The sequence below is a fragment of the Dryobates pubescens genome, chromosome 10, assembly GCF_014839835.1.
Source record: "Dryobates pubescens isolate bDryPub1 chromosome 10, bDryPub1.pri, whole genome shotgun sequence".
Classification (NCBI taxonomy): Eukaryota; Metazoa; Chordata; class Aves; order Piciformes; family Picidae; genus Dryobates; species Dryobates pubescens.
In genome coordinates this window covers 15,138,831-15,199,778 of record NC_071621.1, presented here as the reverse complement: position 1 = coordinate 15,199,778, position 60,948 = coordinate 15,138,831, and the positions used below count along the sequence as shown (strand labels likewise).

Below are 60,948 nucleotides of genomic sequence, written 5' to 3'. Positions count from 1 at the left end.
TGCCTAGGGCAAACCCTCACTTTCTAACCACAAAGTGAGTCATGTTGGCACAAAGCTGGTCACACCTCCTGGCAGTGCCCTTCTCCTCCCTGTACAGGAAGGTGGCCATGGGGCAGCCACCAGCACCCCTGTACTTTGCACAACCTCTGTGCTGCACGACTGGGTAAATACTGACAGGTGACTTTGCACTTTGCATTTGCCACCTGCAGAGCTTCCTTCTCCTTTGGAGACCTGCACACCAAGCCCAAGATGAAGATTGAGTTTGCTCCCCGCTCTTTGCCACTCCAGAGAAGGCTTCAGACAGCATCAGTGGCTCAATGGGTCTTCAGCTTTGTGTGTCTAGGTAAGAGACAACTCCTTTTCTTTCTTTGAGAATCACAGAATGGTTTGGGTTGGAAGGGACCTTTGCTCATCTAGTCCAACACCCCTGCAGCGAGCAGGGACATCTTCAGCCAGATCAGGTTGGTCAGAGCCCTGTCCAACCTGAGCTGGAATGGTTCCAGGGATGGGCCATCTCCCACCTCTCTGGGCAACCTGGACCAGAGTGTCACCACTCTCAGTGTAAAACACTTCCTCCTTCTATCTCTGATTCTCTTCCTTCTGAATCTCCTTCTTTTAGTTTAAAACCATCACCCTTTGTCCTGTCACAATAAGCACTCTTAAAAAGACTGTCCCCAGCTTAGGCTCTCCTTTAGGGTCCTCCTTTTTTTCCACTGGTGCCTCCAAATCCTTCTCTGCAGGGCTTCTCTCCATCCCTTTGTTCTCCAGCCTGTGTTAATGGTGGGGATCTCCCTGCTCCAGATGCAGGACCTTGCATTTGGCTTTGCTGCACCTCATGAGGTTCACACAGAACCACTTCTCAAACTTATCCAGGTCCCTGCAGCTTTTTGTCCCAACCTCTTCTCTCCTCAAGCCTAAGGAAGATCTGGTATCAGTGGTCTAGGATCAAAGGAAAGCAGCATTAAAAGGCAGCCTCTGGGCACCTGCAGTGAATCCCAGGCCATGTTAGGACAAGTGATTGGCAGCAGATGTTGCCCTCACACCTCTCTGTCTCACTGTATGAAGGGCAGTGTGGGAGGCTCTGTCTCACCAAGGTTGATCTTTTGTCCCTTTTTTCCCCCCTTTTTATTTCTTCTCACCACTCACTGTGAGCACAATGACACCCTGGGAGCAGACACTTGACTTTATACAGATCACAGAATGGTAGGGGTTGGAAGGGCCCGCTGGAGATCATTGAGGCCAACCCCCCCAACAAGGTCACCCACAGCAGGTTGCCCAGGATTCATAGAATGGTTTGAGTTGGAAGGGACCTTAAAGATCATCCACTTCAACCCCCCCTGCCATGGCCAGGGACACCTTCCACTAACCCACATTGCTCAAGGCCTCATCCAACCTGGCCTTGAGCACCTCCAGGGAAGGGGCATCCACAGCCTCCCTGGGCAACCTGTTTCAGTGTCTCCCCCACCCTCACTGTCAAGAATTTCTTCCTAATCTCCACTCTCAATCTCCCCTCTTCCAGCTTCAATCCACCACCCCTGATCCTGTCACTACAAGCCCTTGACAAAAGTCCCTTCCTGCCTTTCTTGTAGCCCCCTTCAGGTACTGGAAGTCTGCTCTAAGGTCTCCTTGGAACTTTCTTTGCTTGAGGCTGAAAAGCCCCAGAGTCCTGGTAGGTCTGGAATCTCTCCATAGAAGGAGACTCCACAACCTCTCAGGGCAAACTCTTCAAGAACTCCAGCCTCCTCATAGCAAAGAAGTTTCTCCTCACATTCAGGTGGAACCTCCTGGGTTCCAGTTTGTATCCCTTGCCCTGATCTCTTACATGCTTCCAAAAGGCATTTTCCCAGAAAAACCCAAGCAAATTGGGGAAGGGGCACAGCAAACTGAAACCCTGACCAGCTCACTGCTGTGTGAAGGGCACCAGGTGGTGGTGGCAATGAGGGTCATGGACTTCTGGATAGGATGCCCCAGGAAATACATAGAATAAACCAGGTTGGAAGAGACCTTCAAGATCACCGCGTCCAACCCATCAACCAATCCAACACCACCCAAACAACTAACCCACGGCACCAAGCACCCCATCAAGTCTCCTCCTGAAAACCTCCAGTGATGGCGACTCCACCACCTCCCCAGGCAGCCCATTCCAAAGGGCAATCACTCTTTCTGTATAGAACTTTTCCCTAACATCTAGCCTGAACCTCCCCTGGCGCAGCCTGAGACTGTGTCCTCTTGTCCTGGTACTGGCTGCCTGGGAGAAGAGACCAACATCCATCTGTCTACAACCTCCCTTCAGGTAGTTGTAGAGAGTAATAAGGTCACCCCTGAGTCTCCTCTTCTCCAGGCTAAGCAACCCCAGCTCCCTCAGCCTTGCCTCATAGGGCTGTGTTCCAAACCCCTCACCAACTTTGTTGCCCTTCTCTGGACTCGTTCCAGCAAGTCAACCTCCTTCCTAAACTGAGGGGCCCAGAACTGGACACAGCACTCAAGGTGTGGCCTAACCAGTGCAGTGTACAGGGGCAGAATGACCTCCCTGCTCCTGCTGGCCACACTGTTCCTGATGCAGGCCAGGATGCCATTGGCCCTCTTAGCTGCCTGGGCACACTGCAGGCTCATGTTCAGTCTACCGTCGACCAGCACCCCTAGGTCCCTCTCAGCCTGACTGCTCTCCAGCCACTCTGACCCCAGCCTGTAGCTCTGCATGGGGTTGCTGTGGCCAATGTGCAGAACCCGGCACTTGGATGTGTTCAATCTCATGCCCTTGGACTCTGCCCATCTGCCCAGCCTGTCGAGGTCCCTCTGCAGAGCCTCTCTACCCTCCAGTAGATCAACTCCTGCCCCCATAAATAAAACAGGGAGGCTGGAAACCCAGAGGGAGGTTATCAGGGAATGCAAACTATGTGAGGTGAGCTACAGCCCAGCAGGAGACAAGCTGGAAGGTGACATCCCTTGGCATCCCGGCCTGCATCAGGAACAGTGTGGCCAGCAGGAGCAGGGAGGTCATCCTGCCCTGTACTCAACACTGGTTAGGCCACACCTTGAGTCCTGTGTGCAGTTCTGGGCCCCTCAGTTTAAGAAGGATGTTAAGATACTGGAAGGTGTCCAGGGAAGGGCAACAAAGCTGGGGAGGGGTTTGGAGCACAGCCCTGGGAGGAAAGGCTGAGGGAGCTGGGGTTGCTTAGCCTGGAGAAGAGGAAGCTCAGGGGAGACCTTATGGCTCTCTACAGCTACCTGAAGGGAGATTGTAGCCAGGTGGGGACTGGTCTCTTTTCCTAGGCAACCAGCACCAGAACAAGAAGACACAGACTCAAGCTGCACCAGGGGAGGTTTAGGCTGGATGTTAGGAAGAAGTTCTTCTCAGAAAGAGAGATTGGCCATGGGAACGTGCTGCCCGGGGAGGTGGTAGGGTCGATGTCCCTGGAGGTGTTTAAGAAAAGCCTGGATGAGGCACTTAGTGCCATGGTTTAGTTGATGAGATGGTGTTGGGTGATAGGTTGGATAGCCCACACTTTGCCAAACCACATGTTGGCATGGTCTGGACAATGGTAGAGGCCAGGGACCATTTCTTGTAGCCAGGATGGATGAGGCTGCCCTTCACTTGAAGAGAAGAGAATTAGCATCATGGACATGAGTGGGCAGTGCTGTTCACACACTGGGGCAGCAAGCAGGCTTTGAGGAATTGCATTGGAGAGGTGTCATCTTAGGTTGCTCTGGGACAAGCTGGAGCTCATGTTGGAGGATGATAAGAGGGCTGGGGCTCCTCTCCTATGAAGACAGACTGAGATAGTTGGGGTTGTTCAGTCCGGAGAAGAGAAGGCTCTGAGGAGGTGGTGGAGTTACCATCACTGGAAATGTTTAAGAAGAGACTGGATGGGGCATTTAGTGCCATGGTTTAGTTGATTAGATGGTGTTGGGTGATAGGCTGGACTCTATGATCTTGAAGGTCTTTTCCAAGCTGGTTAATTATATTCTATTTTTTTGGATGCTGAGCTCCACATACTGCTGGGTTTTGCCTTATGGCTTGAGTGGGCAAATCCTTATGATGAAAAAAGGGTCTTTTAGAGGGGGTAGCCTATGAGTGTACAGAATTGTACCTGGATGAGTGTCACTCCCAAATCAGCTAACCACCCCAGCTTTTCCCATCAGAGAGAGGCTCTCACTCCCTGTGCCTTTAGGAGCTGGCTTCATGAACTAAAATAATCTTAGGATCTTAACCTGCAGATTCCAAAACAGTACCATTCATGATTCCCTCCTTCAAGCACCCATCCTAAAACCACCATCATGCCAAGGCCAGTAGGACAGCAGAGCTCCCAAGGGAGCAGTGGTGGTGGGGAAATCCTGGATGTCAAGAGATGACCTGCTGCAGAGAAGGGTTTGAATACCAGACTTCCCATGAGAACCAGGGAGTGTAGAGAAACCATACCCCACTTAGTAGTCTAGGGACTAGATGACTTCTTTCAAGTCCCTTTGACATTCAAGTGAATGTTGCCCAAGGACCGCTTTGAATTGGCTCTTTCAAGACAGTCTCATGATGTTCTCCAAGTACCTCTGCTCAAGAGAGACATATTGTTTGGCATTAACAAGATAAATAAGTTTACCTCCTAGGCCTTCAACCCTCTCGGTCCTGACTGGTCAATTCCTCCTTGAGATGTTACAGAGTAAAGCAGGAACCCGCTTTCTTCCTTCTATGAATGGAATGGCCTCTGAAGGTCATCTAGTTTAGCCCCACCTCCCCCATCTTCCCAAAGCAGCTCCTGCTCCCCCACCATCCTCCCCATCCCCAAAGCAGCTCCTGCTCCCTCTAACACCATCCTCCACCCTGCCTAAACAGCTCCTGCTCCACCACCACCATTTTTGCACCCATCACAGAAACAGGGGTGAGACCGTCAACTAGCCAAGTTACCACACAGAGGAGCTCAGCCCCAGTAAGGAGGCCCAGCCAGCACCCACGGATGATACTGGAGTAGTCATCAATCATTGTCCTACCTAACCAGGGGGCCACCAGGCCCCCCGGCCTTTGTTGTCACCACCACCATCACCCAGTGTGCACCATAAGGACTCACCAGTGATGAGAGGAGGATCCTCCAGCCCAGATGGGCTCAGCTTGGGGTTTCTGCTTCTCCTGGGGAGGGATTAAATAGGGGAGTGGGTGGGGAGGGCAAAGTGGCCACACCTGGGGTGGAAGGAGACTCCAATAGAGCCCAGGTGCTCTGGGATTTGGGGAGAAAATGGGGTGGAAAAGGGGCAGACTCTGAAACCAGTGCTGTTGAGAAAGAAAGGGTATTAAACTGATATTCAAATAGGAATTATTGACTTTTAGTGATTGCTAGATGCTTAATCTGGCTACTTTCAGGATGTTCCATTCTTCTTGGATATTAGATAATTTAATGATAAACCCAGACATGATTTTGATAGGCCAGCATTAAGTTCAATTAAAAAAACCCCACACACCTTCTGCTAAGGTAATTGTATAGCATTACCATCTCAGCAAACTCTCTTTCTCTCAGCCCAGAGGAGTTTTTTTGGGGTTGTTTTCCCACCCATCTGTGTGTGTGGGAGGGGGCTTGCTTCTGGGAGCAGGCTGTGTGAAGCCAGGACACTGCTGGGCTGAAGAGAAGCCAGTGAGTTTAGCTGGCAGAGTTGAAGTCTCCTACAGCTAAACAGGAACAGTCCATGCCACCATGAACCCTGTGGTCTCTCCTGTGTGAGTATGGAGACAATGAGTATGAGAAGGAAACCCTTTGTTCTACAGGCACATGTGCATGAGTTACAAAGAACAGTAAAGAGAAGAGAGAGTTCTTCCAGAAGGAGACCTAACTGTGGCCTTCCAGTATCTGAAGGGGGCTACAGGAAAGCTGGGGAGGGACTTTTTAGGGTGTCAGGGAGGGATAGGACTGGGGGGAATGGAACAAAAATTGAAATGGGTAGATTGAGATTGGATGCCAGGAAGAAGTTCTTGCCCATGAGGGTAGTGAGACACTGGCACAGGTTGCCCAGGGAGGTGGTGGAAGTCTCCTGGAGGTTTTGAAGGCCAGGATGGATGTGGCTGTGAGCAACCTGCTCCAGTGTGAGGTGTCCTTGCCCATGGCAGGGTGGTTGGAACTGGATGATCCTTGAAGGCCCTTCCAACTCTAACAATTCTATGACTCTATGATTCTACTCCAGCTGGAGGGGAAATCCTGGAATGGCAGTGGTGGCACAGAGAGCTGAGCTAGCACAAAGCACACTGATGGCAGGGCAGAGTGCAGGGCACTTGGTGTCATCCTATCCTTGTGTTATTATCCTTGAGTTCTTCTAGTGCAGAGGAGATCCCTGCTGTGATCAACCTTCTTATGTACACTGGACACCAGCTTGCTGGAGGAGACATGGGTGTTGTTCACAGGGGAGGGAAGATCTGGCAAAAGCCAGGCAGCCCTGGATCCTATCAGCCAGACTGGGACATTCTGAGGTGCTCTGTATCTCCCTCCTTGCTCTTGTGCATGGTTTTCCTCCCCTGGTTCCTGGATGGTATGACATGTGGTGGAGATGTGGCTGTGGTGTTAACCAGGGATAGACCCATCATGGAATTATAGAGTCATAGAATGCTTTGGGTTGGAAGGGACCTCCAACAGTCATCCAGTCCAACCCCCTCTGCAAGTCAGCAGGGACATCCTCAGCTAGAGCAGGTTGCCCAGAGCCCTTTTGAGCCTCACCTTGAATAGCTCCAGGGATGGGGCCTCAACTATCTCCCTGGACAACCTTTCTCATTCCCAGCAAGGACGCAGCCAGGGCTTATAGAGCTTTAACGGTGTTTTCCAGCAAAACAACTTGCCCTGTCGTTTTGTCCCTTCTTGGCATCAGGTTTGAGCTGGGCCTTGACTATGCAGTGGTGGAAGTGGCTGCTGGAGCCAGCAGAAAGCCAGAAAATGGTCAGGAGGGAGGAATAACATCATAGCATTGTTAGGGTTGGAAGTGACCTCAAGGAGGGTAGCAGGGAGCTGCTTGAAAGGCAAGGCTCTGCCTCCTGCAGGGAAATGTGACTTGGCCCAAATAAGGATGAATCCAAGGCCACACCTGCTCCATGGCTGCTCTTCCAGAGATTGTTTGCTTTCCCTAGAATACTTTGATTTGGGGGTGGTACTGTGGGATGTGCTGTGAAACAAAACCCAGTTAAGAAACGGTAGAAGAAAGGCACTGGGAAGCTGCTAACCAAACTTCCTGGAGCGCTTCCAGCAGTTGATGTCATTCATTTGATGAAGTTTTGGGGGTGTTTTAAGCCTGGAGCTTTCCATCCAGAAGCTTTCCACCACTTTGACCCCTGTGAAAGCTGAGTGCTAAAGGACGTGCTGAATTTCAGCCAAACACCTTGTGCCGTGCTCGCTTCGAACCCTCAGGCACCGGGATCAGCCCTTCCACGGGCAGGATTTGGCCACCAGCTGCTCCATTCTCTCTGAGGCAGGGCTGCCCTGCTGCTGCCAGAAAAGGGCTGCTGAAAACACAGCCTCAAGCTGCTGCCAGAGCCCCCAGCAGCTGCTGCCTGCAGGCAGCTGTTGCCATGGTTGTGCAAACGTATCCTGTGTGAAGCCAGGCTTGGGGTGAGGGATTCATTCACTCACCACGGGGGGGCTGGATGAGGGCAGCCCCTCCACCCTGGTGCTTTCCCAACAGAGCAGCGTTGTCAGTGCTGCTGGTTTCCCTGAGGATGCTCCCAGCAAGGGCACTGAGAATAAAAAAGGTGGCATTTTGCCCCTGGTTAGGGCTGGGCTGGCCATTAGACAAGTGACAGAGGATCTTTGGTAACCCTTCTCCCTTCCCAGAGGGAGGGGAAAGTGAATTAGGGGTTGGAAAAGAAAGCTGAAGCGGCTTTCATGAGAAGAAGAACAATAAATATAGAGAATAAGTTAAATGATCATTAAGTAGCATTAATAATGGTAATTATTAATGATAATAAATGGTAATTTAAAATATGTTTTTATATCTATACAAACTATAGATACAAACAGATGCAAACCCAACCCCTGAAGGCAATTACCTCATCATCACTGATGCTGTGGTAGGCACTGGGGAAGTCCCAGCCTGGGCTCAGCAGCAAATGGGAGCCAGATTCAGGAGCTGGATCCAAGAACTGGATTCACAGAATCAGAGAATTGTCAGGGTTGGAAGGGACATCAAGGATCATCCAGTTCCAACCCCCCTGCCATGGGCAGGGACACCTCACACCAGAGCAGGTTGCTCACAGCCACATCCAGCCTGGCTGCAAAAGCCTCCAGGCATGAGGCTTCCACCACCTCCCTGGGCAACCTGTGCCAATCTCTCACCACCCTCATGGGGAAGAACTTCTTCCTAACAGCCAATCTGAATCTACCCATTTCTAGTTTTGTTCCATCCCCCCCAGTCCTATCACTCCCTGACACCCTAAAAAGTCCCTCCCCAGCTTTCCTGTAGCCCCCTGCAGATCCTGGAAGGCCACAAGAAGGTCTCCTCAGAGCCTTCTCTTCTCCAGACTGCACAACCCCAGCTCCCTCAGTCTGTCTCCATAGCAGAGCAGCTCCAGCCCTCTGCTCATCCTCCTGGCCCTGCTCTGGACACCTTCCAGCACCTCCAGATCCTTCCTGGAACAGAGGCTCCAGAACTGGACACAGTGCTCCAGGTGTGGTCTCAGCAGAGTGGAGCAGAGGGGCAGAATCCCCTCCCTGGCCCTGCTGGCCACACTTCTCTTGCTGCAGCCCAGGCTGTGCTTGGCTCTCTGGGCTGCAAGTGCTCCCTGCTGGCTTCTGTTGAGCTTCTCCTCCCCCAGCACCCCCAAGGCCTTTTCTTCAGGGCTGATTCAAGAACAAAAGGATCAGGATCAAAGGCAAAACAGAGAGAGTCCTCCTTAGTCACCAATCAGTGAAGAAGAGGCTTTACCCTGGTGATCCCTCAGCTGTATTCAGGAGCTTATGGACTGGGATTGAAGGCAGAAGGGACAGAGCCTCCTCAGACACACAAGAAGAAGCTTGACCCAGGTGATCTGTCAGTTTGATCCTGAAGATGACATCCATGGGATGGAATCCCTTGTTGGTCAGTTTAGGGCCACCTGTCCACTTTGCTCATCCCCACAGGTGCCACCTCTGACTTACTGCACCCCAGCTTGGCACACAATGTTCAGCAGCACCCTTGGGTCTGCACAGGAGCAAGTCTCAGCCAGAGCCTTTCTGCAGCCCAACCCTTGGCAGTAACTTTCCCCACCAGCTTCTCACTGGGGCTAGAGAGCCCCTGGCTGTGCAAACCTGTCCTGAACTTCAGAATCTGTCCTCACTGAGCAGAGCCTGGAAGCCAAATCCCTGAGCAGAATCAGTGCTGTTATAGCTCATTACCAGGAAATATTTGCTTCAGATGTTGACAGCTGCTGGAAGGAGAGTGCATGGTGCAAGAATGGGATGCAGGTCATGGAGTGGGGACCCCATCACACTTCCCTTTGCAGGAACCCCGTGCTGCCCAGTGCCCCCCTTTAATACAGCAGAGCCTGGCTTCTGCAGGGCACCAAAACCAGTGCCCAAACCTACTGCATTGCTTCCTACTGCCTCTCATTTTCACTGTCTCTATGGACTCAAGCTTGGGCTCCAGGCACACTATGCAGAAATATCACTGTAGGGCTGAACCCATGCAAGCAAACTTCCCCTTCTACTCTGCTCAGCCTCCTCTACTGGACCCTGCTGTGCCCTGCTCAGACCCCACCTGCAGTGCTGGGGCAGCTCTGGAGTCCTCAGCACAGACAGGGACCTGTTAGAGCAGGGCTGTAGGAGGCCACAGCCATGCTGGGAGGGCTGGAAGCCCTCTGCTGTGAGGCCAGGCTGGGAGAGCTGGGGTTGTGCAGTCTGGAGAAGAGAAGGCTCCAGGGAGACCTTCTGGTGGCCTTGCAGGACTTGAAAGATGCTGATAAGAGATGGGGACAGACTTTTTACTGGGGTCTGTTGTGACAGAACAAGGGATGGCAGCTTACAACTGAAAAAGAAGGATTCAGACTAGATACAAGGAAGACATTTTTACAATGATGGAGGTGAGACCCTGGTCCAGGCTGCCCAGAGAGGTGGTAGATGTCCTATGCCTGAAATCATTCCAGGTCAATTTGGATGGGCAGCCTGATGTATCTGAAGATGGTCTGTGCTGACTGTAGGGGATTGGACTGGATGACCTTTAAAGGTCCCTTCCAATCCAATCCTCTGCTGTGAGGCCAGGCTGAGAGAGTTGGGATTGTTCTTGTGGTCTTCCAGGACTCAAAAAGGCCAAGAAAAAGATGAGGACCAATTCTTGAGAAGGGTCTGTTGTGACAGGACAAGGGGTGATGGTTTGAAACTAAAAGAGGGACATTTAAACTGGATAGAAAGAAAACATTCTGGGTGAGACCCTGGCCCAGGTTGCCCAGAAGGCTGGTAGATGTTCCATCCCTGAGAACAGGTCATGTTGGATGGGCTGTAGATATCCCATCCCTGAGAACAAGTCAGGTTGGATGGGCTGTAGATGTCCCATCCCTGAGAATAGGTCAAGTTGGATGGGCTGTAGATATCCCATCCCTGAGAACAGGTCAGGTTGGATGGGCTGTAGATGTCCCATCCCTGAGAACAAGTCAGGTTGGATGGGCTGTAGATGTCCCATCCCTGGGAACAGGTCAGGTTGGATGGGCTGTAGATGTCCCATCCCTGAGAACAGGTCAGGTTGGATGGGCTGTAGATGTCCCATCCCTGGGAACAGGTCAGGTTGGATGGGGCTGGTAGGTGTCCCATCCCTGAGAACAGGTCAGGTTGGATGGGGCTGGTAGATGTCCCATCCCTGAGAACAGGTCAGGTTGGATGGGGCTGGTAGATGTCCCATCCCTGAGAACAGGTCAGGTTGGATGGGCTGTAGATGTCCCATCCCTGAGAACAGGTCAGGTTGGATGGGGCTGGTAGATGTCCCATCCCTGAGAACAAGTCAGGTTGGATGGGCTGTAGATGTCCCATCCCTGAGAACAAGTCAGGTTGGATGGGGCTGGTAGATGTCCCATCCCTGAGAACAGGTCAGGTTGGATGGGCTGTAGATGTCCCATCCCTGGGAACAGGTCAGGTTGGATGGGGCTGGTAGGTGTCCCATCCCTGAGAACAGGTCAGGTTGGATGGGCTGTAGATGTCCCATCCCTGGGAACAGGTCAGGTTGGATGGGGCTGGTAGATGTCCCATCCCTGAGAACAGGTCAGGTTGGATGGGCTGTAGATGTCCCATCCCTGGGAACAGGTCAGGTTGGATGGGGCTGGTAGATGTCCCATCCCTGGGAACAGGTCAGGTTGGATGGGGCTGGTAGATGTCCCATCCCTGAGAACAGGTCAGGTTGGATGGGGCTGGTAGATGTCCCATCCCTGAGAACAGGTCAGGTTGGATGGGCTGTAGATGTCCCATCCCTGGGAACAGGTCAGGTTGGATGGGGCTGGTAGGTGTCCCATCCCTGAGAACAGGTCAGGTTGGATGGGCTGTAGATGTCCCATCCCTGGGAACAGGTCAGGTTGGATGGGCTGTAGATGTCCCATCCCTGAGAACAGGTCAGGTTGGATGGGCTGTAGATGTCCCATCCCTGAGAACAGGTCAGGTTGGATGGGGCTCTGTGCAGCCTGCTCCAGTTGAAGCTGTCCCTGCAGACTGCAGGGAGGTTATGCTGGATGACCTCTAAAGGTGCCTTCCAACCCAAAGCATTTCATGATTCTGTGAAACCCAGGGTAGGGGCAGGAGGTCTGTGCACACCTTCTGTGTAGATCCAGCACCCAGCACCCAGCCTTTGAACCCTTTCAATCAGTGGAGCTGGCTCAAAGGCCACACAGTGCCAACCTGAGACAAACCACCTGGAAAACAGAGCATAGTCCAGAATCATGGAATCAGAGAATGGTCTGGCTTGGAAGGGACCTCCAAAAGTCATCCAGTCCAACCCCCTCTGCACTCACCAGGCATATCCTCAACTAGATCAGGTTGCCCAGAGCCCTGTCTAGCTTCACCTTGAATATCTCCAGGGATGGGGCCCCCAACTCCTCCCTGGGCAACCTGTTACAGTGTTGTAACTACAGGGCCTTGTTATAACCACATCCCACCACCATTTGTGTGCTCATTGAGCCTACATCCTCCATCCTCACCACAGATCTTACATGCAGGGCTTGACCAAGCTGGGGATTGAAACTAGGTGGTCCCTTCCAACCCAACTCACTCTACAATTCTAAGCTGGAGAGCTTGTCTGGCTCTGCAGAGCCCTGACAGATGATGGGGCTCAAAGATGGGTTTGTAGCAAGCCAAGGACTTGCAGGATTGCCCCCATCCCTATCCTGACACGTTGTCATCTCTTCCAGCAGCACTTCCAAAATCTGACAGCCCTCTGCAAGCTGCCTTGTGGGCACTGTGGGTTGTACCTAGACTGAAGTTTGGCCCCAGGATGGAGATATCTGCTGAGGTTCCCTGGCCCAGAGCCTAATGCTGTGTTTACAATGCCCTTTAAAGTTTGTCTGGCAGGTAGCCATGCAAATGACAGCTGTTTGCAGGAGAGCAGATCCTGAGGGTAGTATGGCTCTCTTCTGAGCAGCTCTGAAGTAGCTCCCAGCTCAGAAAATGTCATTGCTTCTGATTTCTTCAAGGGAAGGAAGCAATGACCATAGGGAACAGCCTCCCAACAAGCAAATATTAGTGTTTGCCACATATCCCTCCAGCCCTGTCCTGCAGAAAAGAAGCAGAAGAAGCAAGGAGGTGGTAGATGTCCCAGGCTGGATGTGGCTCTGAGCAACCTGATGTAGTGTGAGGTGTCCCTGCCCATGGCAGGGGGTTTGGAACTGGCTGATCCTTGAGGTCCCTTCCAACCCTGACAATTCTGAGTCTATCCCTGAGAACAGGTCAGGTTGGACGGGGCTCTGTGCAGCCTGATCTAGTTAAAGATGTCTCTGCAGACTGCAGGGGGGTTAGACTGGATGACCCTCCAACCTCCAGCCCTGTCCTGCAGAAGCAGAAGCAGCAAGGAGGTGGCTTTAGGCTGTCCTTGCTGCTCTACCTCTAGGAGATGATCCATAAAGGAAGGAGAATGTGTGGATTCAGGAATGCCCTCTGCTGTGGATTTAGGAAAGACTTGGGATTTGCAGGAATAGAAATCAAACCCTGAGTTTGCTCCTGGTGCACAGGTCCCTCCTTCCAGCGCTTACCTCAAATGGATACAGAATTTGGCCCTGTTTTAGGTGAGATGGGGTTTTTTTTTCAGCAGCTTGGAGAACAAGAACACTCTGTGATGTGAAGAGTCACCTGTGTAACCTAAACCAGGCTGGGTCAGTGCCAGTTAAGGGAGCCTGGAGTCAGTTTGAAGAGCATAAAGTCCTGGGCAATGGGGTTGGTGATGGTTCCAGCCAGAAGACCTGAAAATCATGAAGTCCTGCACATCAGGGCTGGTGATGGACCCAGCCAAAGGATCTGACATGGCTGTCAGGAAGCAGTGATACAGCTTTGTGCCAAATATCTTGCCAATAGTGGTCCAGATAAGATAAGTTAGACCAGATAAGGTCTAACTGATGAGATCCCACTGCCTCTGCCGTGCTTTCATTGGAGAGTTAGAGGACAACACAAACAGATGTCTGCAATTAGGTTGGACAGGGGAACAGCAACCTCCCTTGATCCAAGCAGCTATGGTGATTCCCCCTCACACATCAGGCAGTGGTGCAGAGGGTCCCCTTTTTGACAAGAGGGGGCTGAAGTTCTTTGCTTCCCTGCTGGAACTCACACTTCAAGCCTCACTATTTGATGCTGTTGCCTCTTCCAAGGAGGGTAGCTGAGACTAGTGTAGGTGGTGGAGTCACCATCCCTGGAGGTGTTGAAGAGGGGATTGGACGTGGCACTTGGTGCCATGGTTTAGTCATGGGGTCTGTGGTGAGAGGTTGGACTTGATGACCTTTGAGGTCTCTTCCAACCTTGGTGATTCTGTGATTCTGTAAAAATACAGCCCCAAAAGTAATCATAAATAGTAGTCAGTGTGGAATCAGAAAGGGGAAATGATGCCTGACCAATCTGACAGCCTCCTGCAATGCTGTGAGTGGCTGGGCAGGTGAGGGGAGGGCAGTGGATGTTGTCTACCTTGGCTTCAGCAAGGCTTTGGGCACTCTCTCCCATAACATCCTCATGAGGAAGCTTAGGAAGTGTGAGTTAGAGGAGTGGATGGAGAAGTGGCTGAAGGACAGAGCTCTGAGGGCTGTGATCAGTGGTGCAGAGTCTACTTAGAATCATAGAATCATAGAATCAATAAGGTTGGAAAAGACCTCAAAGATCATTGAGTCCAACCTGTCACCCAACACCTCATGACTACTAGACCACAGTACCAAGTGCCACATTCAATCCCCCCTTGAACACCTCCAGGGACGGTGACTCCACCACCTCCCTGGGCAGCACATCCCAATGGCTAACAACTCTCTCTGGGAAGAACTTCCTCCTCACTTCCAGCCTAAACTTCCCCCTGCATAGCTTGAGACTGTGTCCTCTTGTTCTGGTGCTGATTACTTGAGAGAAGAGACCAGCTTCCTCCTGGCTACAAACACCCTTCAGGTAGTTGTAGAGGGCGATGAGGTCTCCCCTGAGCCTCCTCTTCTCCAGGCTAAGCAAACCCAGCTCCCTCAGCCTCTCCTCACAGGGCTGTGCTCAAGGCCTCTCCGCAGCCTCACTGCCCTTCTCTGGACACCTTCAAGTGACTCAATGTCCTTCTTAAAATGAGGAGCCCAGAACTGGACACAGTACTTGGAGGTCTGTAGTGTCCCCCAGAGGTCAGGACTCAGCATGGTCATGTTCAGTATCTTCATCAACAACCTGGGTGAAGGGACAGAGTGGAGTCTCAGCCAGTTTGCTGATGATACCAAACTGGGAGGGGTGGCTGACACCCTGTCAGGCTGTGAGACCTGGCCAGGCTGGAGAGCTGGATGGAGAGGAAGCTCATGACATTCAACAAAGCCAAGTGTAAGATCCTGCACCTGGGGAAAAAGAACTCCCTGCAGCAGGACAGGTAAGGGGAGACCTGCTGGAAAGCAGCTCTGCAGAGAAGGACCTGAGAGTCCTGGTAGGTAGCAAGTTCAGCATGAACTAGCAATGTGCCCCTGTGGCCCAAAGGCCATTGGTGTCCCAGGGTGCACTAAGAAGAGTGTGGCCAGTAGGTCAAGGGAAGTTCTCCTCCCCCTCTACTCTGCCCTAAGGAGGTCAAGCTTGGAGTCCTGTGTCCAACTCTGGGCTGCCCAGTTCAAGAGAGGCAGCGAACTGCTGGAGAGTGTGCAGTGGAGTCTCGGAAGATGCTGAGGGACCTGGAGCAGCTCTGCTAGGAGCAAAGGCTGAGAGACCTGAGGGGACTGGACTAGATGATTTCCAGAATTCCCTTCCAACCCCCAGCATTCTGTGATTCTGTGAAGGTTGGGATAGGTTTGGATACAGCCAGCAGGATTTAGCTGTACCTCGACTGGAACTTTCTTGTTTCCTTGGTCCCATTCACAGCAACTTTGAGACTGAAGGTCCAGCCTGGGAATGGAATGGTCCATTGAAGGTCTCTTCCAACCTGGTTTATTCTATGTATTATTATGTATTGGGGGACAGGAAAGGGCTCCTTTCCCACAGCAACCAGGACACCAGGAGGTGTTCCAAGCACACACACAAAAGGATAATCTTAAGATTGAGCGAAGGTCACTGTGTGCAAATTCTGAATTGCAACAGAACGGAGGCAGAAATTCATCATGATGTGTAATGATTAATATAATAATTGCAATGGCAAGATAAAGCCTCCCTTGAATGATAGCTGCCTGAATTTGGACCAGAACAACTCCTTCATCTTGCAGAATGTACTTTGAGCTTTGCATGGGAAGATGAAAAGAGAATGAAGCCTTGCACTCTCTTGTGGCAATCACCTGGCTCCTGGGTGCAGCAAACTGGCAGTCTCCAACAGTGTTGATTTGTCATGTGGACCCTGGAGCTGCATTGCATAGATCCATAGAGTGGGTTGGGTTGGAAGAGACATTAAGGATCATCTGGTTCCAACCCCCATGCCACAAGCAGAGACACCTTCCACTAGCCCAGGTTGCTCAAGGCCTCATTCAGTTTGGGCTTGAACACCTCCAGGGTGATGGCAACCACGACCTCCCTGGGCAACCTGTTCCAGTGTCTCCCCACCCTCATGGTGAAGAATTTCTGCCTAAATCTCCCTTCTTCCAGCTTAAATCCATTCTTCTTGGCCTAAATTACCTTTCATGCTGTATTCTGTTCTCATCAAGAGTTATAGAGACCAGATAGGAGCAGTGGCTTGTTCTGACCTGAAGGATTCACACAGTATCACAGAACATTAGAGGCTGGAAGGGACCTCCAGAGTTCAGAGTCCAACCCCCCTGCCAGAGCAGCATCTCCCAGGGTAGTCTGCACAGGAAGGCATCCAGGGGGGTTTGGAAAGTCTCCTGAGAAGGACACTCCACAACCTCCCTGGGCAGACTGCTGCAGGGCTTCGGCACCCTCACTGTAAAGAACTTTCTCCTCATATTGAGTTGGAACCTCCTGTGTTCTAGCTTTATATCCATTACTCCTTGTCCTATTATTGGGTGTCACTGAAACGAGCCTGCCCCCCTCCTCCTGACACCCACCACTCAGATATTTATAGACATTGATCAGATCCACTCTCAGCCTTCTCTTCTCCAGACTAAACAGCCTCAGGGCTCTCAGTCTCTCTTCACAGCAAAGATGTTCAAGTCTCTTAATCATCCTCGAGGCTCTTTGTTGGACCCTCTCTAGCAGTTCCCTGTCCTTCTTGAATTAGGAAGCCCTAAACTGGACACAGGATTGCAGCTGTGGTCTCAGCAGGGCAGAGCAGAGGGGCAGAAGAACCTCCCTGGCCCTGCTGGCCACACTTCTCTTGCTGCAGCCCAGGATGCCATTGGCTCTCTTGGCCACAAGGGCACATTGCTGTCCCCTGCAGAACTTGCTGCCCACCAGCACTCCAAGGTCTTTCTCTGTGGAGCTGCTCTCCAGCAGGGCAGCCTCTAACCTGTCCTGGTGCCTGTTGTTGTTCCTCCCCAGATGCAGATTCATTGCAGGTTAGGCTTTTAGAGGGACAGATGAAAGGGACACAGCTCTTCCCAGGGACTTTTTAGGATGGCAGCTTGGTGGCCATCAACACTTCCCAGCCTCTGCAGGCAGACAGTGATGGGCTTGGGGGGGATTTGACGTACCAGGTGATGCTTCTTTGCACACAGAATTTTCTTGTCCTGTTCCTGTGCCAAAACACAAAGCACAGGAGGGAGGTGGGAGGTAGAGGGCAAAGCCAAGCACTAACTGGAAGTGGCTCAGAAAATTCTCTAATGTCTTGGGAAAGTCCCAAATCAGGGAATGGAGTTGAGCTTTCTTATAAAATTTGAGATGACATTGAGCTGAAAGAACTCAAAAAATCCTCTAGAGGCTGGGACTGGAGCTGAGAGTGGACCTAAGAAGTGGAGGAAAACGTCCAAAATCAATAAGGGGAAAAAAATCAATGAAGAATAAAACCTTCTAAATGGGAAGATAAGAAGTCAAAAATCAAGGCTACAACTGAAATGATAAATGGATACTCAGGACAAAGCTATTGAGGACTCTATAGGCAGAGGATGGTTCTCCACTTTGCTGCCATTTCAGGGAGGTGGTAGAGTCACCATCCCTGGAGGTGTTAGAATAGAATAGAATAGAATAGAATAGAATAGAATAGAATAGAATAGAATAGAATAGAATAGAATAGAATAGAATAGACCAGGGTGGAAGAGACCTTCAAGATCATTGTGTCCAACCTATCATCCAACACCACCTAATCAACTAACCCATGGCACCAAGCACCCCATCAAGTCTCCTGAACACCTCCAGTGATGGTGACTCCACCACCTCCCTGGGCAGCCCATTCCAATGGGCAATCACTCTCTCTGTGTAGAACTTCTTCCTAATCTCCAGCCTAAACCTCCCCTGGCACAGCCTTAGACTGTGTCCTCTTGTTCTGGTGCTGGTTGCCTGGGAGAAGAGACCAACCTCTGCCTGTCTGCAACCTCCCTTCAGGTAGTTGTAGAGAGCAATAAGGTCACCCCTGAGTCTCCTCTTCTCCAGGCTAAGCAACCCCAGCTCCCTCAGCCTTGCCTCATAGGGCTGTGTTCCAAACCCCTCACCAACTTTGTTGCCCTTCTCTGGACACTCTTCAGCAAGTCAACCTCCTTCCTAAACTGAGGGGCCCAGAACTGGACACAGGACTCAAGATGTGGCCTAACCAGTGCAGTGTACAGGGGCAGAATGACCTCCCTGCTCCTGATGGCCACACTCTTCCTGATGCAGGCCAGGATACCATTGGCCCTCTTGGCTGCCTGGGCACACTGCAGACTCATGTTCAACCTACCATCGACCAGCACCCCCAGGTCCCTCTCTGCCTGGCTGCTCTCCAGCCACTCTGACCCCAGCCTGTAGCTCTGCCTGGGGTTGCTGTGGCCAATGTGCAGAACCCGGCACTTGGATGTGTTCAATCTCATGCCCTTGGTCTCTGCCCATCTGTCCAGCCTGTTGAGGTCCCTCTGCAGAGCCTCTCTACCCTCCAGCAGATCAACTCCTGCCCCCAGCTTGGTGTCATCTGCAAATTTACTGATGATGGACTCAATGCCCTCATCCAGATCATCACTAAAGATGTTAAAGATCATGGGGCCCAGCACTGATCCTTGGGGCACACCACTAGTGCCTGGCTGCCAGCTGGATGTGGCACCATTCACCACCACTCTCTGGGCTCAGCCCTCCAGCCAGTTCCTAACCCAATGCAGTGTGCTCCCATCCAAGCCATGGGCTGACAGCTTGGCCAGGAGTTTGCTGTGGGGGACAGTGTTAAAGGTCTTGCTGAAGTCCTTGTAGACCACATCCACAGGCCTCCCCACATGCACCAGGAAGTCACCTGATCACAGAAGGAGATCGGGTTGGAGAGGCAGGACCTGCCCTTCCTAAACCCATGCTGGCTGGGCCTGAGCCCTTGATGTTTGAGATATGTCTGGATACAGAACTTCAGGACATGGTGTAGTGGTCTCAGGTTGACAACTGCACTCAATCTTAGAGGTCTCTTCCAACCAAAACAGTTCTGTGCTTCTGTGATTATTGTTGCAGAGATCAGCCTTACTCCAGAGAAGAGCCAGAGGGAAAAGAGATAAAGATCCATGAGGATGCTCTGAGAAGTCTGTCAGACTTGTGGGAAAAGGGGGACAGGGTGACCATTGGAGAAATAGGTGATTGCTGCAAGGAGGATGCTTAGTTCTTCTCCAGGTTCCTGGGGCAGACAGGAAAGAAACCATCCCTCTACCAATAATGCTTTCACACTGGAGAAATAATTCAGCAGCAAGCCCAGTGAAGGCCTGGGCTCCATCTCAGGTCCACATAGAATCATTTCAAGTGACTGGAAAGCTGCCTGGCAGAAAGGGACCTCGGGGTGCTAATGGACAAGCAGCTGAAGAGGAGCCAGCAGTGTGCCCAGGTGGCCAAGAAAGCCAAAGACCTCCTGGCTGGGATCAGCAATGCTGTGCCCAGCAGGAGCAGGGAGGGGATTGTCCCCTGGGACTCAGTTCTGGTCAGGCCACACCTCCAGTGCTGTGTCCAGCTTGGGGCACTTCAATACAAGAGAGATGTGGAGGTGCTGGAGCCAGGGCAGAGGAGGGCAAGGAAGCTGGGAAGGGCCTGGACAATAAATGTGATGGAGAGCAACTGAAGGAGCTGGGGATGGTTAGTTTGGAGAAGAGGAGGCTGAGGGGAGACCTCATTGCTGTCTACAGCTACCTGAAAGGACATTGTGGGGAGGCTGCTGCTGGTCTCTTCTCCCAGGTAATTAGTGACAGAACAAGAGGGAATGGCCTCCAGCTGTGCCTGGGTAGGTTTGGACTGGACAGTAGGAAACATTTCTTCATGGCAAGAGTGGTCAGGCACTGGAATGTGCTGGGCAGAGAGGTGGTTGAGTCCCCAGCCCTGGACATGTTTCAAGGTGGTTTGGATGTGGTGCTTGGGCTATGGTTTAAGAATGACCCTTGCAGAGTGGAGTTCTGGGTTGGACTTGGTGATCCTGAGGGTCTTTTGCAACCTGGATGTTTCTGTGGGTCTGTGAATCATTCATCTCCCAGAGTCCACCCAACCCAACTGCCAACTCACTGCTGGCTCTTCTCTCAGCACAGTGCTGCGTAGTTGCCTTCATCGGCCTCCTCTTCACTCGGTTTTGGCTGGTCACTGTCCTCTACTCTGTGTGGTGGCTGCTAGACAGGGAAAAGCCCAGGACTGGTGGGAGGAGGATCCACTTCTTGAGGAACTGCGTGGTCTGGAGGTACATGAAGGACTATTTCCCCCTCACGGTAAGTGCCACCAACCCCTCAAGCTCGGGGAGGGTTCAGGGACAAACTTTGCCTTGATATTTGGAAGCAATCTGGGACCAGCAGTTGTGGCAGGGTTGCTGGTAGGTCAGCACTGAAGGATTGTCTTTCCAGCTTTCTGCAAGACCTGAACAATAAGGGCAACAAAGAATATGAGAAGGGCCAACAAAGCTGGGGAGAGCACAGCCCTATGAGGAGAGGCTGAGGGAGCTGGGGTTGTTTAACCTGGAGAAGAGGAGGCTCAGAGGAGACCTTATTGCTGTCTACAGCTACCTGAAGGGAGGCTGGAGCCAGGTGGGGGTTGGTCTCTTCTCCCAGGCAACCAGCACCAGAACAAGAGGACACAGTCTCAAGCTGTGAAGGGGGAAGTTTAGACTTGGGGAGTTGGTGGGGTTGATGTCCCTGGAGGTGTTTAAGAAAAGCCTGGATGAGGCACTTGGTGCCATGGTCTGGTTGATTAGATAGGGTTGGGTGATTGGTTGGACTTGATGATCTTGAAGGTCTTTTCCAACCTGGTTGATTCTGTGATTGTGTAATAATGTAGACCATCATGTTCATAATCATACCCTCCCATCATCTGCCTTTTGCACCCCCAGTGAACCTTGCTGCATTCCAGCAGTTAGGGATCACAGAATGGTCTGGGTTGGAAGGGACCTCCAAAGGTCATTCAGTCCAAACCCCCTCTGCACTTGGCAGGGACATCCTCAGGTTGCCCTCACCTTGAATATCTCCAGGGATGAGGCCTCAACCACCTCCCTGGGCAACCTGTTCCAGTGTTCCACCACCCTCATGGTGCAGAACTTGTTCCTCACATCCAATCTAAATCTGCTTTCCTCTGGTTTGAAGCTATTGCCCCTTGTCCTGTCACTGCTGGTACTGGAAGGCTGCTATTAAGTCTCCCCAGTACCTGCCCTTCTCCAGGCTGAGCATCCCCAGCTCCCTCAGCCTGTCTTCATAGCAGAGCTGCTCCAACCCCCTGATAATTTTCCTGGCCCTCCCCTGGACCTGCCCCATCAGCTCCATACCCTTCCTCTATTGAGGGCTCCAGACCTGGATGCATTTCTCCATGTGAGGTCTCCCCAGAGCAAAGTGGCCGAATCAACTCCCTCATAGAATCCCACTGAGAGGAACTTTGGTGATGTCTCCTGATTTACTTTGGTACAGATGACTGGTCTTTGTGTCTCTACTCAGCACTGGTCAGGCCACTGGAATGTTATCTTCTCTTACAAAAAACAGATGAGGACAGGTGGGAGAAGGTCCAGAGAAGGGCCACCAAGGTGATTCAAGGACTGAGAAGCTGCCATGTGAGGAAAGGCTGAGAGAACTGGGTTTGTTCAGTCCCATTTGAAGGCCACAATTCAGGACAATATTGCCCCTAGTGCTGCAGGTAAAATGGGGGCTTTGCTAAGCCACACCATGGTTACATAGGCAGTGTGTCCCAGCAAAGGTTGCTCCTTTCCATCAGAGTGGAAACACTGCTCAATATCAGGGCAAACTACCTCACCCCAGAAGAGCAACATCATTGTGAGACCCCACCTTGAATACTGCATCCAGCTCTGGTGTCCTCAGCATAAGACAGGCACAGAGCTGTTGGAGTGAGTCCAGAGGAGGCTACAAAGATGATTCAAGAGCTGGAGCACCTCTGCTATGAGGCCAGGCTGAGGGAGCTGGGGGTGTTCTGCCTGGAGAAGAGATGGCTCCCAGGGGATCTTAGAGCTGCCTTGCAATAGCTGAAGGGATCCTGCAGGAAGGCTGCAGAGGGACTTTCCCTAAAGGTGTCTAGAGCCAGGCCAAGGGGGAATGGTTTGAAACAAAGGGAGAGCAGAGTTAGACTGGAGCTGAGGAAGAAGTTCTTCATCATGAGGTTGGTGAGACTCTGTAGTGAGAACCCACAGGGGGGTTGAGGATGCCTCCTCCCTGAGGGTGTTCAAGGCTTCAAAGCAAGGTCCCCAGAATGTGTATTATAAGCTGCTGGGGAGGACTGGGAACAAATTCCAGGAAGGCTTCTGGTGAGTTTTCTCACAATGGACAGGTAATATTTTATGATGTTTAATAGGAAACACTCAGTGGCTTCCTAATAAATTCTTCTCAAGGTTGCCTTGGAAAATGCTAGAGCTGCCACCAGCTATTTATGTGCCTGTAGTGATTCTATGCAATACCTCCCATAAATTAAGTTGTGGCCATAAACTGCTCCTTGGCCAATGTCAGACCAACCTCTCTGCTAAATCTTCGCTACCAGCTTGGCCCAGTGAGATCTCCACCCCTTTGTCAGGGCCTGGAAACCACCTCCTGAACCCCACACTGCCTGTTTGTCCTTCCCTACCTGGGTGGTACTGCCAGGCAGGGAGAATATGGAAGAATTATAGACTGGGTTGTGTTGGAAGGGACCTTAAAGATCATCCAGTTCCAACAACACCCCCATGGGCAGGGACACCTTCCACTAAGCCAGGTTGCTCAAGGCCTCATCCAACCTGGTTTTGGATGCCTCCAGCGAGAATCACAGAATATTAGGGGCTGGAAGGGACCTCAAAAGCTCATCCAGTCCAGCTCCCCTGCCAGAGCAGCACCTCCTAGAGCAGATCACACAGGAACACATCCAGGTGGGTTTTGAATATTTCCAGAGAGGGAGGCTCCACAACCCCCCTGGGCAGCCTGTTCCAGGGCTCTGTCACCCTCACAGGGAAAATATTTTGCCTCATGTTCACATGGAACTTCCTATGCCTCAGCTTCCACCAGTGCCTCTTGTGCTGGCATTGGGCATCACCCAGCAGAGCCTGGCTCCAGCCTCTTGGCACTCACCCTGCACATCTTTATCAACATCAATGAGGTCACCTCTCAGGCTCCTCCTCTCCAAGCTACAGAGCCCTCAGCTCCCTCAGGCTCTCCTCACAAGGAAGATGTTCCACTGCCTTCAGCATCTTTGTGGCTCTGTGCTGGACTCTTTCAAGCAGTGCCCTGAGATCCTTCTTGAGCTGAGGGGCCCAGAACTGGACACAATACTCCAGATGGAGCCTCAGCAGGGCAGAGTAGAGAGGGAGGAGAACCTCTCTACAATTCCTAACCACTCCCCATCTAATCCACCCCAGGATGGCATTGGCCTTCTTGGCCACAAGAGCCCATTGCTGGAGGGGACATCCACAACCACCCTGGACAACCCGTGGCAGGGCCTCATCATCCTCACTCTACAGACGGACCAGTAAGACCAGTAGAGGGAGCACGGCCACTGGGTTTAGCTGCAGCTCCCTGCGTGAAGGCAGACAGGGTTTGGTGCAGTGTTTCCCCAGGTGGATCTTGTAGAAGGGAGATTCAGCTCCACCAAGGGACAGCAGATACCAAAACAATGCTAAAATATTGTAACCAATCAGTCAATCAATCAATCAATCACATAATACTATTTTATGAGTCATAGTATCTCTCAGGTTGGAAGGAACTGATAAGGATCATTGAGTCCAGCTCCAAAACTTCTCTCTGAAACATTTTCTCAGCCTTCTGCCTTTTTTTTCCTGTGCTCAAAGGCTTTCTAAGAGAATACAGAATTTAGCAGCCCTTGCTAAGTGCATCTGTGACCATTGATCACACAAGAGCAGCCAGGCAGAAAGGGACATGGGGGTACTGGTTGACACTATGCTGAACAGGAGCTAGCAGTGTGCCTAGGTGGCCAAGAAGGCCAATGGCATCCTGGCCTGCATCAGGAGTAGTGTGGCCAGCAGGAGCAGGGGAGTCATCCTGCCCTGTACTCAGCACTGGTTAGGCCACACCTCGAGTACTGTGTCCAGTTCTGGGCCCCTCAGGTTAAGAAGGACATTGAGTCCAGAGAAGGGCAACAAGGCTGGGGAGAGGCCTTGAGCACAGCCCTGTGAGGAGAGGCTGAGGGAGCTGGGGTTGCTTAGCCTGGAGAAGAGGAGGCTCAGGGCAGACCTTCTTGCTCTCTACAGCTCCCTGAAGGGAGGTTGTAGCCAGGTGGGGGCTGGTCTCTTCTCCCAGGTGACCAGCAACAAAAGGAGAGGACATAGTCTCAAGCTGTGCCAAGGGAGATTTAGGCTGGATGCTAGGAAGAAATTCTTCTCAGAAAGAGAGATTGGCCATGGGAATGTGCTGCCCAGGGAGGTGGTAGAGTCACCATCCCTGAGAGTGTTTATAAAGAGCCTGGATGAGGCACTTGGTGCCATGGTTTAGTTGATGACATGGTGTTGGGTGATAGGTTGGTCTGGATAATCTCAGAGGTCTTTTCCAACCTGGTTGATTCTGTGATTCTGTGAACACTTGGCATCCCCAGCATCCTGAAGCAAGGAGCTCTACAGGTGAACTACAGACTCTGAAGACCTCTCTGCTATCGTGAAGAACAAAGCTGAGAATGTGCACAGCTAGAAGGTCCCATGGATGTGTCACTTAGAATCAAAGAATCATTTAATAGGTTGGGTTGGAAAAGACCTTAAAGATCATCTAGTTCCAACCACCCTGCCATGGATAGGGACAACTATTGGCCCAGAGGGCAAATCACATCCTGGGCTGCATCTGGCAGCAGAGCCAGAGAGATGATTCTGCCACTTTGCTCTGCTCTGGGGAGACCTCAGCTGGAGTGCTGTGTGCAGGTCTGGAGCCCTCAGCACAGCAAGGACCTGGAGCTGATGGAGCAGGTCCAGAGGAGGGCCAGGAAAATGCTCAGGGGATTGGAGCAGCTCTGCTCTGAAGACAAGCTGAGAGATCTGGGGGTGTTCAGCCTGGAGAAGAGAAGGCTCCAGGGAGACCTAATAGCAACCTGAAGGGGGCTACAAGAAGGACAGAGAGAGACTGTTTACAAAGGCCTGCAGGGACAGGATGAGAGGCAATGGCTTCAAACTAGAGAAGAACAGATTCAGATTGGAGGTTAGGAAGAACTTCTTTACTATGAGGGTGCTGGAACACTGGAATAGGTTGCCCAGGGAGGTAATTGAGGCCCCTTCTCTGAAGCTATTCAAGGTGAGGCTCAACAGGGCTCTGAGCAGCCTGAACAAGTTGATGTCCCAGCTGACTGCAGAGGGGGTTAGACTGGATGACCTTTGGAGCTCCCTTCCAACCCAGACCATTCTGTGTTTCTCTGAACTTCCACTAAGCCAGGTTTAGGCCCTGTCCAACCTAGTTCTGCATACTTCCAGGGAGGGGGCATCCACAACTTCTCTGGGTAACCTGTTGCAGTGTCTCACCACCCTCACATGAAATATCCAGTCTGGATCTCTTCTCTTTCAGTTTAAAGCCATCACCCCTTGACCTATCCCTACATGCCATAGTAAAAAGTCCCTCCTCATCTTTCCTGTAGGCTCCCCTTAAGTACTGAGGGACCACAGTGAAGTCTCTCTGAAGCCTTCTCCACACCCAACAAATCCCGAAAGAGAAAAGGTGCACAAAGAGGGTGGGATCTAGGGGGGGGGCATGGACAGGGTGAGCACCCAGCTCCCTGGGTTGTATTTGTGTGAAGATTTAGTTTGTTCAGCCCTGGAGAATTAGTCACCCTGGGCAGATTAAATGTGGCTCCTAATCCTCCCAGATCCCAGCAGCAAAATTAGCATGGCCAAGCACCGGGATTTGCAGGCAGGGTTTTATTTTAGGCAGTGGTTTTAAATGCTGCCTTTAAGGGATGCCTGAGCATATTTTTTCAACTGAGGAAGCAATGAGAGGTTGAGAGGAGCATCTGTTTTCTGGTGATCTGGGCAGGGTGAACTTGAGCTTTGCTGCAGCCAGTGTCTGGCAGCTGCAGGCTCGGAGCTGCATCTCCACAGCGTGTGCACGGAGCACCCTCTGCTGACACCATCCCTGCACAAGCATCACTTTGCTGCTGTGTTTGTTCCCCTTGAGGCTGGCTATATTCAGGCTCCTCACTACAAGAGGGATGTTGAAGTGCTGGAGTGTGTCCAGAGATGAGCAATGGAGATGGTGAAAGGCCTGGAGAGCAGGGCTGGTGAGGAGCAGCTGAAGGAACTGGGGTGGTTTAGTCTGGAGAAGAGGAGGCTGAGACTTCATTGCTCTCTACAGCTACCAGAACTGAGGTTGAAGTGAGGTGGGGGTTGCTCTCTTCTCCACAGAAGCAGGTGATAGGACCAGAGGAAATGGCCTCAGGTTGCACCAGGGGAAGGTTAGGTTGGATATGAGGCAAAATTTCTTTCCTGCAAGAGCGGTCAGGCATTGGAACAGGCTGCCCAGGGAGGTGGTGGAGTCACCATCCTTGGAGGTGTTGAAGAAACCTGTAGCCATAGAAGCTGGGGACAAGGTTTAGTGGTCATGGTGGTGTTAGGTCAATGGTTGGACTTGATTACCTTAGAGGTCTTTTCCAAGCAACACAGTTCTATCATTCTACAGTTGAATTAAGGGGTTAGAAGGTAGAGGGTTAGGTGGAATCTGAATGATATGGACCTGATGGCACAGGTGTAGAGGAGGGCTGTGAGAATGATCAGGAGCTTGGAGCAGCTCTACTATGAGGACAGGCTGAGGGAGCTGGGGGTGTTCAGCCTGGAGAAGAGAAGGCTCCAGGGAGACCTAATAGCAGCCTGCCAGTACCTGAAGGGGGCTACAAGAAGGCTGCAGAGAGACTGTTTGCAAAGGCCTGCAGGGACAGGATGAGAGGCAATGGCTTCAAACTAGAGCAGAGCAGATTTAGATTGGATGTGAGGAACAAATTATTTACTATGAGGGTGGTAGAACAGTGAAACAGATTGCCCAGGGTGGTAGTTGAGGCCCCATCCCTGGAGATACTTAAGGTGAGGCTGTACAGGGCTCTGGACAACCTGATCTAGTTGAGGATGTCCCTGCAGAGTGCAGAGGGGGTTGGACAGGATGACCTTTGGAGGTCCCTTCCAACCCAGACTATTCTATGATTTCTCACTAGCCTTGGGGTTATCTAAGTGCCAACTGCACCTCATTATCTACAGCAACTGGCAGAGTCCCAACCTCTGTCACTGTGCCTGGGGACCTGCTGGTGTTAATGGAACTAAAAGGATCTGTTGGAGGATGCTTTGACCCCTAGAAGCTGTGGTTTGAGAAGGCTCCACCCCATAGCTCATTCATTCTCACCATTGCATAAAGCAGGACAAGGTTTGTTTGAGTGTGCTGCAGTTGTGGGAGGTGCTGCAGAGAGGGAACAGCTCCAGTTCATGTGAACCAAGCCCTACCAGGAATGTTTTCTTCCTTCTCACAGAAGAGTGACCTCATTTGCAACTGGGGATTTGGTGTCGTGGTCCATGATGTCAAATAGCATTTCTGATTCCCAGCAGCCCTGGCTGCTCACTTTGCTTCCTTCTGTTGACTCTGGGGACCTCCCTGGGCAGCCTGTTCCAATGCCTGACCACTCTTGCTGGAAAGAAATTTTGCCTCATATCCAACCTAACCTGGTGCAACCTGAGGCCTTTTCCTCTGGTCCTATCACCTGATTCCGTGGAGAAGAGAGCAACCCCCACCTCACTTCAACCTCAGTTCTGGTAGCTGGTAGCAGAGCCTGTCCCCTCCCTCCTGACCCCCAGCCCACAGATATATATAAGCATTTATTAAATTCTCTCTCAGTCTTCTCCTCTCCAGACTAACCACCCCCAGGGCTCTCAGCCTCTCCTCACCAGGCAGTGCTCCAGGTCCCTTCAGCATCCTTGTAACACTCCCTTGGACTCTCTCCAGCAGATCCCTCTCCCTCCTCAACTGGGGAGCCCAGAACTGGATGCAATATTCCATGTGTGGTCTCAGCAGGGCAGAGTAGATGGGGAGGAGAACTTCCCTGGATCTGCTGGAGACACTCCTCTGAATGCAGCCCAGGATCCCATTGGCCTTTTTGGCCACCAGGGCACATTGCTGACCCATGCAGAACTTGTTGCCCAGAAGCACTCCCAGGTCCTTCTCCCCAGGGCTGCTCTCCAGCAGATCACCTCCCAGCCTGTCCTGCTGCAGTTTGTTCTCCCTTCCCATGTTCAGGATTTCTCCTTGCTGAACCTCATTAGTTTCCTCTTTGCCTTCTCTTTGTTCTATCTTCATAGATTATTAGATTCATAGCACCACAGAAAGTACTGTGTTGGAGGGGACCTCTCGAGGTTACCTAGCCCAACCTGCCCTGCAGTGAGCAGGGACATCCTTAACTAGCTCAGATTGCTCAGAGGCCCATCAAGCCTGACTCTGGATGTCATCACCAGGGATGGGGCCATCTGCACTGCCAAGCAGCATGCTAAGCCCCTGGATAAAGGAGGTCCTACAAGACCTCCCAAAAGCAGCATCACAAGAAGAAGTTCTTTACCATGAGGGTGGTGGAATACTGAAACAGGTTGTCCAGGGAGGTGGTTGAGGCCCCATCCCTGGAGATATTCAAGGTGAGAGCAACCTGATCTAGCTGAGGATGTCCCTGCTGACTGCAGAGGGGGTTGGACTGGATGATCTTTGGAGATCCCTTCCAATCCAGAGCATTCTATGATTCTATGAAAAGAGCAAGGGAGGACCTGGGTGGTTTAGAGCTGCCATCCTTAACCAGCTCTGGGAGTGAGAGTGAAGTCCCATCTAAATTCAATTTAAACCTACCTTGCTGGTCAGATGCCCCAATACCTGCTGCAAATACACACAGCTCTGACCTCCCATTGTGGCACCTGGAGAAAACTCCAGTGCCCAAAGTCCTCCAAATTCCACCTGTATTTTGTCATTGCTGGAACCTGAAGCCCATAGTTCTCAGCAGCTGCTGGCACTGCTCAGATGTTTGTCCTTATTTCAGTTTCCCATTATGACACCCTTGGGTGGGCTACCTGCTGCTCTTCACCTTACCACAACATCTCCTTTGCATTTGGCTGAGTTTCTGGGTTTGTCTGCCTGGGGTTTCACCCCACAGAGAAATTAGCAGCATGTTTTGTCCTGGAAGCCAGTGGACAGCAAGAGACCTGAGGATTTGCTTAGGACAAAGTTGAAAGGAGGTGTATCCTACTTAAGAGCAGATTAATGAACATGACATCCTTGGAAACAGAGTTTGCAGGCAGAGCAGGACAGAAATCCAACAGCAATTCAGTTTGGGAGACTGAATGAACAAGGCAGAAGCTTGCTGGTTGAAGTTTTCCTGACCACATCTTCCTCTGCCTGGGCACCTCTTTGAATCATAGAATCAACCAGGTTGGAAAAGACCTCAGAGATCATCAAGTCCAACCTGTTACCTAATACTTCCTGACAACTAAACCATGGCTCCAAGTATCACAGTATCACTAAGGTTGGAAGAGACCTCGAGGATCATCGAGTCCAACCTGTTTCCACAGACCTCATGACTAGACCATGGCACCAAGTGCCACCTCCAATCCCCTCTTGAACACCTCCAGGGATGGTGACTCCACCACCTCCCTGGGCAGCACATCCCAATGGTCAATTACTCTTTCTGGGAAGAACTTTCTCCTCACCTCAAGCCTCAACTTCCCCTGGCACAGCTTGAGACTGTGTCCTCTTGTTCTGTTGTTCTGTTCTGTTCTCCGACTGTGTTCTGGTGCTGGTTGCCTGGGAGAAGAGACCAGCCCCCACCTGGCTACAACTCTTTTCAGGAAGCTGTAGAGAGCAGTAAGGTCTCCCCTGAGAGCAATACTTCGTCTGAAGGGCATGCTGGAACACCTTGGCTCTCCAAACTTTAGTACTCAAGGAGAATATTGGTTTCCTCAATCATTAGTGCACAGAGAACTGCCAACTGTCCCTCTTCCCATAGTGTGGGACAAGACAGTCCAGACCATAAGGGACAATCTACAGGCAATGCTCCAAGCTTGGGGCAGAGTGGCTGGAAAGCTGTCAAGCGGAAAAGGGACTTGGAGTATTGGATGACAGCTGGATGAAGATGAACCAGCATGTGCATGGGTGGCCAAGAAAGCAAACAGCAACCTGGCTTGGATCAGCACTGGTGTGGCCAGCAGGACTGGGGAAGTGATGGTCCTGCTGGACTGGGCACTGGTGAGGCCTCACTTCAAATACAGGTTCAGTTTTGGATCTGTCATGAAGGCATCCACAAAACAAACACCAACAGCTACCCAGCAATGTGGATTTGTTGTAACCAAACTTACCCAACACCAAAAAGCTGAGGAAGGGTCTGGAGAACAGGTCTGGTGAGGAGAGGCTGAGGGAACTGGGGTTGCATAGCCTGGAGAAAAGGAGCATGAAGGGAGACCTTCTCACCTTCTGTCGCTGCCTGAAAGGAGGTTGGAGCCAGGTGGCATTGGTCTCCTCTCCCTGGTAACAAGTGACAGAATGAGAGGAAGAGGCCTCAGGTTGCCCCAGGGGAGGTTTAGGTTGGACATTAGAAGAAACCTCTTGCACTGAAAGGGTTCTCAAACAGGCTCCACAGGCAGGTGGTCGAATTCCCATCTCTGGAGGTTTTTTTAAGGTGCAGAGATGTGATGCTAAAGGACACAGCTTAGCACCAGGCTTGGTACTGATAGAGAATGGTTGGACCTGATGATCTAAAGATCCTTTCCAAACAAAACCATTCTATGATTCCAAGGATCCTTAGATGGCTTCACATTCTAAGGGGAGAGGATCCAACTGCCAGGCCTCTTGCTGCAAGGAGGCCAACTCAACATGGGTCTGTAGTGAGATTCCCTTTACAGCCCAAGTTGAAGGCACGTTGTGGTCAGTTCTAAGAAGCTGAAGGGCCAAACCCACAGAACCACACAAAAGCAGGGTGAGAGCCTGGGCCCAGAGGTGCTGCTTAATGTCTGAGTGGTGCCCAGCTGGTCTTCAGCAGGCTCTAGCAGGCCCCAGCCCTTAGCTTTGTGCTTCGTTCAGCACAGTAGCACAGTATCACAGTATCACAGTATCACCAAGGTTGGAAGAGACCCCAAGGATCATCAAGTCCAACCTGTCCTAACAGACCTCACGACTAGACCATGGCACCAAGTGCCACCTCCAATCTCCCCTTGAACACCTCCAGGGACGGTGACTCCACCACCTCCCTGGGCAGCACATTCCAATGACGAATGACTCGCTCAGTGAAGAACTTTTTCCTCACCTCGAGTCTAAACCTCCCCTGGCACAGCTTGAGACTGTGTCCTCTTGTTCTGGTGCTGGTTGCCTGGGAGAAGAGACCAACCCCTTCCTGTCTACAACCACCTTTCAGGTAGTTGTAGAGGGCAATGAGGTCACCTCTGATCCTTCTCTTCTCCAGGCTAAACAACCCCAGCTCCCTCAGCCTCTCCTCACAGGGCTGTGCTCAAGGCCTCTCCCCAGCCTCGTTGCCCTTCTCTGGACACATTCCAGCAACTCAACATCTTTCCTACACTGAGGGGCCCAGAACTGGACACAGGACTCAAGGTGTGGCCTAACCAATGCAGAGTCCAGGGGCACAATGACCTCCCTGCTCCTGCTGGCCACACTATTCCTAATACAGGCCAGGATGCCATTGGCCTTCTTGGCCACCTGGGCACACTGCTGGCTCATGTTTAGGCGGGTGTCAATCAGCACCCCCAGGTCCCTCTCTGTTTGGCAGCTCTCCAGCCACTCTGACCCCAGCCTGTAGCTCTGCATGGGGTTGCTGTGGCCAAAGTGCAGCACCTGGCCCTTGGACTTGTTAAATGCCATTCCATTGGACTCTGCCCATCTGTCCAGTCGGTCGAGGTCCCTCTGCAGAGCCTTTCTACCTTCTAACTGACTAACATCCGTTCCCACCTGCCACAGGGGACCCTGACTCCAAGAAGGGCATTGAGGTGTTAGAGCATGTTCAAAGAAGGGCAATGAAGGTAGTGAAGGATCTAGAACACAAGTCTTGTGAGGAGCAGCTGAGAGACCTGTGGTTGTTCAGCCTGGAAAAAAAAGGAGGCTCACAGGAGACCTTCTGTCTCTCTACAACTCCCTGAAAGGAGGTTGTAGGGAGGTGAGTGTCAGTCTCTTCTCCCTAGCAGCAACAGTGCAGGACCTCAAGTTGTGAGATGGAAGTTTAGCCTGGACATGAGGAGCAATTTCTTCCTTGAAAGGATTGTCAAACTCTGGAACAGGCTGCCCAGGACTCTGGTGGAGTCACCATTCCAGGAGGGATTTAAAAGACACATAGATGTGGTGCTGAGGGACATGGCTCAGTGGTGGACATGGCTCAGTGGCAGTCTTGGCAGTGCTGACTTAAAGGTTGAACCTGATGATGTCAAAGGTTTCTTCCAGCCTAAACAATTTTATGATCTATTCTATGACTCTGCCTAGGAAACCTCAGCCACATCTTAAAGGCTGAACTAAAGGAGCTTTGTCAAAGCAGTGCTGGGCTGCTACAGTCACTCAGAAGCCCTAATTCCAATTAGCTTAATGCCACTCCAAAATTAATTCAAACAAACAAACACACAAACACACCAACCTTGAAACATGCTAAGAGTATCTTCTTGGGATGTTAATGTCATTTAATTAATCCAGTTTAAAATGAATTTGGATTAATTTGCTTGAGATCCTCACCAGTACATGGGTGCTGGGACACTGGCACAGGTTGCCCAGGGAGGTGGTGGAAGCCTCATGCCTGGAGGTTTCTAAGGCCAGGCTGGATGTGGCTGTGAGCAACCTGCTCTGGTGTGAGGTGTGCCTGCCCATGGCAGGGGGGTTGGAACTGGATGATCCTTGAGGTCCCTTCCAGCCATGACAGTTCTATGACTCTCCACAAAGGAGAAGAATAAAGCAGACCTCATTCTGTTAAACACATACTGAAGTCATTTTGCTGGGATCACTCCAGATCTGGGATCTGGAAAGCCAATGGTATCCTGTGGTGCATTAGTGTTCATCAGGTCTAGGGAGGTTCTCCTTGCCCTCTACTTTGTCCTGGTGAGATGATACCTGGAATACTGTGTCCAGTTTTGTGTTCCTCAGCTCAAGAGACAGGGATCTGCTGGAGAGAGTCCTAAAACAAGATATGAGGTTGATTAAAATACTTGAACATCTTTGCTATGAAGAAAGACTGAGAGCCCTGGGGTTGTTTAGTCTTGAAAAGAGAAGGCTGAGAGGGGAGCTGGGGTGCTTGGTGCCGTGGGTTAGTTGTTTGGGTGGTGTTGGATTGGTTGATGGGTTGGATGCGGTGATCTTGAAGGTCTCTTCCAACCTGGTTTATTCTATGTATTCTATGTATTCTATGTTATATCTGAGAGGTGGGTGTATAGAGAAATGGGCCAGACTCTTTTCAGCAGCACCCAGTACCAGGACAAGGAATAAGGAATATAAGTGAGAACACAAAAGGTTCCACCTCAACATGAGGAGAAACTTCTTTACTGTGAGGCTGCCAGAGCCTTGGAGCAGGCTGCCCAGAGTGGAGTCTCCTTCTCTGGAGACTTTCCAAACCCACCTGGATGCATTCCTGAGTGGCTTGCCCTAGGTGACCCTGCTTTGGCAGGGGGGTTGCACCCCATGATCTCTGGAAGTGCCTTCCAACCCCTAACATTCTATGATTACATCTCTGACAAGGGGTCATTGCTGATGTCAGCAGCTCAGGCACCAGCCAGCAGCCACAGCGTGTCAAAGGGGAAAGCTTAGGGAAAACAGCAAACCAGGGCTCAGTTTGGAGAGCACAGCCCTGAGCTGCTACCAGGTTCTTGCCTTTGGACCACAGGCCTTATGCATTAATTTGGTATCACTCAGGTGCCTTTGAGACAGTAAACCAGTCTTGTCTCAGCAACAAAACCCTGGGTCAAGCCCTTGTATCAGCTGCTTACACACAAACCAACTTGGCTGGACCCTGAAGTCCCTTGACAATTATTAAAGGTTCAGCTGACCCAGAAAGAGCAGAGCACCAAATGGGCTGCATTAAGAGGAGCATGGTCAGGATGTTCTCCTCCCCCTCTACTCTGCCCTGGGGAAGCCACACCTGGAATATTGCATCCAGTTCTGGGCTCCCCAGTTCAGGAGGGATCTGCTGGAGAGAGTCCAAGGGAGGGCTACAAGGATGCTGAAGGGACCTGGAGCACTGCCTGGTGAGGAGAGGCTGAGAGCCCTGGGACTGTTTATTCTGGAGAGAAGGCAGCCCCCTGGCCTTTGACACCATCACCTGGTGTGCACCACGGGGGCTCACCAGTGATGAGAGGAGGATCCCTCAGCCCAAATGGGCTCAGCTTGGGGCTTCTGCTTTTCCTGGGGGAGGGGATTAAAAAGGGGAATGGGTGGTGAGGGCCAAGTGGCCGCACCTGGGGTGGGAGGAGACTCCAACAGAGGCCAGGTGCTCTGGGATTTGAGGGGAAAAAGAGGCAAAATGGGGTGGGGGTGGTGGAAAGGGGCAGATCTGATGGAAAGAGGAGGTGCTGATGAAAGAAGGGGATTCTAACATAGCTTTATTTTCCATAACTCTTTCATAATGTACAAGTGCAGTTCAGGGTTTGCTCTGCCTCCATGCAAAAAGAACAAACCCATCAAGACTTCATGAAATAAAGCACAATGGTGGCTGTTACAATGAAATCTTTCCATCCTTATGATTTTGCTTGGTGGGAAAATCTGTGCTTTGCAGATCAAGATACCAAGTTTTAACAACAACAACAAAAAAAGGTCTGCAAGAGTGAAGTTTTTTCCCTGGATGCCAGCAGAAAACACCAGGATGATTGGGAGACTGGAGCTTGTGTCCTATGAGGAGAGGCTGAGAGCCCTGGGCCTTTTTAATCTGGAGAGGAGAAGACTGAGAGGGGATCTAATAAATGTTTATCAATATCTGAGGGCTAGGGGGTGAAGAGGGAGGGGACAGGCTCTGCTCAGCTGCACCCTGTGACAGGACAAGGGGCAATGGATAGAAACTACAGCACAGGAGGTTCCACCTCAACATGAGGAGAAACTTCTTCACTGGGAGGGTCACAGAGCCCTGGAGCAGGCTGCCCAGAGAGGCTGTGGAGTCTCCTTCTCTGGAGGCTTTCAAGCCCCATCTGGATGCATTCCTGTGTGACCTGCACTGGATTCTATGGTCCTGCTCTGGCAGAGGGATTGGATTCAATGATCTTTAAAGGTCCCTTGCAAACCTAACAACCTGTGATCCTATGATCCTAAGAAGTTCTTCAGTAGGAGGGTGGTGAGACTCTAAAATGGGTTGCCCAGGGAGGTTGAGGATCCCTCCTCCTTAGGGGTATTCAAGGCCAAGTTGGATGAGGCCTTGAGCACCTGAGTCCAGTTGAGAGGTGGAGTAGATGATCTCTGAGGTCCCTTCCAACCTAAGCCATTCTACGATTCTATGATTCCCTCATTTCAGTTCTTCATTAGCAAGGAGGGTAGGAGGGTGCTGTGACCTGGACCTCAGCAAGGCTTTTGACACCGTTCCCCACAGCAAACTCCTGGCCAAGCTGTCAGCCCATGGCTTGGATGGGAGCACACTGCGATGGGTTAGGAACTGGCTGGAGGGCCGAGCCCAGAGAGTGGTGGTGAATGGTGCCACATCCAGCTGGCAGCCAGTCACCAGTGGTGTGCCCCAGGGATCAGTGCTGGGCCCCATGCTCTTTAACATCTTTATTGATGATCTGGACGAGGACATTGAGTCCATCATCAGTAAATTTGTGGGTGACACCAAGCTGGGGGCAGAAGTTGATCTGCTGGAGGGTAGAGAGGCTCTGCAGAGGGACCTCGACAGGCTGGGCAGATGGGCAGAGTCCAAGGGCATGAGACTGAACACATCCAAGTGCCAGGTTCTGCACATTGGCCACAGCAACCCCATGCAGAGCTACAGGCTGGGGTCAGAGTGGCTGGAGAGCAGTCAGGCTGAGAGGGACCTGGGGGTGCTGGTTGATGGTAGGCTGAACATGAGCCTGCAGTGTGCCCAGGCAGCCAGGAGGGCCAATGGCATCCTGGCCTGCATCAGGAACAGTGTGGCCAGCAGGAGCAGGGAGGTCATTCTGCCCCTGTACACTGCACTGGTTAGGCTGCACCTTGAGTCCTGTGTCCAGTTCTGGGCCCCTCAGTTTAGGAAGGATGTTGACTTGCTGGAACGAGTCCAGAGAAGGGCAATGAAGTTGGTGAGGGGTTTGGAACACAGCCCTGTGAGGAGAGGCTGAGGGAGCTGGGGTTGCTTAGCCTGGAGAAGAGGAGACTCAGGGGTGACCTTATTGCTCTCTACAACTACCAGGGAGGTTGCAGACAGGCAGAGGTTTGTCTCTTCTCCCAGGCAACCAGCACCAGAACAAGAGGACACAGTCTCAAGCTGTGCCAAGGGAAGTTTAGGCTGGAGGTTAGGAAGAAGTTCTACACAGAGAGAGTGATTGCCCATTGGAATGTGCTGCCCAGGGAGGTGGTGGAGTCACCATCACTGGAGGTGTTCAGGAGGAGACTGGATGGGGTGCTTGGTTGCGTGGTTTAGTTGATTAGGTGGTGTTGGATTGGTTGATAGGTTGGACACGATGATCATGGTGGTCTCTTCCAACCTGGTCTATTCTATTCTATGCTATGCTATGCTATGCTATGCTATGCTATGCTATGCTATGCTATGCTATGCTATGCTATGCTATGCTATGCTATGCTATGCTATGCTATGCTATGCTATGCTATGCTATGCTATTCCATTCCATTCCACTCTATTCTATTGTATCTTGGGCTGCAACCAGGTGTGGAGCCTGTTGTCACCCCCCACACCCCCAGCCCCCCTTCTTGCCACCTTGCACACTCAGAGCTGGAAACTTAGTGGTTTCCAATACTCTCCAGCACCTCATTTCTTTACTTAGAAACCACACAGAGACGAAAGGCTGTTTGGAAGCTGAAGATGGATGCAGGAAACATTGATGCAGGCTGAGATTAGTCAAAAAATGAGCACACGCTGGCAGTTGCCCTGGGCACTTAGTCATTCAGCCATCTGCCCCTCTTCTGCCTGCTCTCACCGCCTCCAGGCACTGGTGGGGCTCTTGTTTGTCTGTTCCCCTCATTAGGAGCAGGTGGTTGAATGGGCACATGTGTACAGTCAACAGAGCCCTGGGACAGATGGAAAATTATCCACGGTATGAGAAGGTCAAATGCACCCTCGTGATCCACCTGAGGTTCTGGCTGCTTCTGAGAAAACACATGGACCATTAGCTGCTCCCTGGTGGGAGCAGGGCATCAAAGGGGGGATATGGTAAAGTCCAAAGGTTTGGTAGAGCAATGAAGGTTTAGGAGGTTTAGAAAGAACTGAATCATAGAATTGTCAGGGTTGGAAGGGACCTCAAGGATCATCCAGTTCCAACCCCCCTGTCATGGCCAGGGACACCTCACACTACCTCAGGTTGCCCAGAGCCACGTCCAGCCTGGCCTTAATAACCTCCAGGGATGAGGCTTCCACCACCTCCCTGGGCAACCTGTTCCAGTCTCTCATGCTGAAGATGATCTTCCTAGCATGAATCTGAATCTACCCATATCTAGTTTTGTTCCATTCCCCTCAGTCCTATCAACATGTGACACCCTAAAATGTTCCTCCCCAGCTTTCTCATAGCCCCGCTTAAGATACTGGAAGGCCAGTATCTTGGATGTTAGGAAGAATTTCTTTGCTGCAAGAAAGTGTCCAGCTGGTGAAGACAGCAGAGCTGGACCCCAGGAAGAATTACCTGATGGGATTTCATCCTCACAGGATCCTGGCAGTAGGAGCCTTTGTCAGGCATTGGAACAGGCTGCCCAGGGAGGTAGTGGAGTCACCATCCCTGGAGGTGTTCAAGCAATGTGTGGCCCTGGCACTTGGGGACATGGTTCAATAGCCATGGTGGTGTTGGGTTGAGAGTTGGACTTGATCATAGAGGTCTTTTCCAGTCAAAATAATATAATGATTCTATGATTCCATGATTCTATGACTCCATGATTTCATGATTCTATGTTTCCATGATTCTGTGATGGATGAGGAGCTGGGCATGAGCAGACAGTGTGAGCCTGCAGCCCAGAGGGCCAGTCACATCCTGGGCTGCATCCAAAGCAGCGCTGGCAGCAGAGCCAGAGAGGTGATTCTGCCACTTTGCTCTGCTCTGGGGAGACCTCACCTGGAGTAATGCATCCAGCTCTGGAGCCCTCAATAAAGGAAGGACATGGACCTAATGGAGCAGGTCCACAAAAATGATCATGGAGTTGGAGCAGCTCTGCTCTGAGGTCAGGATGAGGGAGCTGGGTGTGTTCAGCCTGGAGAAAAGAAGGCTCCAGGGAACCCTGATAGCAGCCATCCAGTATCTGAAGGGGGCTGCAAGTAGGCTGCAGAGGGACTGTTTGCAAAGGCCTGCAGGGACAGGACAAGAGACAATGGCTTCAAACTAGGGCAAGAAGGGCAGACTTAGATTGGAAGTGAGGAACAAATTCTTTACCATGAGGGTGGTGGAACACTGGAACAGGTTGCCCAGGGAGGTGCTGGAGTCACCCTCTCTGGAGGCATTTAAAAGCCATGCAGATGTGGTTCTGAGGGACATGGCTTAGTGGTGGTTTGGTAGCAGTGGTTAGTGTTTTGACTTGATGATATCAAAGATCTCTTCCAACCAAAAATGATTCTGTGATTCTATGATTCTAAGTTTAAGCCAGAGGTCACATCCTGGTTGTCCCATTAGCCATTCCTGCTGCTGCGACACTCATTCTCCCATCTGGTATCTCCTAGGCTCCAGATCCACTTTCAGGTAGGCTGACTATTTCAGCTAGCTCCTTAGCCAACCCTGAAGGGATACCATGTGCTGCATGGTATCTAGACTCCATGATATCCATCTGTAAAGGCTGGACATGGGCATTCCCCATTCCCTCTTCTCTACAGACATCCATTGCTCTTTGATGGACTCATGGATTACCTGAACATGGGAGGTGATCTGCTGGAGAGCAGCCCTGTGGAGAAGAACCTGGGAGTCCTGGTGGACAACAAGTTCTGCATGGGACAGCAGTGTGCCCTGGTGGCCAAAAGGCCAATGGGATCCTGGGGTGCATTCAGCAGAGTGTGGCCAGCAGATCACAGAATCACAGAATCACCAAGGTTGGTGACTTCAAAGATCATCAAGTCCCTCCCCCTCTGCCCTAGTGACACCACACCTGCAATGTTGCATCCAGTTTTGGGCTCTTCAGTTCAGGAGGGACAGGCATCTGCTGGAGAGAGTCCAACAGAGGACTACCAGGATGCTGAAGGGCCTGGAGCACTGCCTGGTGAGGAGAGGCTGGGAGTCCTGGGGCTGGTTAGCCTGGAGAAGACTGAGAGGGGGTCTAATAATTGTGGAAATGTGATTTTGGGCCAGTGTGTTGGAGATGGAAATAGAGGCAATGAAACACATCTCAGTGAAAAAGGATTCACAGAATCACAGAACATTAAGGGGTTGGAAGGGACCTTAAAAGACCATCTAGTCCAACCCCCCTGACAGGACAGGATCACCTGGAGGAGGTCACACAGGCACACATTCAGGTGAGTTTTGAAGGTCTCTAGAGAAGGAGACTCCACAACCTCTCTGGGCAGCCTGCTCCAGTGTTTTGTCACCCTCACACAGAAAAAGTTCTTTCTTATGCTCCTTATGGCTCAACAAGGGTTGAGTTGTTCCAGCTGACCTTTTTCCAACAGAAGTCATGGTTGGTTCTGGAGACCCATCTCCAGGAACACCCCCCAATCTGCTCTCCATAGCCAGTGTTCTACCACTCTCATGGTGACAGCTCCAACTCATGGCCCTTTTTTGTTTCCTCCCTGTGTCTAGCTGGTGAAGACAGCAGAGCTGGACCCGAGGAAGAACTACCTGATGGGATTTCATCCCCACGGGGTCCTGGCAGTAGGAGCCTTTGTCAATTTCTGCACAGAGGCATCAGACTTCTCCAAACTCTTCCCGGGCATCACCCCTCACCTGATGATGCTCTCGGTGTGGTTTCGCATTCCCTTCTTGAGGGACTACCTGATGAGTGGAGGTAAGTCAGGGGGCAGCATGCACAAGTGGTGGGGATGGTGGGAGAGTAGTCAGATGCTTTTTGGAGCAGCAGAGCGTGAAGAAGCAGATGGAGGGAGGTTCTCCTCCCCCTCTACTCTGCCCTGGGGAGACCTCACCTGGAATATTGCATCCAGTTCTGGGCTCGCCAGTTCAGGAGGGACAGGGATCTGCTGGAGAGAGTCCCAGGGAGGGCTACCAGGATGGTGAAGGGATTGGAGCACTGCTTGGTGAGGAGAGGCTGAGAGACCTGGGGCTAGTTAGGCTGGAGAGGAGAAGGCTGAGAGGAGACCTAATAAATGTTTATCAGTATCTGAGGGCTGGGGGTCAGAAGGGAGGGGACAGGCTCTGCTCAGTTGCACCCTGGGATAGGACAAGGGGCAATGGATATAAACTACAGCTCAGGAGGTTCCACCTCAGCATGAGGAGGAACTTCAGTGTGAGGGTCACAGAGCCCTGGAGCAGGCTGCCCAGAGAGGTTGTGGAATCTCCTTCTCTGGGATTTTCAAGACCCATCTGGATGCATTCCTGTGTGGTCTGCCCTATGTGATCCTGCTTTCGGCAGGGGTGTTGGACTGGATGATCTCCGGAGGTCCCTTCCAACCCCTAACATTCTGTGACTCTATGATTCTCAAGTCCACAGAAGAATATACTTCCAGACTGAAGGCAGACAGGTATCAGCCCTAGAGTAGGTGATCATTCCAAGCATGGGGAAGGCATGGAAATGGATAATCCTGTTTTGTCAGCATCTGATAGGGCCCTGTAACAGGGTCACAGAGCCCTGGAGCAGGCTGCCCAGAGAGGTTGTGGTGTTTCCTTCTCTGGAGACTTTCAAGCCCCATCTGGATGTGTTCCTGTGTGACCTGTGCTGGATTCTATGGTCCTGCTCTGAAGAAGGGGTTAGACTCAACGATCTCCAGAGGTCCCTTACAACTCCTAACATCCTCTGATCCTGTGATCCTCCACAGTAGGGGGGGGGTGGATCTAGATGATCCTCGAGGTCCCTTCCAACCCTGACAATTCTATAATGCTATGATCCTGTGAAGACACCAAGGCAAGAGGAGTCACAGGTCTGTTTTGTCCCTAGCTGTGACTGATGGCCCATTCATGGACACAGCTGCTGGAGGTGGAGTCCAAACCTCTCTGAAGTTAAAAATTGTCCTTCTAGGTGTTCTCACTGTGGTTCAGCTTCACAGATCTGCTCTGAGCTCAGGAAATGGTTGTGCCAGATGCTTTGGAAGAGCAAAATGCAGAGCAAAGTGTGAACAGAAATGCTGAGACCAGCAGGACAGGGTGGTCCTGTAATTTGTTGTTTTTCCCATGGAAAGAACATTCAGGCTTGAAATTGTGATTGCCACTAAAGGAAAGAGAAAAAAAGTATTTATCTGAAAAAGCTGCTGCTTGCAGGGAAGCAGCATCCAGGATCTAGTTGAGGATGCCCCTGCTTACTGCAAAGGGGGTTAGACTGGATGACCTTTGGAGGTCCATTCCGACCCAGACCATCCTATGACCATCCATGATTCTATGAAAAGAGGATGAGATGTCACCCAGAGGGACCTGGACAAGCTTAAGAAATGAGCCCATGTGAATTCCATGGCATGCAACAAGGCCAAGTGTAAGGCCCTGTACCTCAACTGGAGCAACTCCCAGTCTCAACACAGGCTGGGAGATGAAGGGTTGGGAAGCAGCCCTGTGGAGAAGGACCTGGGGGTGATGGGGGGTGAGAATAGAATAGAATAGAGTGAATGGAATGGAATGGAATGGAATGGAATGGAATGGAATGGAATGGAATGGAATGGAATAGAATAGAATAGAATAGAATAGAATAGAATAGAATAGAATAGAATAGAATAGAATAGAATAGAATAGAATAGAATAGAATAGACCAGACCAGACCTGGTTGGAAGAGACCTTCGAGATCATCAAGTCCAACCTGTCACCCAGCACCATCTAAACAACTAAACCATGCAACCAAATGGCTCTTCCAGTCTCTTTTTAAACGCTTTCAGTGATGGTGACTCCACCACCTCCCTGGGTAGCCCATCCTAATGGCCAGTCTCTCTTTCTGTGAAGAATTTCTTCCTCACCTTGAGCCTAAACTTCCCCCTGCACAGCTTGAGACTGTGTCCTCTTGTTCTGGTGCTGGCTGCCTGGGAGAAGAGACTAGCCTCTGCCTGTCTACAACCTCCCTTCAGGTAGTTGTAGAGAGCAATAAGGTTTCCCCTGAGCCTCCTCTTCTCCAGGCTAAGCAACCCCAGCTCCCTCAGCCTCTCCTCACAGGGCTGTGCTCCAGACCCCTGCCCAGCTTTGTTGCCCTTCTCTAGACTCATTCCAGCAACTCAACATCTTTCCTACACTGAGGGGCCCAGAACTGGACACAGGACTCAAGGTGTGGCCTAACCAGTGCTGACTACAGGGGCACAATGACCTCCCTGCTCCTGCTGGCCACACTATTCCTAATACAGGCCAGGATGCCATTGGCCTTCTTGGCCACCTGGGCACACTGCTGGCTCATGTTTAGGCAGCTGTCAATCAGTACCCCCAGGTCCCTCTCTGCCTGGCTGCTCTCCAGCCACTCTGACCCCAGCCTGTAGCTCTGCATGGGGTTGCTGTGGCCAAAGTGCAGCACCTGGCACTTGGACTTGTTGAATGCCATCCTGTTGGACTCTGCCCATCTGTCCAGCCTGTCAAGGTCCCTATGCAGAGCCCTTCTGCCCTCTAACAGATCAACAATGGCATGCAACTTGGTGTCATCTGCAAAATTACTGCTGATGGACTCAATGCCCTCATCCAGATCATCAATAAAAATATTGACCAGGCTGGGGCCCAGCACTGATCCCTGGGGCACACCACTAGTGCCTGGCTGCCAGCTGGGGGTGGCACCATTCACCACCACTCTCTGGGCTCAGCCTCCAGCCAGTTCCTCCCCCAGCACAGAGTGCTGCTGTCCAAGCCAGGGGCTGACAGCTTGGCCAGGAGTTTGCTGTGGGGGACGGTGTCAAAGGCCTTGCTGAAGTCCAGGTAGACTACATCCACAGCCTGCCCCACAGCCCCCAGGCAGTCACCTGATCATAGAAGGAGTAGGTTACCTATCTCATTGAAATAGGTTACCCAGGGAGGAGATGGAGTCACCATCCCTGGCAGTGTTCAGGAAACCTCTGGCCATGACACCTGGGGATGTGGTTTAATGGCCATGGTGGTCTTAGGTGGAAAGTTGGACCCAATGAACTTAGAGGTCTCTTCAACCAAAAGAGCTCTGTGATTCTGTGTGAGTCCCAGGCAGGATTCAAGAGACTAAACACAGGCATCCAGCTCCATCTGAGATAGCCCAGAGCATTCCTCACCCTGTTTTTCACATAAACTCTGGCTTCTGCTGCTGGAAAAAATATTTACACAGAGAGCAAGGAATCATAACAGGGTTATGTGGGAGAGTTACGACCCAGGAGGAGGAAGGTTTAATCACCCTAAAGTGGGAGTTTGGCACACAGCTCATTTTCAGGCTGGTTGAACCCATTTGTCAAAGAGCTTTTAATTTGCAAACTGCTTTGAGAAACAAGCATGTATTTTGTTTATTATTTCATCTTTTTTTACAATCACACCAAGGTTCATTTGGCACCTCTGCAGTGAAGGTTTCTAACTGTGCAGGGAAAGAACATTAAGGCTGGAACAGGCCTCGAGGGATCGTCAAGCCCAACCATCAACCCAACACCACCGTGACCACTAAGCCATGTCCCCAGATGAAAAGATCAAAGGCAGCAAAAAGACCAAATTGTGCATGGAATTCCACTTGAAATCAGCAGCTACAGAAAATTCTCTGTGTGTTTTGACCTGAAGCAAACGTTTGAGGGACTGTAGAATGATTCAGGATTCGACATGCTTTCAGTTGACAACAAACAGATTTTTCCCTTGGGGCTTAAGTGCAGCTAGTTCTCAGTTTACTTTTTTTCTGGCCTGATTTTGTTTCTTTCTTTTTTCTTTGCCCCCCCCACCCCCCCATTTCTCAAATCTGGTCCAGCCAGCAAAGGGAGAAATGGAGGCACTGGCACAGGTTGCCCAGGGAGGTGATGGAAGCCTCATGCCTGGAGGTTTTGAAGGCCAAGCTGGATGCGGCTCTGAGCAACCTGCTCTGGTGTGAGGTGTCCCTGCCCATGGCAGGGGGGTTGGAACTGGATGATCCTTGGGTCCCTTCCAACCCTGACAATTCTATGATTCTGTGGTTCTATATGTGGAAAGGTTGGGGAGCTGGGAGCAGGCAAACCTCATGAAATTCAATAAGGACAAGTGCAGAGTCCTTATAGGCCTTGTGACCAAGAGAGCCAATGGCATCCTGGGGTGCAGCAAGAGGAGTGTGGCCAGCAGGGCCAGGGAGGTTCTTCTGCCCCTCTGCTCTGCCCTGCTGAGACCACAGCTGCAATCCTGTGTCCAGTTCTGGGCTCCCCAGTGCAAGAGAGACAGAGACCTGCTGCAGAGAGTCCAAGGGAGAGCCATGAAGATGCTTAGGGAGCTTGAACATCTGCCCTGTGAAGAGAGACTGAGAGCCCTGGGGCTGTTTAGTGTGGAGAAGAGAATGCTCAGAGGGGATCTGATCAATGTCTCTCAGTCTCTGAGGGGTGGGTGTCAAGTGGAGGGGGCCAAGCTCTTTTGGGTGCTGCACAGTAAAAAGCCAAGGAGCAATGGATACAAACTTGAACACAGAAGATTTCAGCTCAACATGAGGAGAAACTGCCTTGGTGTGAGGGTGCTGGAGCCCTGGAGCAGGGTGCCCAGAGAGGTTGTGGAGTGTCCTTCTCTGGAGCCCTTCCAAACCCACCTGGATGCCTTCCTGTGCAGACTCCCCTGGGTGATGTTGCTCTGGCAGGGGGGTTGGACTGGATGGTCTCTGGAGGTCCCTTCCAACCTCTAGTGTACTGTGATACAGTGATATTCACACAGCAGAGCTGTGAATGAACCCAGCACCTCTCAAAGGAGCTGTGCTGAGATTGCCAAACTCATAGAATCATAGAATTGTTAGGGTTGGAAGGGACCTCATCTGGTTCCAATCCCCTTACCACGGGCAGGGACACCTCCAACTCTCAACATCAATTGTCTAGCACCCCTCTGGAGATAGGTAATGTGTAGGAAGGCACAGAGGATTTTGTGGATTTTACTGATGCTCATTGTGGTGCATTGAAAGTAGCTGAAGGACAGAGCTCAGGTGCTGTGCTCAGTGGTACAGGGCCTGCAGCTAGAGATGTTCCTGAGGGGACAGTACTGGCTCCAGTCTTGTGCAACTTCTTCATCAACGACCTGATGGAGTGGATGGACCCTCAGCCAGTTTGCTGATGCTAAAGAACTGGGAGGAGTGGGTGACACAGCAGCAGGCTGTGCTGCCACCAGTGAGACCTGGACAGGCTGGAGACGAGGGTGGAGAGGAATGTCATGAAGGTCAGCAGTGGCAGATGTAGGGTCCTGCACATGGGGAGGAACAAAACTCTGAGAAGACATTATTGTGGCCTTCCATAGAGATGTGGAGGTGCTGGAGCCAGGGCAGAGGAGGGCAAGGAAGCTGGGAAGGGCCTGTAGAACAAATGTGATGGAGAGCAACTGAAGGAGCTGGGGATGGTTAGTTTGGAGAAGAGGAGGCTGAGGGGAGACCTCATTGCTGTCCACAACTACCTGAAAGGAGGTCGAGGAGAGGCTGCTGCTGGTCTCTTCTCACAGGTCATTAGTAATAGAGCAAGAGGGAATGGCCTCAAGCTGCAGCAGGGTAGGTTTGGACTGGACAGTAGGAAAAAAAAATTCCCAGCCAGAGTGGTCAGGCACTGGAATGTGCTGGGCAGGGAGGGGGGTGAGTCCCCAAGCCTGGATGTGTTTCAAGGTGGTTTGGATGTGGTGCTTGGGGCTATGGTTTAGGGGTGAGCCTTGTTCTGGGTTAGACTTAGTGCTCCGGAGAGTCTTTTCCGACCTGAATGTTTCTGTGATTGTGTGATTCTCCCTCTCTACCCCCTAGGCCTTGTCTCCTCTGAAAAGGAGAGTGCATCCTATGTGCTAAAGAAGCCAGAGGGTGGGAATGTTCTGGCCATCGTCGTGGGTGGAGCACAGGAAGCGCTGGACGCCCGACCAGGATCCTGCACCTTGCTGCTGAAGAACAGGAAGGGATTTGTCCGCCTGGCCATCCAGCACGGGTGAGGCAGGGCTCAGCAGGTCCTTGGGGAGGGAGTCTCTGCTGTGTGGCTCATTAGTGAGGTGACTCTGGAGAAGGAGGAATGTGTTTTGGGGTGGATTTTGCTAACATGAGGATGAGCAGAGGGCTGGAGCTGCTCTCCTATGAGGACAGACTGAGGGAGTTGGGGCTGTTCAGTCTGGAGAAGGGAAGGCTCCAAGGAGACCTCATTGTGGCCTTCCAGTATCTGAAGGGGGCTACAAGAAAGCTGGGGAGGGACTTTTTAGGGAGTCAGGGAGTGATAGGACTGGGGGGAATGGAGCAAAGCTAGAAGTAGGGGGATTCAGACTGGCTGTGAGGAAGAAGTTCCTCCCTATAAGGGTGGTGAGAGCCTGGCACAGGTAGCCCAGGGAGGTGGTGGCAGCCTCATCCCTGGAGGTGTTGAAGGCCAGGCTGGATGTGGCTCTGAGCAACCTGCTGTAGTGTGAGGGGTCCCTGCTAGTGGTAAGGGGGTTGGAAGTGGCTGATCCTTGAGGTCCCTTCCAAGCCTGACAATTCTATGATTGTAGCATGTATGCACCTCTGTTGGATGCCTTGCAGTACCCCACTGGTCCCTGTCTTTTCCTTTGGGGAGAACGACCTCTATGATCAGGTGAAAAACCCCAGGGGCTCCTGGCTTCGGCAGACCCAGCACTGGCTCCAGCAGATCATGGGCATCTCCCTTCCCCTCTTCCACGCAAGAGGCATCTTCCAGTACAGCTTTGGGCTGGTGCCATACCGGAGACCCATCTGCACCGTGGGTAAGTCCTTCCTTGGCTCACCACCCACACTCAACCTGGCCAAAGCGGGCACTGGGGACAGTCCTTGTGTTGTGTCATCCTCCTGCTGTTCTGGAAGCATCATGCTAGAGAGTACAAGCTGTGAGGGTCTAGAGTGGTGGTGGTCTAGGAATAGAATAGAATAGAATAGAATAGAATAGAATAGAATAGAATAGAATAGAATTAACCAGGTTGGAAGAGACCTTCAAGATCATGTGCAACCTATCATCCAATACCACCTCATCAACTAAACCATGCAACCAAGCATCCTCTTGAACACCTCCAGTGATGGTGACTCCACCACCTCCCTGGGCAGCCCATTCCAATGGGCAATCACTCTCTCTGTGTAGAACTTCTTCCTAATCTCCAGCCTAAACCTCCCCTGGTGCAGCTTGAGACTGTGTCCTCTTGTTCTGGTGCTGGTTGCCTGGGAGAAGAGACCAACCTCCACCTGTCTACAACCTCCCTTCAGGTAGTTGTAGAGAGCAATAAGGTCACTCCTGAGTCTCCTCTTCTCCAGGCTAAGCAACCCCAGCTCCCTCAGCCTCTCCTCACAGGGCTGTGTTCCAAACCCCTCACCAACTTTGTTGCCCTTCTCTGGACACCTTCCAGCAAGTCAACCTCCTTCCTAAACTGAGGGGCCCAGAACTGGACACTACCCAAGGTGTGGCCTAACCAGTGCAGACTACAGGGGCAGAATGACCTCCCTGCTCCTGCTGGCCACACTGTTCCTGATGCAGGCCAGGATGCCATTGGCCCTCTTGGCTGCCTGGGCACACTGCAGGCTCATGTTCAGCCTACCGTCAACCAGCACCCCCAGGTCCCTCTGTGCCTGGCTGCTCTCCAGCCACTCTGACCCCAGCTTGTAGCTCTGCATGGGGTTGCTGTGGCCAATGTGCAGAACCTGGCACTTGGATGTGTTCAATCTCATGCCCTTGGACTCTGCCCATCTGTCCAGCCTGTCGAGGTCCCTCTGCAGAGCCTCTCTACCCTCCAGCAGATCAACTCCTGCCCCCAGCTTGGTGTCATCAGCAAATTTACTGATGATGGACTCAATGTCCTCGTCCAGATCAGCAATAATGATGATCAATAAAAATGTGCTGGCAAAGGAACATCCCCAGCTGCCCGTCTGCTTTTGACAAGAAAGGTTGGACCAGATGATCCCTGATGTCCTTCCAGCCTGGTGTTTTATAATTCACATGTCACACATGCTCTGGGCTTTGTCTTATGACAGCACAGATCATTTGGGCTGTACTGGGGAAGCCTCAGAACAAACATGAGCACCCCACCTGTAGGGTGCTGTAGGATGCAGCCAAAGCCAACCTCAGCACCACCTGGTGATAGGAATCACTGCCACTTGGATTAATCACTTGCATTAGATTAAACTTCTTAGAGAATATCTTTGGATATGAAACTTCTTTGGAGAAGAAATCTTCTGAAGAGTGGCTGAAGGAGCTGGGGATGGTTACTTTGGAAAAGAGGAGGCTGAGGGAAGGACCTCATTGCTCTCTAAAACTACCTGAAAGGATATTGTGGAGAGGTTGGTGCTGGTCAGGTAATTAGTGTTGGAACAAGAGGGAATGGCCTCAAGCTGTGCCTGGGTAGGTTTAGACTGGACAGTAGGAAAAACTTTTTCCCAGCAAGAGTGGTCAGGCACTGGAATGTGCTGAGCAGGGAGGTGGTTGAGTCCCCAAGCCTGGATGTGTTCCAAGGTGGTTTGGATGTGGTGCTTGGGGCTATGGTTTAGGAGTGAGCCTTGTAGAGTAGGGTTCTGGGTTGGCCTTGGTGACCCTGAGGATCTTTTCCAGACTGAATGTTTCTGTGATTTGTGTGTGATTCTTCCAAGCCAGTCTTACCTACACAAGTAGGACAACACAGACTGAGAGTATTGAGTCTGTTCTACCTGGAGAAGAGAAGGATCTAGGGACACCTTTTAGTGCTCTTCCAGTACCTGAAGGGGCCTACAAGAACAGCAGGGAAGGGCTTTTGACAAGGGCTTGCAATGATAGGACAAGAGGGAATGATTTTAAACTAGAGCAAGGGAGATATAGATTGTTCATTAGAAAGAAGTTCTTTACTGTGAGGGTGGTGGAACACTGGAACGGGCTGCCCAAGGAGGTGGAGGAGGCCCCATTCCTGGAGGCATTCAAGGTCAAGCTTGATGGGGCTCTGAGCAACCTGATCTAATTGAGGGTGTCCCTGCTGACTGCAGTGGGGGGGTTGAACACAGTCTCAAGCTGTGCCAGGGGAGGTTTAGACTCGAAGTGAGGAAAAAGTTCTTCACTGAGCGAGTCATTCGTCATCGGAATGTGCTGCCCAGGGAGGTGGTGGAGTCGCCGTCCCTGGAGGTGTTCAAGGGGAGATTGGACGTGGCACTTGGTGCCATGGTCTAGTCGTGAGGTCTGTTGGGACAGGTTGGACTTGGTGATCCTTGGGGTCTCTTCCAACCTTAGTTATACTGTGATACTGTGAACTAGATGACCTTTAAAGGTCTCTTCCAACTCAGTGCATTCTATGAACACATAAGAAGTTTGCAGGTTTGCTCAATGCCCTGTGCAGACACAAGCACAAACCTCAGCCTATTTGCACATGAACAGATCACAGTTCCAACCAGAGACCATGCCCATGGAGACCAAATTTCAAGAAAGCTTTTGGTTTGGGGGAAGTTTTGCCTGGTTTCAACAACCTTGTGGCTGGCCCAGCAGTGTGGCTGATATATTGAATTAATCTAATGAAAGAGGGTGTTGGGAAAGGGCAGAGCTTGCCCCACTGATGAGGTTTGACAGCCAGCAATTACTTCTAATTGTTTTACAACCTGTTTGGATTGACTCAATGGGTTTATGAGCTGTGCACAAGGACTCTTCATTAATCTGATGAGGAGGGCAGCCTCACGGGGTGATGAAATCCTCTGGCACTTGCCAAACACAATTTGAGTAAGAGAGCAGAGCAAGAGAGGTACCTCATGGACTTCTCTGTCCCAACCCTGCCATTGGTGGCTCTGGGAAATGAGAAGGAGCTTCTTCTAGTGCTAGGAATCTAATTCCAATTTGTGAGATTTAGCCAGGCTGGAGAGTTGGGCAGGGAGAAATTGAATGAAATTCAACAAGGTCAAGGGGAGAGTCTTGCACCTGGGAAAGAACAACCCCATGGAGCAGTATAGGCTGGGGACTGACTTGTTGGAGACCAGTGAAAGGGAAAGGGACTTGGGGGTCCTAGAGGATGGAAGGTTGACCATGAGCCAGCAATGTGCTCTTGTGGCCAAGAAGGCCAATGGTATCCTGGGGTGGATTAGAAGGGCTGTGGTTAGTAGGTCAGAGAGATTCTCCTCCTTCTCTAATCTGCCCTGGTAAGGCCACATGTAGAATATTGTGTCCAGTTCTGGGCCCCTCAGTTCAAGAAGAACCTCAGGGAACTGCTTGAAAGAGTCCAGTACACAGCCACAAAGATGATGAAGGCAGTGGAACTTCTTCCTTATGAGGAGAGCCTGATGGAGCTGAGGGCTCTCTAGCTTGGAGAGGAGGAGCCTGAGGGGTGACCTCATTCATATTGATAAAAATATGCAGGGTGAGTGCCAAGAGGCTGGAGCCAGGCTCTGCTGGGTGATGCCCAATGACAGCACAAGAGGCAATGGTGGAAGTTGAGGCATAGGAAGCTCCATGGAAACATGAGGCAAAATGTTTTCCCTGTGAGGGTGACAGAAGACTGGAACAGGCTGCCCAGGGTGGGGATAGAGTCTCCTTCTCTGGAGATATTCGAAACCTGCTTGGATGTGTTGCTGTGTGATCTGCTCTAGGAGGTGCTGCTCTGGCAGGGGGGTTGGACTGGATGAGCTGTTGAGGCCCCTTCCAGCCCCTAACATTCTGTGATTCTGTGTAATTGGATTTGCATTTGACAAAAGCATGGTTTTCTAAAGATGAGAGAGTACCAGTTTCCAAATAAAAGTCAGATGGTTCACAGCAGCTTTAATCTGAGCCAAGCAGTGGTGAATTTAGATCATCTTGGACTTCCGCTCACCTCAGTTTCCCCAGGTGCAATACAACTTCCCAGGGCCATGCCAGAATAGCTTGGAAAGAGCAAAACTCCAGTACTAGGATGATGTTGTTGTTATCTGCAACACATCTGGAGCTGTTTGGGATACAGAACTTCTTACTTCAAAGAGCTGCACAGAAGGTTTTTGGCTTTAACCAGCCTTGCAGGTGGGGAAGCTGAGGTGAGGACAGATATGACTGTGGAGACCGAGAGCAGAGCCAGGATTTGAACATCCACCTCCCTGCCTCCTTGGTTGTATCACAGTATCACCAATGTTGGAAGAGACCTCAAAGATCATCAGGTCCAACCTGTCACCACAGACCTCATGACTAGACCATGGCACCAAGTGCCACATCCAATCCCCTCTTGAACACCTCCAGGGACGGTGACTCCACCACCTCCCTGGGCAGCACATTCCAATGGTGAACGACTCTCTCTGTGAAGAACTTTCTCCTCACCTCCAGCCTAAACCTCCCCTGGTGCAGCTTGAGACTGTATCCACTTGTTCTGGTGCTGGTTGCTAGAGAGAAGAGACCAACCTCTTCCTGGCTACAATCACCTTTCAGGTAGTTGTAGACAACAATGAGGTCTGCCCTGAGCCTCCTCTTCTCCAGGCTAAACAACCCCAGCTCCCTCAGCCTCTCCTCACAGGGCTGTGCTCAAGGCCTCTCCCCAGCCTCGTTGCCCTTCTCTGGACACGTTCAAGTGTCTCAAGGTCCTTCCTAAACTGAGGGACCCAGAACTGGACACAGGACTCAAGGTGTGGCCTAACCAGTACAGGGGCACAAAGACTTCCCTGCTCCTGCTGGCCACACTGTTCCTGATGCAGGCCAGGATGCCATTGGCCCTCTTGGCCACCTGGGCACACTGCTGGCTCATGTTTAGGCGGCTGTCAATCAGCACCCCCAGGTCCCTCTCCGTTTGGCAGCTCTCCAGCCACTCTGACCCCAGCCTGTAGCTCTGCATGGGGTTGCTGTGGCCAAAGTGCAGCACCTGGCACTTGGACTTGTTGAATGCCATCCTGTTGGACTCTGCCCATCTGTCCAGTCGGTCGAGGTCCCTCTGCAGAGCCCTTTTGCCCTCTAACTGACCAACATCTGCTCCTAACTTGGTGTCATCTGCAAACTTGCTGATGACTGACTCAACACCCTCATCCATATCATCAATGAAGATGTTAAAGAGGATGGGGCCCAGCACTGATCCCTGCGGGATGCCACTGGTGACTGGCCGCCAGCTGGATGTGGCACCATTCACCACCACTCTCTGGGCTCGGCCCTCCAGCCAGTTCCTAACCCAGCACAGAGTGTTGTGGTCCAAGCCACGAGCTGACAGCTTGGCCAGGAGTTTGCTGTGGGGGGTGGTGTCAAAGGCCTTGCTGAAGTCCAGGTAGACCATATCCACAGGCCTCCCCACATTCACCATGTGGGTCACCTGATCATGGCAGGAGATCAGGTTGGAGAGGCAGGGGGGTTGTGCTACCACCCTAGCTTTAGGACATGACTGGCTATATTGATCTGCTCACTACAGCCTTCAAGAGGTGGCCCCCAGCTTTGTGCTAAGGTGTGCAACCTGTTCAGAGGCTCCTCCTAACACCTGTGTTTCTTTTCCAGTTGGGAAGCCAATTCCAGTGCAGAAGAATGAGAGACCCTCCAATGAAGAGGTGGATCGAGTCCACCAGAAATACCTGGACGAGTTGAACAAGCTCTTTGAGGAGCACAAAGCTAAATATAACATCCCAGAAGACAGCCACCTGGAATTTATATAGAGCCCCTCAAGCAAGGTGAAACCAAGGAGATCAAACTCCAAGTTTCCCACTCTCTCTGGAACTGTTTCCCAACCTCAGCTTAGTCACAGTTAACACACAGTCCACACAGCGCAGGGAACATCACGGGATGGTGGAAATTGGAGGGGGCCTCCTGAGATCGTCCAGTCCAACCCCTTTGCTAAAGCAGGTTGCCCAGAATTGCGTCATGGTGAGCTTTGAGTCTCTTCATGAAAGAAGACTCCACAACCTCTCTGGACAGCCAAGAAGAACTTAATTTTCCCATCATTTCCATGGCTGTAAGGCCAGTATTTTCATTCCCCCCCCACCTCCTTGTAGGGCACAAAAGATACAAAGAAGATGACAATAAATCCCATCTGTGGCTAGCACTGTTGAAACTCCCTAGCGTGAAACTCACACTTCCAGTCCAGCTTGGAGGACATTTGCAGGCAGAAAGTTCCCTTTGCATTGTTTTCCCTCAGAAGTGGGATGCTGAGCCATGATTTCTGCTAGCTGCAGATGGTTTTTGAAATACAATTTGTCCAGATCCACAAGGGATCATCATGTGCTTGCTGCTCTTCATGTCTTCAACTGCTCTGGGCCCTTATCATAGAATCATAGATTCATAGAATCATAGAATGGTCTGGGTTGGAAGGGACCTCTAAAAGTCATCCAGTCCAAACCCCCTCTGCAATCAGCAGGGACATCTCCAACTACAGAATACAGAATCATCTGGGTTGGAAAAGGCCATTGAGATCATCAAGTCCAACCTATCACCCAACACCATCTCATCAACTAAACCATGGCACCAAGTGCCTCATCCAGGCTCTTCTTAAACACTTCCAGTGATGGTGACTCCACCACCTCCCTGGGCAGCACATTCCCATGGCCAATCTCTCTTGCTGGGAAGAATTTCTTCCTCGCCTCAAGCCTAAACCTCCCCTGGTGCAGCTTGAGACTGTGTCCTCTTGTTCTGGTGCTGGTTGTCTGAGAGAAGAGACCAACCCCCACCTGGCTACAACCTCCCTTCAGGTAGTTGTAGAGAGCAATGAGGTCTCCCCCCTGAGCCTCCTCTTCTCCAGGCTAAGCAACCCCAGCTCCCTCATTCATTCCTCACAGGGTTGTGCTCCAAACCCCTCCCCAGCTTTGTTGCCCCTCTTTGGACACATTCCAGCATCTCAACATCTTTCCTAAACTGAGGAGCCCAGAACTGGACACAGTACTCAAGGTGTGGCCTAACCAGTGCTGAGTACAGGGCAGGATGACTTCCCTGCTCCTGCTGGCCACACTGTTCCTGATACTGGCCAGGTTGCCCAGGACCCTGTCAAGCTTTGCCTTGACTATCTCCAAGGAAGGGGCCCCAAACCACCTCCATGGGCAGTCTGTTTCAGTGTTCCACTACCCTTATGGTGCAGGACATCCAGTCTTCTTTAATTCCAAACCATTGCTTCTCATCCTGTCCCTGCAGGCCTTTGCAAGCAGTCTCCCTCCATCCTTCTTGTAGCCCCCTTCAGGTACTGGAAGGCTGCTGTTAGGTCTCCCTGGAGCCTTCTCCAGCTGCTGCACCAGAATGCTCATGTTTCCAGAATGGTGGTGGGCACCTTCAGCAGCACCTTCATGCTACACCTTACTGAGGGGAAAAAAAACAATCAAACAAGAAAAACAATCAAGGGCCATGGGGCCATCCAGATACTTCTTCCTGTATGGTTTTGGGAATGCCTTGCACTGGTCCCCAGCTACAGCAACACACTCACCAAGCATTGTGTTCTACTACAAGACCATTTCCTAAGGAGAGAGCGTGGTCAGGGGAAGGCAGAAGGGAGAGGTGATTTGGGACAGGAAATGTGGCTCAGAAAGTCCTGTTTGGCAGGTGATCAAGGCTTTAAATAGCTACCTCTTCCCAGTATCCAAAACTTCATTAAAATCTGTACTTAATGAGCTTTTGCGCTGTGGAAGTTCTGGGTGGCAGGAAGCCACCTCTGTCAGATCACCCTCTCCTCTCTTTCCCTTCATTTCCCTCTCTCTTCCTCATGTCCCCTTCTCCGCCTGCAAGGAGTCACCAAAACTCCTGCAGAGCACATCCACTTCATTGCACCTGGGATTTTTGTTACTGCAGCTGCAAGAGTTGCATTCAATAAGCAATGCACACAGAACTCTTCTCAACTGACATCAAGGTCTCTCCTCTCCTCTCTGAACCTCTCCCCTCCCTTCCCCTCCCCTCCCCCCCCACCCCTGGTCACACAGGAACACATCTAGATGGGGCTTGAAAGTCTCCAGAAAGAGAGACCTCTTGTCCTGTGTCCACTGACAAAGCCTGCTGCCATGCTCCTGACGCTCCCTCTGCTGAAGACCAGCAGCTGCAATCTTGATGCAATGGGGAAAGGAGTAAAGGTGCTGCTGCTGGTGGTGGTGGAAATCAGCTGCACACAAAGGAAAGCTTTTGGGGAGGTGTTGGAGGAGTGGTTGGGTGTGGTGTTATTGTGGGGATGCAGGAAATGAGGAGGGAGCAGGATGCCTAGGCAAGTCTGGCAAGGGCTGCTACACTCAAAAGTGTTTGGCATGACTCTACCCCAGCCTGCTGGAGAAGATGTAACAGAAGCTCCCCAATTGTCCATGGAAGCTTCAGTCTTTCCCTTTGGATACCTGGAGTAGGGATGGGTCCAATACCAGAGATAAAGCTACCTGGGATGTGGGATGATCACTCTCCAGACTGGTTCAGTCTGGAGAAGAGAAGGCACTGAGGAGACCTTTTGTGGGCTTGCAGTATCTGAAGGGGGCTACAAGAAAGCTGGGGAAGGACTTTATAGGGTGTCAGAGAGTGATAGCACTGGGGGGAATGGAACAAAACCAGAAATGGGGAGATTTAGATTAGACATTAGAAAGAAGTTCTTCCCCATGAGGGTGGTGAGAGCCTGGCACAGGTTGCCCAGGGAGGTGGTGGAAGCCTCGTGCCTGGAGTTGTTTGCAGCCAGGCTGGATGTGGCTGTGAGCAACCTGCTGTAGTGTGAGGTGTCCCTGTCCATGACAGGGGAGTTGGAACTGGCTGATCCTTGAGGTCCTTTCCAACCCTGACAATTCCATCCATCAGCTTCCTGACTGAAAGAGACAAAAGGCAGAAAATGGGTGCTCAAATAAAAAATCCCAGGGAGGAATGCCAGATATGTCTGAATGTTGGTAGAGTGCTCAGGGGCAGGTAGGACCCAAAGACAAGACAAGAGGTCAAAGGTAGGTGCTGGCTTCCTCCAAGGTCAGTTTTATCTCACAGACAGGAATGTGTCCTTGATCCCTCAGGGACCTATATAACCTAGGAAAGGTGAGCCCCTGGGCTTGGGTTATGTATCAAATGAAGAATAATAACTCATAGGCAGCAGTGTGCTGACAGCTCTCATCTTCTCCAGAGGCCAGAGCTGTCTTCAAGTGAAACACTGTAAGAGGAGAAGCTTTTGTGCTATTTCAGCCTCCTCTGGAAGATTAACACTCCTCTGGTGCAATACAAGGCAGAAGAAATATTTAGTAAAGAGAAGTGTCCAGGTCAGGCATTAAAACCAAACTACCTTTGGACATCTAGAGCTTGGAGCTGGCTCAGCTGCAGGTACAATTGCTAGGACTGTGGGACACCCAAGCTGTCACCTCAAAACAAGGACTATTTAAAGTTAAAATTAGCTATTTCCTGTCCACTCCCTACTTCTACAACTGGCTTTAAGAACCAAGCCTAAAGAAAAGAGAGAAATTCATTGCTTCTTGTGCAGAAGTATCCCATTTCAGCCTTTTTTATTGGCAGAGGGGGTGGTGGATTTTGATGGAGATTCAGACTGGCTGTTAGGAAGAAGTTTTCAACCATGAGGGTGGTGAGACACTGTAACAGGTTTCCCAGGGAGGTGGTGGAAGCCTCATCCCTGAAGGTTTTGAAGGCCAGGCTGGATATGGCTCTGAGCAAGCTGACATAGTGTGAGGTGTCTCTACCTATGGCAGGGGGGGTGGAACTGGCTGATCCTTGAGGTCCCTTCCAACCTTGACAATTCCATGATTCTATGATATTCCAGACTGGCAAACACAGTGAAAACTAAAAATGTAGTGACTCAGTGTCCTCCTCCTGCCTGTGTCTTCCTCTGCTCACTTCTCTTTTGACCTCCCCAGTCACTTGAGAGGCTCTAATCTTTATTTGCCTTATCTAGTGGATTCAGAGCCTGAGGCTCAGAAGAAAACCTGCAGTGACCGATGGCTACACAACTTGGGCTAATTCTGCAGCAGGAAGAAAGCCAAGCAAAATGTTGGGGTCAGTTTTGTTTGTTTGGAGGGGTTTTTTTGCCCTTCTCTAGCTCTAGTCCCACAAAACTATTTTGCTGTCCAAGGGATAGGGTTACAAGGTTGTAGCAAACAATTAGAAAAATGTGTGGGTTTCTGCTCAGGGAAAGATTTGTGGCTTTTAATTCAATAAAGCCCCCAAGTGTGGTATGCTCAACATCCCTCCCTCTCGCCACAGAAACTTTTCCTTTTCAAGGAAGGAAACAAAATTGCATCTGAAACCCAGTGCTTTGCCTTCAGAATCATGGGATGATGGGATGATGAAGTCATAGGATCATGGAATCATGGAATCCTGAACCATGGAATCCTGAACCATAGAATCTTAGAACCACCTGCTGCCCACCCTCCAAGAGAAGCTGAGGAACACTGACTACTCTTGGGGAAAAAAGAGTATCAAGAACAAATGTGGTGCAACTTTTATAAAGGAAGGCATCAGAGTTGTGGTTGTGGAGTCTTCTCTGGAGACTTTCAGGACCTGCTGGATGCGGTCCTGTGCAAACTACCCTGGCAGGGGGGTTGGCCTCAAAGGGCCTCCAGGTAGAAATAGTGCAATTAGCATCACATCATCTGGCTAAACAGCTCCTGCTCCACCACCATTCCTGCATCCATCCCACACCCAGAGGCAAGACCCTCCCCAGCCAAGATACCACACAGAGGAGCTCAGCACCAGTAAAGAGGCCCAGCCAGCACCCATGGATATTGGAGTAGTCATCAATCGTTGCCCTGTCTAACCGGGGGGCCACCAGGCCCCCCGGCCTTTGTTGTCACCACCACCATCACCCAGTGTGCACCATAAGGACTCACCAGTGACGAGAGGAGAATCCTCCAGCCCAAATGGGCTCAGCTTGGGGCTTCTGTCTCTCCTGGAAGGGTTTAAAAAGGGGAGTGGATGGGGAGGGCAAGATGGCCACACCTGGGGTGGGAGGAGACTCCAATAGAGCCCAGGTGTCTGGGATTTGAGCGGAAAATGGGGTGGGTGAGGGACTTTAAAGGGGTCAGGAAATATAGGACTGGGGGGAATGGAAAAAAAACCAAACAACTAGAAATGGGTAGATTCAGATTGGATGTTAGGAAGAAATTCTTCCCCATGAGGGTGGTGAGACACTGGCACAGGTTGCCCAGGGAGGTGGTGGAAACCTCATCCCTGGGAGTTTTTAAGGCCAGACTGGGGGTGGCTCTGGGCAACTTGATCTAATGTGAGGTGTCCCTGCCCATGGCAGGGTGGTTGAAACTGGATGATCCTTGAGGTCCCTTCCAACCCCAACAATTCTGTGATCCTATGATTCTAAAACAATTTTGCAGTTTAGGCTGGATGAAGTTCTTCACAGAAAGAGAGATTGGTCATTGGAATGTGCTGCCCAGGGAGGTGGTAGAGTCACCATCACTGGAAGCGTTTAAAAACAGACTGGATGAGGCACTTGGTGCCATGGTTTATTTGATTAGATGGTATTGCGTGATAGGTTGGACTTGATGATCTTGAAGGTCTTTTCCAACCTAGTTAATTCTGTGATTCTGTGATTCTGTGGTTAAATCATAGAATCATGGAATCATAGATTCATAGAATCATGGCTTAATATAATCATTAAATCATAGGCCCATGGAATCATGGAATCATGAAATCCTAGAATCATGAAATCATAGAATCATAGAATCATGAAATAATGGAATATTGTAATAACAGAATCATGAAATCATTGAATCATTAAATCATAGGCCCATAGAATCATGAAATCATAGAATCGTGAAATCATGGAATCATTAAGTCATAGAATCATCAAATAATGGAATCACAGATCACAGAAGTCATAGAATCATGAAATCATAGAACCACAGAATCATGAAACTATAGAATCGTTAAATCATAGAATCATTGAATCACAGAATCATGAAATCATAGCATCATGAACTAATAGAATCATAGAATCACAAAACTGTAAAATCATAAAATCATAGAATCACAGAAACAGGAAATCATGAAATCATAGAATCATGAAATCATAGAACCATAGAATCATACAATGGTTTGGGTTGGAAGGGGCCTTCCGTCCCCTTTGCCATAGGCAGGGATGTCTTCCACTAGACCAGGCTGATCAAGGCCTTGTCCAACCTGGCCATGAATATCTCTGGGGATGGGTCTTTTAGTTCTGTCTGATTTGAACCCCATGAACTGCTTTTCTGCCTCCCTTCTCCCTTGACCTAACTTCTTCACAGACTCAGAGAATGGTTGGTTGAAAGGAAGTTCTGGGGTTCATCTAGTCCAAGCCCCCTGCTAAAGCAGGAGCAGCCACAGCAGGTTGCCCAGGATTGCAATGTTCAGGCAGGTTTAGAATCTCTCCAGAGATGGACACCCCACAACCTCTCTGGCCAGCCTGCTTGAGGGTTCTTACCCACAAAGGAAAGACAATTTTCTTATGTTCAGATGGAACTTCTTGGGTTCCAGTTTGAGCCCATTGCTCATCTACTGCTGGTCTTCTCTCCCTCTCCTCTCCCTCTCTTCTTCCTCTCCTCTGCCTCTTGTCCTGTCACTGGGCATCACTGAAGAGTGTCTGGTCCCATCCCATCCTCTTGGCACTCACCCTTGTGAGGTACTGATAAGCACTGACACATCCTTTCTGGCAGACCCCACCAGATACAGGATTTTGGTAGACAGCCTTTTCAGGTTATAAAAACCCAGCAGCAAGGAAGTAACCTGCAATGACCAGCATGCTGCATGAGGCAGGAGGGTTTATATTGGCTTAAAAGCAATATTGGGTACACTTGATCCATTTTCTAGGCTTGTACTTACTCTTGCTCCTGCTCATGTCCCATCATAGGCCCACTCAGAGACACTAAGCCATTAAACCTGTATTGGCAACCTGATTAAGCCACCATATGTCTGGGTTATGGGGATCTCTTGTACTCCTCCCTTTCTGGAATTGTTCAAAATCAGGTTGGATGGAGCTCTGACCAACCTGCTCGAGTTGAAGATGACCCTCATCATGACAGGGGGGTTGGAGCTAGATGATCTTTAAGGTCCCTTCCAACCCAAACCATTCTATGATTCTATGGTTCTTTGACTCACACACCATGAGGTCTTCAAAATGCAAAAAGCACTCCTCAGGAAGGGTAACATCTGTGGAATCAGGTAGCTGTGAGCCAGCAGTTTGGATGTTGGAGTACAGATTAGTTCCTGTGAGCTAAACAGATCCATGTTTGTTCCTAGGAGGTCAGCAAAAAGCAGCCCAAACATGTTTTCAAGGAGCAACTTCAGATGCTCTGCAAATGACACACAGAAAGGACTATGGAAATTATTTAAGCTCCCTTGGGTTTCTGGAATGCTTGGGGAAAATGTTTTTAGAGATAATTCTGCATGCACTGAAAAAAACCACACAACTATGTCTAGGAAAAAAAAATGCACAGGAAAACAAACAAACAAACAAAACAAAACAGAACAAACATTCACAGGGGGAAAAAAAGTGTGTGGAGAAAAAAAAATAATACAGAGAAAAAAAAATAAGGCACAGAAAGAAATATGCAGAGAAAAAAATAAGGCAGAGAAAAAAACAACACACTGAAAAAGTAATGCAGAGAAAAAATAAGGCAGAGAAAAAAAAAAGAAGGCACAGAACAAATAAGTTGCAGGACAAAAAAATAATGCAGAGAAAAATATAAAGCACAGGGGAAAATAATGCAGAGGAAAAAAATTAAGGCACAGGATAAATGAGACAGAAAAAATAATGCAGAATGAAGATAAGGCACAGGGAAAGAAAGAAGGCACAGCAAAAGTAATGCAGAGG

General features: G+C 50.9%; 1 protein-coding gene across 1 annotated transcript; it reads left to right on the top strand.

Annotated features, from left to right (window-relative positions):
- The first annotated feature begins 249 nt into the window (after window positions 1–249).
- Window positions 250–52,870, top strand: MOGAT2 (monoacylglycerol O-acyltransferase 2). Its single transcript, XM_009902907.2, has 6 exons — window positions 250–343; window positions 20,157–20,335; window positions 39,895–40,099; window positions 46,106–46,280; window positions 46,859–47,058; window positions 52,716–52,870. Exons 1-6 carry the CDS (start codon window positions 250–252, stop codon window positions 52,868–52,870), a joined length of 1,008 nt encoding a protein of 335 aa, XP_009901209.1.
- Window positions 52,871–60,948: the final 8,078 nt, after the last annotated feature.

Coding starts and splice junctions, on each gene's coding strand:
- MOGAT2 (XM_009902907.2), top strand. CDS start 250: ATGAAGATTGAGTTTGCTCCCCGCTCTTTGCCACTCCAGAGAAGGCTT. Junction 20,336..39,894: donor AGGACTATTTCCCCCTCACG/GTAAGTGCCACC, acceptor CCCTGTGTCTAG/CTGGTGAAGACAGCAGAGCT. Junction 47,059..52,715: donor GAGACCCATCTGCACCGTGG/GTAAGTCCTTCC, acceptor TTTCTTTTCCAG/TTGGGAAGCCAATTCCAGTG.